At 37.0% G+C, this 72,089-nt stretch overlaps 2 long non-coding RNA genes across 3 annotated transcripts; both read left to right on the top strand.

Annotated features, from left to right (window-relative positions):
* Positions 1–16,172: 16,172 nt before the first annotated feature.
* Positions 16,173–28,306, top strand: LOC143688017 (uncharacterized). Of its 2 annotated transcripts, XR_013177786.1 has the most exons (4): positions 16,173–16,235; positions 16,353–16,633; positions 27,518–27,593; positions 28,188–28,306. It is a non-coding gene; the product is annotated as an uncharacterized LOC143688017 (long non-coding RNA). The 2 variants fall into 2 exon arrangements; XR_013177785.1 differs by having other exon boundaries at positions 16,181–16,633.
* Positions 28,307–59,114: 30,808 nt separating this feature from the next.
* On the top strand, positions 59,115–62,586 carry LOC143688013 (uncharacterized). The gene is made up of 3 exons (XR_013177783.1): positions 59,115–59,174; positions 61,286–61,404; positions 62,376–62,586. It is a non-coding gene; the product is annotated as an uncharacterized LOC143688013 (long non-coding RNA).
* The last annotated feature ends 9,503 nt before the right edge of the window (positions 62,587–72,089 follow it).

The following is a 72,089-nucleotide window of genomic DNA, read 5'->3' as shown; positions in this document are numbered from 1 at the left end:
CTGTACCAGTGACGAGAGGCATCTGTAATGTTATTCATTCTCACACAAGCCGAAGATTTGGCATCTGGCTTATCCTGACAAAAACCAGTGCATTCAGAGCAAATAGTTCAATTCCATCCTCTGCTTCTCCTGCCATGAGGAGAAGTTTTTGTGAAGCCACACACACAAAAGGCAGGCAAGTGTTGCTTAGGATAAGCTGTCCCCTTCCACCTTGTTGACTTACTTCAGACAATCTCACTTACCATAAATATGCTCTCTTTAATGTAAGCAATAGCATGGACTTTCCCCAGAAGCTTTATAAGTCTTGCCAGTGTTCAGTAAATGGGCTCAGGTTGACTAGATCCAAATAGGTATTCTTTGAAGGGATGCAATCTACTGCTTTCTTTGAATTGCAATGAAGCCTTCTTCAGGAGACTACTCCAAGCTTCGGTATCAGCAACGAATTTTCATCTCAAACTTTGTGATTCTTGGGTGCGATAAAATTACTAAGGATGCAATGTGATGGATTTCTGCAATTAATCAATTCTAACATAATGCTCTTCAGTGTATGAGATGAACCAAAAGTCACTCTTACCAGCATGCTTATAGAATGAGCATTTATTAGTTCAGACCATTTTGGGAACACTTGGCACTCCAAAGACAGCATGGTCACACAGGGATAGCTTCCAGTTAATAAAGTCATCACAACAACATTACCTGGTGGGTTTATTAGCCTTCCATACAACTGGCAATATGTTAGTTTCATAATGTGAGGGTCCCATGTTCTAAGTATTGATAAAGAGTTTTTTTATGTTTCTTGTTTGTTTGTTTCAATAGGGAAGAGGGCTTTGAAGTAAAAAAGATCTGGGTTAAAATTCCAGCTCTGCCAGGGGTGCAAGGGTAGTTCAGTGCTGTAATAATGGGATATTCACATGGAAAAAGAATGAAATGTAACCCCTGCCATGCCATACCAAAAAAATTCTAGCTCTACCAGTTACATATTCCTTAATGGTGGGCAAGCTACTTATCCTTCTAAGCCCTAGTATTTTTATCTGTAAAACAATAAAAGTACCTACTTCATAGGGTTTTAATGAATATTAAATTAAATAACATGATGTAAGTAAAACACTTAGCATAGTGCTCAATAAATGGGCTGTATGCTCAACAAATGGGTCATATAATCATAGGCTTTAGAGCATAAATAATTGAGGAATTCAACTGTAACCTGTCATAGAATGGTGTAATCAATTACCCAAGTGATCCCAGTCAATCAGTTTTGGTCTCAAATTACAAAATCTCACAAGCAGAGGCAATGTCTTGAATTTATCATCATCCTTGAATTACAGACCTCCTAACTCAGTCCCTATTCCTAATAATGTAATCTGTTTTAATCCAAGAATCAAGTTGATGCCCTATATCCATTGATTTTCACAGATTGATTGTGTGCGTTTTTATTACAATGTATTTCAAAGGGCCTTTAGAAAGAGGAAGGGACAGAATGCATACAACATGTATGCATACATAGACACAAAAATATTCTTTCATCAAACCCATAAATGCCAATTCTATTCTAAATTCTGTTGTGTAGTCACAATGGAGGTTAGCAAATTGCCATGAATAAATGCATCTTCCTCATTGTGCTAGTTTTACAAATCAGGAATCCATAGAATTTTTTAGAATGAAAATAACACCAGCATTGCAAGAGATGTATGGATTTTGGTTCAGCTCTGCCTTCAACTTGCTGACAGTTTCTTAACAATCAATTAACCTTCCTGAATCTAAGTTTCATCACCCCAAACACGGAAAGAATAAAACTGCACTTTCTAGATCAGAGTGGTAGTGCTCAGGTAAAATGAAATATTGTAAGTTAATGGGCTCTATACAGGTATAAAGTATTTTTAAGTATAGCCGTGTGCTTTAAGTATAAAGTAATGAAATAGATGATGATTTTAATATCATAAGAAATAAGCAAGGATTGCAACTCTAATTTCTTGGTTCTCTATCTTTTGTCACACATATTATAAATGGTGCAAGTTCAATAACTGAATTTCTTAATGAAATACTGTATCTGGAAATTACTTTAATAACTATTCTCTAGAAGATCACAAACTTCCAGCTTCAGAAATGTCTGAAACAAATTTACTATGTTGCTTCGAAATAATATAGTCTGTGCTAAATATAAGCCATTCAATTTCCAAATCTCCCTCATTAAAATAATTTACAGACTATTCAGCAATGCCTTTTCATTTCTCCTTCTCTAAGTACTGATAGTAATGAGAAAGGGAAGTAGCATTTATTAAACATCTACTAGGTGCAAGATACCACTTTACATATGTGATTAGATAGGTCTTGGGATGAGAAATCCAAGGCTCAGGAAATGACTTAAAAATTTTTTTTTGTTAGAGAAGCTGTGGATTTATAGAAAAATCACGCATAAAATACAGATTCCCATACACCACCTCACCACCAACACTTGCATTGGTGTGGAAATTTGTTACAATTGATGATAACACATTTTTTTGTAATTCAACTATTTTTTAAAAGTAGATGCATTTGTTACAATTGATGAAAGATTATTAAAGTAGTACTATAACTACAGTCTATGTGTTACATAGAGGTATCTTGTCCATATTCTTGAGTTATCATTATTAATATTTTTTCATGCATGCCTTAATTTTATTATTCATTTACCCATACACTGGATAAAGGGAGTGTCAGTCACAAGGTTTTTGCAATCACATGATCACATGATTAAAAACTATATAGTTATACAATCATTAACAAAGATCAAGACTATAGGATTACAGTTCAGCAATTTCAAGTATTTCCTTCTGGCTATTCTAATACACTAGAAACTAAAAAGAAATATCTGTATAATGAATTAGTAGTCATAATAATTTAATCAATCCTAATTTCTCAGTTACACCTCCTCCCTTTCATTTGATCATTCTCTCAATCTTCAGTGATATCTGGGCAATGACCATTTTAGCTTCTTCATGCTGCAAAAGGGTGACTTTAGGGGGGTAGAAGAATGAAACTGGTTTATATCCTTGGAGAGAGAAACCTCTGGGTTTCAGGGTTTATCTGACATAGGAACAATCTGGAGGACTTAAGTTTCTGAAAAAATAAATTTACTAAGTAAAACATTTATAGAGTCTTAGCTAGAACCCAGGGTGTTGTTTAGGGTTTTCAGGTATACTGTTGTTGGGGCTTGGCATACTGTGACAATTCGTAATATCTGGCTAAAGCTTGCATAAGAGTAACTTCCAGAATGACCTCTCAACTCTGTTTGAAATCTCTTAACCACTGAAACTTTATTTTGTTTCATTTCTTTTCCCCCTTTTGGTCAAGAAGGCTTTCTCAATCCCATGATGCCAGGGCCAGGCTTATCCATGGGAGTCATGCCCCATGTAGTGGGGAAGGTAATGAATTTTATTTGCAGAATTAATTTAAAAAGGCCACATTTGAGCAACAAAAGAGGTCCTCCTGGGTGATTCTTGGGCATAATTATAAGTAAGCTTAACTTTGCCATTGCAGAAATAAGTTTCATAAGAGCAAGTCTCATGATCAAGGGCTTGGCTTATTAAGTTGGGAGTCCCTAATGCTTGAAAGAATATCAGGTGTTCCCTAGGTGGGGAAATTTAATAGTTCCACATTTTTTTCTCCAGTCCCTCAAGGGGACTTTACACATTTTTAAAAAAATTTCTGCCCCAAATAATCAGCATGCATTAGTATATTGCATTAACCTGTACAGAATAACAAGATCTCATTCCCTATTCTAAGTTCCATGTAATTAAGTTGTTCAGGAGCTACATTAGATAGTATGTTACAGAAAATTTAAATTTTGGACAAGATAAACATTTCTTCCTTTGGTCTCACACAGAAATTGGAATTTTAAAATACAGACAATATCATCCTTTATCCTGTATTCTGATTTACCTTAAATCTAACCAGATCCACTTCAATCATATCTCTAATAGAAATATGATTTCTTGTTCAGCTTCTTTAACAGCTGTTGTATGCAATGATGCTGAGTTCCAGAGCTGTGGAACTCCAACTCTGGGTCTCAGGTGTTACAGATACCCAATGTTCCAGGAAACTACCAAGTTATACACAAAGAGCTCAGAGTCTCAGAATTTAGAAACAACAGTTAAAACTCAGGAATAAATGTGACTGCTGCTAGAGCTTATTATCTAGTTACGTTTACAGTGAGCCTTATTGAACATTCTGTACTCCTTAATCATTAATTACCCAATCCCTGCCCATTTTCTATCTCCTGATAACTTACGCTCTGGAATTCAATTCTTAGAGTTTGCTCATTATAGTCAGCTTATATTAGTGATATCATACAGTATTTGTTCTTTTGCTTCCGGCTTATTTCATTCAACCTAATGTGTTCAAGGTTCAATCACCTACTTGCATGCCTCACAACTTCATTCCTTTCTGCAGCCACACAGTATTCCATTGTATATGTACACGACAGCTCACCCTTCCATTCATCAGGCAATGTACTCTTAGGCCACTTTTATATTGGCAGTAATGGATTATGCTGCCATAAACAACAGCATGCAAATATCTGCTCATGTCCCTGATTTCAGTTTTCCAAATATATACCTAAAATAGAATTGTAGGATCATATAGCAACCCTATACTTAGTCTCCTGTAAAACCATCACACTGACCTCCAGAGGGGCTGCACCATTCTACTTCCCTACTCACAGTAAATATATATATATCCACAGCTTCTCCAGCACTTGTATCTTTCTCTTTACTTTTTATACAGCTTTATTCACATACCATACAATCCATACTAAGTGTACAATCAATGGCTCCTTGTATAATCACATATTTATGCGTTTACCACCACAATCTGTATGTGAACATTTCCATTTCTTCCACTCAGAAAGAAGAAGAGAAAAAAAGGGGGGGGGGGGGACAACAACAACACAAATCCCACACCTCTCCTTTACATCCTCCTCTTATTGATATTCAGCTTTGGTATATTGCCTTTGTTACAATTAATGAAAGAATATCACAATTTTTACTCTCCTGACAAAGCCCTTTGATGTGCAAAAGTATTCAGTATTTGAGGAGAGCCCATTTATCTATTTTTTTCTTTCAATACTTGTGCTTCGGATATAAAATCTGGGAAACCAACTCCTACCATAAGTTTTTAAGACATTTTCTCTTCATTTTCTTCTAAAAGTTTTATTGTCTTAGCTCTAATGTTTAGATCTTTCATCCATTTTGAGTTAATTTTTGCACAAGATACCAGATAAGGGTCCCTTTTCATTCTTTTGAATATGGATATCCAGTTCTCCAAGCATCATTTTTAAAGAGGCTGTTTTGTCCCAGTTGAGTGGACTTGGTCATCTTATCAAAAAAATCATTGTCCATAGATGAGAGGGTCTATTTCTAAACACTCAATTTAATTCCATTGGTCTGTATATTTAGCTTTATGCCAGTACAATGTTGTTTTGACTCCTGGAGTTTTTAAATATGCTTTAAAGTCAGGTAGTGTGAGATATCCCACTTCATTCCTCTTTCTCAAAATATTTTTTAGCTCTTCAGGGCACTCAGGGAGCATCTTTAACCTGCCCAGCACTCAACCTTTGGTAAGTGATGGAACACTCTGACATCCAAGACTAGAAATAAGTAGATACTTAAAATAGCAAGATATTTATACAGAGACATAACATTTATATTATTCAGTTTGCTAATCAAAATTACCTGTATCTTTCTTTTTTCTAGAATCTTTGTATATTTATGGGGCCATACCTTTTCAATTTCCTCAAGAGTCATAAATTTAATCATTTTGCCTATTGTCCAATTAAATAAAAATAATCCAGAAAATATATTTTAGTTAAATTTCCCTATATTCTTGTTCTAGTTTGTTAACTGCTGGAATGCAATATACCAGAAACAGATGGCTTTTAAAAAGAGGAATTTAATGAGTTGCTAGTTTACAGTTCTAAGGCTGAGAAAATGACCCAATTAAAGCAAGTCTATAGAAATGTCCAATCTAAGGCATGCAGAGAAAGACACCTTGGTACAAGAAGGCCAGTGAATTTCAGGGTTTCTCTCTCAAGTGAGAAGGCACATGGCGAACACAGTCAGGGTTCCTCTCTCATCTAGAAAGGCACATGTTAAATACTGTCAGGGTTTCTCTCTCATCTGGAAGGGCACATGGCAAACACAGCGTCATCTGCTAGCTTTTTCTCCTGGCTTCCTGTTTCAAGAAGCTCCCCAGGAGGTATTTTCTTTCTTCATCTCCAAAGGTTGCTGGCTGGTAGACTCTGCTTCTCATGGCTATGTCGTTCTGCTCTCTCTGAATCTCCCATTCTCTAAAACGTTTCCTCTTTTATAGGACTCCAATAAACCAATCAAGACCCACCCAAATGGGTGGAGACATGTCGTCACCTAATCCAATTTAACAACCACTCTTGACTGAATCACATCATCCAGGGAGATGATCTGATTACAGTTTCAAACATACAGTATTGAATAGGGACTATTCTACATTTATGAAATGGTATTTAGATTAAAACATGGCTTTTCTAAGGGACTTACATCCTTTTGAACCAGCACAATTCTCTAAGGCAAGAAATATCATAAAGATTCTTTATCAATCCATCTTCCAGATTTTAATTAAACAAAGTGTGATCATTCACAATAGACATGAGAATTATGTATCTCACAATTTCTTCCCATTTGCCCATACTTCTAAGGAAGCAAAGCACTCAAGTTTTCTCTGAAATTGGTAACTGACAGATCAGAGCTGTGGAACTTCTGCCAAATTTGAGGCTGTCGTGATAATAGTGGGCTACTATAATTGCCCCGGTTTCTCACTGCACATCTAAGAACTGGATGAGAAGCCAGGCATATGGCCCAGTGCCCAAATGGAGAACCAAAGAAAAGGAAAAGGAATCAGACCATTCCACTCAAAAAATAACTGGAAACCTCGGAGACGAGTGCCTGGTTGTCTCCTAATTGGAGGAATTGTATTTTTTTGGTTCTGATTATGTTTACTGAGCTTTAACAGTGGGGCCACTCTACCACAAAGGAGGCCTAATAAAAACGTTCTCCCTTAAAAAACAAATTCTGAATTTAGCAACTAGGATTCAGCAAAAGTTATTGCCACTAGCAATTCACTGCCTTTGATACCTATTTCTTTTTATGAAAAAGTCTCCACATGCAACATAATTACTGTAATGAAGATGTATTGCTTCTCTTGGGGGATTTATGGCAACTATTTTGTTCAATTTGCTGAGTAATGTCCAAATGAAACGGCAGAGGTAACCCTTAAAGAGAAACTACCAAAGATAATTCTTAGGAAGAACAGCTGAAACAAAGTAGGAGGGGAGGTAATTGTCTATTGCACTTAAATATCTAGATTTCTGAGATAGATGCACAATGCTTTGTCAGTTGGACAAGATATCCATAAAGGCAGCATTTTACTTTCGTTTCTATTGACGTTGTCTCATCATAAAATAATAATTTGCATTTCTATGATGCCTTTTATCTCATAGGACTTTATAGGTGCTAAATTATTTAGCTTCATAACAATTCTGAGGGGTCAGTTTCTTTACATGCTAACCTGAGGCATTGATAAGCTAAATGACCTTCCCAAAGGCACAGTTCAGAAAAGATCCTGAAGCACAATTTAATTCTGTCTCCTGAGGGCATTTCTGCTGTCTCATTTTTTATGGTTAAGCTCATCTGAGCACTTTTCTCACCCAAACAGATGTTTCTTTTTAAACACCAATGAGAAGCACTCATCATTATATGACATATAGAAGTATAGCCAAGTATATCTCTTTGGAATATAGCATATCCACCATGAGATGTTTCCCCCCAAATTTCCTTCCATTATTAGTAAATGCATCATCCCTCCTCTGTCTTTCCCTCTCCTCTTCCAGCTGCTTCCTTCATAGGATTGGGAACTGGGAGAGAATCAGAAATCCCATTCCAGGAAAACACCATTCAACCCACCCTACAAATATGTCGATCTCAGTTGCATAATTTTGTTTTTCATTTGTAAGAGTTGCTTCAGAATTTGGGTCCTTAAATCTTCTGGTCTTTATGTGGATAACAGAACAGCACTGCGAGACATAATTTTGTATTCAACTTTCCTAATGGAGGCTGAGCTAGGATTTTTGAGGCAAGGGGAAGGAAGAGGTTAGGATATGCCATATGTAATGGTTTCTCCTGCAAGAGGTCCTGGGGGAGAAGAAATACAATTGGGTGCGTAAGAATATATAAATCCAGTTTGAGGTGAATGGAGCAAAACAGATTTTCATTTGCTAATATGACCTTTTCCCCAAGGAATAGTATAGCATCTCTTCCAAAATGATTTTTTACTTAGGTAATAATATTTCTGAAGAACAAACAAAGGTTCTGAATTTTTGTGTCCCAAATCCCAGTTGCACACACTGATTCATGTTATGAATGTGATTTTTTTTTGGTTGAAATTTGGAAGAGATATCACAATACAGTTCATTTAGTTGTCTGAAACTTAACAAGTTATTATTTATTTAATAAATAGAATCAAATCAACCTAAAACACATTGGTTACCCCATAGTCTTTCCTTATAGGAAAGGTAGTCCATGTTAGATGCACAAGGCAGTCACTGATGCAAAGAAGCTCTAAATCTGTTCTTCCCAGAACATTGGAAAACTGCATATACAGTAAGTCAATATTTACTGTGGAAGAGAATTTAGTTACATTAAAGGTGTGATTGTGTGTGATGTGTAAGAACAATTTCTTTGCTACATATCACTAGGCTTATTGCCAAAACACTAAACATGGCAAACCAAAAGTAGAGACAAGAAAAATGCACTATAACAGCCCTAGAGTTTCAATTCCATCCCATCTCCATCCCTCTTCCTGCTCCACTACCTTATGAGGAACTGCTAGGCTCCTATTGTTTAAGAAGATCCTGTGGGTTCTTAAACATTCTGAATGAGAGTAACAGGAAATAGCTTTGTTTAGGACACAAAATCTCTCATGGTCTCACGGCTTCACTGGCTGGACAAAAATGCTTTAGAGATGATGTAATGTATTTGACTAAACTCTTTACACTAGTGAACTTTTTTCAATGAAAAGAGAATTTCTTTGCAAAGATGATCTCTCACTTCTCTTGGAACAATTTTCAGAGTTCTTATGCATTTACTATTTTTTATATCAATTGAACCCTGCCTCCTACCTGAAAAGATAGAATTTGGTTCAATGATACCTCTTGAAATATAATTATGTGCAGGGGGGGAAAGAGCCTGCTGGGTATAGATGATGCTGTTTTTCTACCCCATTTATCACCAGACAGCTCACTGTGCAAAATGGAAACTTGGTACCTACGGTTCCTAGATTTTTTCCTAGTTGGAGTACTTCTAAATTTGCTTTCTTATTTATAAGATATTGATGGTAAGTACTCGGAACGAAAGTATGATCGTATTTGTGTGGTCTGGGCAATGGTTTCAGTATTAGATTTTCATCAAGCACACTTGCTAACCCAAGATCAACACTAATTATGCTCGGATCAAATGTCCTAACCTCTATCAAGGGAATTGACCTCAAAAGCATCTCTTATATTTCTTTCTGTATATGGCCCTTTTAACGTTTTACCCTAATTCTTTATACATAATCAACATTCTGCACCCATCAGGGTTACAGTTGAATTAAAATGTAGACGTTTATATGTTAACACGGATCTTAATCCTTCCATCCCATGAGGAGGAACACAAATGAGGGGAAGCAGAGTAGTTCAGGCAATGTATGGACTGCACAAAAGCAAAAGTCACAAAATTTTATAGTTGATAGAGCCGTATCTAGTCTGCCTGTTCTCCAGCCCTTGCCCTCTACTTCCCCAAGCACATGCACATATATTACCTTATGGACTGTGCATCTTAGAGGGTTTAAGTAATCTGTCTAGATCATATGCCAGGAGCTCAGTGGCAAAACCAGCTATTAGAATAAGAACTCCAAGCTTCCTGTCCAGAGATTTTTTCCTACCACAATACATTATTTGATACGCCATGTTAGAGTGGCTCCATTGAGGACATTTCCAAAGGTTAATTATTAATTTCTCAACCCATATCTTTATTTAGCAGACCAAAGGTCATAATCAGTTCATTATTCTCAAACTATAGTCGCACTTAAGTTATGCATTAGAAATGCCACTCTTCAGTCCCTACCCTGGAGCTACTGAATCAGACTGTCCAGGGCAGTGGAGGGGGGACCCTGAAACGTATTTTTTTTTTAACATGGGCAGGCATCGGGAATCGAATCCAGGTCCTCTGGCATGGCAAGCAAGCACTCTGCCTGCTGAGCCACCGTGGCCCGCCCTGAAATGTATGTTTTAAGAGGCCCTCTGGATGATTCTGATGCACACAAAATTTTGAGAACGACTGATCTAGGTCTTAAGTCTTCTCATTTAAAGTCTGTTCACTACTAATATCCATTTTTACAAATTAACTGAAGGAAATAATAGAGAAGATGGCATAAGAACCAGTATTTCCTGATTGACACAGCAGTTCACTAGGAATCTCACAGAAACTATTTCATTTAATCTTTACAATCATCTTGAAAGGTGAAAATTACTCACATCATCTTATTGATGAGGAAAGTAGTTTAAAGAAGGAGCTTAAGGTAACATGTAAATGGAAGGTCTAGATTCATATCCAGGGGAAAAAAAGAGCAATTAAGAGCGTCTAAGTTACTAAGATGTGATGTGATGTGATCAAGTGGGAAAACATGGGGTCCCATAGGGTGATGGGACACCTAGACGTGTGGCGTACTGGTTATATGACTTAACCTCTGTTAGTCCCAGATGAGATTTTGTGAAATGGAAATAATAATATCATGTGCATTATACACCTCTATGAAAACGTAAAGCAATTATCACAGGTCCTTGCATATTTCAGAGCTCAATGAGTAAAAGTCTTCCTTCTGACTCCAAAGACATTTCTTTCCACTGCATAGGATAACAGCAGTTACAGGAACAAACAGTTTACCTTCAACCTAATCCTGACTTGTCTCTCATCTGTAGAGTAAGTTTAGGGAAATTATTTACCAGCTTTCTTTTCTAGTTTCCTCTAGCTATCAAATACAAAATATATTGAGAAAGTTTGGGTAGAGGTTTATGAGTTTCCCTTTCCTTTTAGGAGATTTGGCCCCTCATTCAACAAATATTTATTAAGCATCTACTGTGTACTAGGCACTTAGCTAGGGACAGAGAGTATAGCATTGAAAACAAGAAGACATGATTTCTGTCTGCATGGAGCTTTAGATCTAATGAAGGAGAAAGTCAATCATCAGAAAACCATAGAAATAAATGTTTAATGGCAAATTGCTGGTATAAGCTGATATAAGGCATATTCATTTATCTATGAATGGATCAGTCTAGTTTATTAGGGGGCTGTTATGAATTGAATCATTTCCTCCACAAGAGCATATTCAAGTCCTAACCCCTCAATGCTGTGGATGTGAACCCATTTGTAAATAGGATCTTTGAAGATGATGTTAGTTAAGATGAAGTCAAACCAAATCAGGGTGTGCTTAATTCTGTATGAATGGAGTCCTTATAAACAGCAGAAATGTGGACCACGTGATAGAAGCAGAGTTTGAGTTATGGATTGCCAGCAAGCCACATCCATAACTTCAGAAAAATTATGACTTTGCTGAACTTTGATTTTGGACTTCTAGCCTCCCAAACTGAGCCAATAAATTTGTGTTGTTTAAGACAACTAGTCTGTCATGCTTTGTTAGAGAAGCCCTGACAAGCTAAGACAGAGGTCGATGACTCAAACTGCTCTACTCTGATAGGAGGAAAGTTTTATGACTTAAATCATTTAGGCAAACTGGGCGATTTGTTTTCCATCTATCTATAATATCAATTTAGTTGCAGTTACCCATGCTCTAATATATACCAACAACATAAAATTAACCCTGGTGTATCTATAACAATCTTTAATGCTTCTATGCTTTCTAGGTTGCAATACAAAGCAGAATGCAGGAAGACAGCTGGTGTCATTAATCGTATTAAGTCACAGGAACAGATGAAACAAAGAAATGAGGGCATTACTTTTTCAGTCATTATGGTGTCCATAAGTGACTGACATGAATTACTTAGTAGCTGTGTAAGTGACAGACATAGATCTGGGTGACAGAGAGACCCAGCTGTGCAACTAAGACTTATACTATGAAAAACTCTACTTTTGTTTATCTACAAAATGGGGAAAAGACTAACCCCATGGGGTCCTTTTCTGGAATTAATTGAAATAACATATGTAAAGCTTTTAGCATTGGGTCTGGCCTATAGTACAGTTCATCAATAAATTATTATTATCTCTGTCTCCAACACATGGTTACAGTTCAGTGTCCAATTCATTGAGCCAGTTAGAAGCACTTCTCTAGTGTAGACCTTCCCTGCAGAGCATTCAATCAGAAGAAACTAGAATGCGCTCCGTAAACGAGAAAGAGGAACTACTATGGAGAGACCTTGCATTTCTGAATCTGACAGCTAAGGAGCAAAGGATAATATAGTCAAGGAGATCTGTCAAAGTGGACCTGTCAGAGCTTTTTCAGGGGCTGCAAAACTCATATTTTTGATGATATAAGAGAATGATGTCAGGTTTCCCCAAGGTCATTATTTTTCTATAAAAGGAAAAACCACCCAAGATACTGCTTATGCACTAACCCATTCATCTGGCAAGTGAGCTAAACCCAATGGGAGGATTTGTTCTCAAGATTGAAAGACAGAATCCTTTTATTGACTCAATCCTAGAGAAGAGGAGGAATTACAGACTTCATTTACAAAATTTTCAAGTTAAGCAACCATCATTGTTTTGGTATCAGGTCTGCCTTTTGTCACTTGAACTGGGATCAAATTAACAGCAACTGAAACAATGAGTGGGACATGGGGATGGTATCTGATAATTATAAATGGAATCATTATTTGAATGCTTCTTCCAAATTTGCTTCAGTTTATTAAAATAATAATACTACATTTAAACGGTGCCAACACTGTGAGTGACAGAAGTCTGGAAATTCACCTGGAAGCTGGCAAATGTCCTTGTAATTGGGAATTTCCCCACACTGAGAGCAGTTTTCCTTTCGCCACCTTGTTCGTCCATATGGGTTGAAATATGCCATGCATAATTGCTTTACCAAGCATTTCCCAAATAACAAGCTCTGACCTGGCCTGATGCTGAGCCAGGGAAAGGAAAGCACACTTAACAGCAAAGCATTCTGGGGTAAAAGGCAAATTGCCTCTTTCAGGGACCAGATGAACCATTACACATTGTTTTTTTCTGGGCAGGGGCAGCATGGAAAATAGCTCGGCAGGGATATAAGGAGACAGACAGCAGGCCAATATGGCATTGGTCAATAGAATCGAATTAATCCACTTTCTTGTACAGGATTATTCCCTTGATAGGGAAAGTCAGGCAACTGTCTAAATGGAATCAACTAAGAAAAACAATAACCACTCCTACAGTTCCCTCCCGATTCCTTACCGATTCTCAATGCACAAAAATTGTTAGTTTATTGGAATTATTCTTTTGACTTGTTATTCTCATAAATCCCAGGTTAAAATGAATATGATTCACCTCATTTGTGATAGTTGCTTTTTCTGTCAAATAGATTAAGAATATGACTCAAGAAGGACGGGACATGAGACCGGCAAGTTTGGTTTAACTTATTCTAGATATATGAAGGGCCATTTCTCTCATGCAGAATCAAATCTAAAGCCATATTCTTCCTATTCTGTATACATTATGTCATAAAATATTAAGATCAATTTAAAACAATTGGAAAAAGGTCTAAATGACTCATATTAACCATCAGTATAAGAGTTAAAGTAGACTTTGTTTATACGTAGGGTTAGTACAGTCAAGTGATAGGCAGGGGCAGAGAGGATTATTATACCAGAATGTACACTTAAGGGAGAAGTCTTCAAGAGGACAGCGGTTTTAGCTTTTACTGCAAAATGAAAATGTTTCCAGAATGGCTGGTATAAGGCAAACATTTAGGGCCTTTTACATGTTGTGATTTATTTTTTCATGCAGTTCACTTAAGAGATTTTAAAGCTTATGTACACCTTCACACCTAATGACAATATTTCCTAAAACTTTTCTCATATCCCATAAAAGTCTATAATGTTCCACAAACTCTATTGTCCACAAGAAAACTTTAGTATTGTAACCTTTTAAATAAGGAAGAGAAAATAACTTGTCTATATCCTTCCACTTAGTTTAGCCAAACTCTTTAATCTTCTAATCAAAACTTCTTCAAAGGTCTGAATTTTATGTTTTAATGCTTTGCTCCATGCATGCTTGCTGTAGACAGTCTGGTGGTATTCAGGGTTTGATGACTGTGGCAGATACATTAAGATACCATACGTATATATTTAAAGGGATTCAGTAAAAGGAGTTAGAGTTATGGCATTGTGCAAGCTGGTTAAATAATTTAATGAGACTGTTCTATCTGAATCTGGTGCTGGGGTATGGAATGCAGAGGGCAAATAATTTGAAAATGAAAGGGACATTGAACAGGTGAAGCAAAAACAAGCTAGAACCCCCAAGGCTAACCTGGAACCTATGGGGAACCACTGGATACCACACCAGTCGCTCACTGTGAATAAGTCCCTGGCTCATGTGATGGGGTCTCCTGTAGGAGACCCTGATGCCCTTTAGTATGCCATGTATAACCGCCTGGCACAGAAGTCAGAGAAGCTGAAGCAGATTATCCTGTAGAGGTTGGAAAAGCTGTGAGCCTGCATGCTACCCAATGTGTTTTCATTTGCCAAGGCTGCTATGATAAAATACCACAAGCAAGTTGGCTCAAGCAACAGGAATTAATTGTCTCACAGTTTTGGAGACTAGAAGTCCAACAGCAAGGTATCTCTAACCATGCTTTCTCCCAGAGTCTGTAGAGTCTGTAGAGTTCAAGAGTTGAAGTTCATTTGCTTACAGTGTCTCTGCTTCCATCACATAGTGATCACTTTCTCCTCTCTCTTCTACTAACTTCTGTTTAGTCATCTGAATTTCCTCTGTTTATAAGGACTTCAGCCATACTGGATTAAGTCCACCCACCCTCATTTAGTTTGGCCTCACCTTTACTAATAATATCTTCAAAGGTCCTGTTTACGAATGGGTTCAGATCCATATCTGACTCATGTTATTCAACGACAATATTTACATATGGGTTTGTGCTCACAGGAACAGGGATTAGGACTTGAACATGTCTTTTGTGGGGTATATGATTCAATCCCCAACGCCATGCTTAATAGGTAAACCACTGTTGTAGCAGATAAGCAACAATGCACATGAGCTGCCACATTATTCCATGCCCTACTCTGACCTCCTAAAGATGGAAAGAATATGGTTTGTTATTCATTTACCATTTTTCAATCTCACACATAATGTCCCTTCGGCATTTAAAACTATGAATCAAAGGAAATTCTGGGAAATTGAGTTCCAGTTAGCCAGACTGACAGCATCTATCTTCCTGTGGAAGGCAGTTCCTAAGGGGGCCCTCAATGATCCCCACCTCCTGGGACTCATGTCTTCCATAATCCCTTCCTTTTGAATAATTTGCTTCTAACCCATAGAATACAGTGATGCTGAGGGGAAGTGTTTAGGTATCTAAGGCTGCCGGAATGCAATATACCAGAAATGAACTGGCTTTTATAAAGTGATTTATTAAGTTACAAGCTACAATTCTAAGGCCATAAAAATGTCCAAATTAAGGCACCAATGAGAGGTGCCTTAATTTCACTCAAGAAAGGCACATGCTATCTGAAACACCTCTGTTAGATGGTAGTCACATGGCTAGTGTCTGCCAATCCCTTGCTTCTGGGCTCTGTTGCTTTCAGTGTTTCCTGTTGGGGTCCCTCGCTTGGCTTCTTTGGGGCTGGTTTTCATCTCTTGGCTTCCCTTGGCTCACTCCAGGTTCTGGCTTGCTTAGGATGTCATGGAAAGGCACAGGCAATGTCTGCTGGGCTCTACATTTTCAAATATCTGGATCTATGTTGGCTCTGAAGTCTTTCTCTCTCCCTGAGTGCTCTTAAAGACTCCTGTAAATTTGTAAATTTCCCCCATGAACGGGTGGAGTCACATCTCCATGTATTCAAAAGGTCATGCCCACAAATGAAAGGATCACATCTCCGTGGAAACAATATAATCAAAAGGTTCCACCCTAAACAACAGGTCTATTCCCACAAGATTGGATCAGGATTAAAAGAACAAGACTTTTCTGGGGTATATAACATTTTCAAACCAGCACAGGAAGTTATTTCTGCAATTACATTATAAAAGACCATGGCTTCCTGCCTATTTCCTGCCCCTGGCTTTTCTTATGTGCTTGTTCTGATGTAGAGAGCCACCTGGGAGGAAACAGCTGGTTGCCTCCAGCCAACAGCCAAAAAGATACTGAGGCCTCAGGCCAACCATCCGTGAGGAATTGAGTCCTTCCAACCACCATGAAAGTGAGCTTCGAAGTGGCTCCACCCCCAGATGAGCTTTCAGATGAAATCCTAACCCTGGCCAACACCTTAATTTCAGCCTCATGAGAAACCCTGAGCCTGACAAGCCAGCTAAGCTCCACAGAAATTCCTGAAACTGTGAAACAATAAGTGTGTGTGATTTCAAGTCTCCAGGTTTGGAACACTTTGTTATACAGCAGTACACTAGTATACCAAGACACCGGTCTATTTGTCAGTATTTAAATATATCATGTTGTATTAGAGTTCTCTAGGGAAGCAGAACCAATGGGAGATTTATATAAATATTATGAGATTTTTATAAGAATTATCTCATACAAATGTGGGGATTGGCACATTCAAATTTCATAAGGCAGGCCACAAGCTGGAAATTCCAATGAAGGTTGTCAATGAAGCGGACTCTTTATGCTATAATATGCAAAATCTGATAAATGAATTTGAGACCATAGGTTATCAGTGAAAGCCCTATGGTCAGGTTCTTAGATTGTAAGCTCTTATAGCAGTCACATCTGTTTCAGAGTGGTAACTGTTATTTCTAAATTCTGAGGCTCAGAGCTCTTTGTGTTAATCTGGTTGTTTCCTGGAATTTGAGTATCGGTGTGATATGTGAAGACTCAGAGCTAGAGTTCTGCAGTTATGAAAGTCAGCATTTGCCCCAGAGCAACTGTTAAAAACACCAAAAGAGTGATCAGACTGCAATTAGAGGTATGAATGAAGCTGATATGGTTAGGACTAAGGTAAATCAAAATAAAGGGTAAAGAACATATAGACTATATATTAAAACTTCAGCTTCTATGTGAGATCCAAGGAAGATATGTATATTTGGTGCAAAATTAGTTTTTGGTAGCACAATATCTAATTTAACTTGCATGGTTAGCTTATTCGAGCACCATAATTACATGGAACCTTGAATAGGTCATGAGAATTTGTTGGTTTGTACACGTTAGTGATGCCCCAATACATTCCAGGGTAATCTGGGAAGAAGATTAAAAAAAGTATTTACAAAATCCCCTTAAGGGACCGTGCAAAAGGTGGAAATATTAAACCTCCCTACCTGGGGAGGACTTAATATTGTTTTAAGCATTGAGGACTGCCAAGTTGATGGACCAGGCCCTCAATTTTGTGGTTTGCCCAAACCACAATAAGTTTCATAACTTATTCCTGCAAAGGAGAAGCTAACCCTACTTATGATTATGCCTAAAAGTTACCTGCAAGAACTTCTTTTGTTTCTCAGATGTGGCCTCTCTCTCTAAGCCAACTCCGGAGGTAAACTCACTGCCCTCCCCCCTATGTGGGACATGACTCCTGGATATGACAGGGTATAAATCTCCCTAGCAACATGGGACGTGACTCCCCAGGGATGAGCTTGGTCCTGGCATCATGGGAGTAAGAAAGGCTTCTTGACCAAAGGGAGCAAGAGCAATGAAGCAAAATAATTTCAGTGACTGAGAGATTTCAAATGGAGTTGAAAGCTCATTCTGGAGGTTATTCTATTCAGTACACAGATAACCCTTTTCAGTTTTTGGCATATTGGAGTAGCTAGAGGGAAATACCTGAAGCTGTTGAACTGCAGTCTAACAGCCTTGATTTTGAAGATGATTGAATAAATATAAAGCTTTTAAAATGTGAATGTGTGAGTGTGAAAACCTTGTGACTGACACTCCCTTTATCCAGTGCATGGACAGATGAGTAAGAAAATAAAGACAAAATGGAATGTTTGGGGTGTTCTTTTTTACTTTTGCATTTATTTTTTTTTGAGGGGGAGAAATGAAAATGTTCAAAACTCGATTGTGATGACACTGTGACCCACTGATTGTGCATTTTGGATGACTATATGGTACATGAATACATATTATATATAATATATATAAAAATTGCATTAAAAATTCTATGTACACCTATTTATACAAGTACAGTCAAATTTAAGTGTAAATTAAAATGTATAACTACCAAAAAAGCTTCTGAATAAAGAAAGTTATTTATATTGCCTGTTAGTTCTATTATGTAAAGTCTTAGGAAAAATCACATTTAGCCAAGTTATATCTATATAATACAAATGACTTTAACTAAATTGAATAAAACAGATTCAAGTTCTGTAAAAAGTAATATTTGGGATTTTGATTGTTGCCGCTGCTGTTATAATGGCAAGCAACTGCCTCAATCAAAATGTTTCACTGCTTTGGCATTAGTTATAAGTAAACTACAGGGAAAAAAACCTGTTTATATCAAATGCCAGTCAGTGGAGGCTGATGGTTCATCATGTACCTAATAGAACTTAGGGCCAGATGTTTGAGGAAAAAAATATCACTTCTACAGTCCATATCCCTGTAAAGAGAGGGGAAATATTCATTTAGTAATCATCAGAGTTATTTTATCACTGTAGACATTTGATCTGGAACATTCACTACTACCAATGTATTAGGAAATGAAATTATCTTGTTTTGCAACCCATACAACTATGTTTGTTCATCTTTAATGTCGATAAACATTCTGCTCTCAATTCTTCCATGAAAATTTATTTAGCCAAAAAATCTTAAGGAAAAATGGTCTGACTGTAAGCCATCACCTTCATCAATAAAGAAGATAATGACAATAATCCAGGACAGGAACAATAAATTGAACACACATACAGCAAAACACTTTTTCCTATATGTCAAAAGCTACGCTTGGAGTGTTTGGGGGAAGAGATATTTTAGGCCATGAATTATCTGTATGCAGGTTGATTGGGCTTATAATTTGGTTTGAACCTTATTACTACACATGTTGTTCTTGTTATTATAAATGCTTAATCATTAGTTGAAACTATTTATTACAATAATATGCTGTACTGATGACTTTTACAAGATAATTAAATGTTGAGTAAACAATACAACATTCCTATTTATATGTTTTTAAATTTGACATCTTCTAATTTAATCACCTGCCTTTGTACATATATTATTGGGTAGGGTAAATAAAAGCCACAGAACAGCATTTCTAAGTCATTTGTTCTTTATTATCTATTCCACTGTATCTGTAAATGAGGGAGCAATATTTAGTGCTTATCATCTCCCCACCTTATAAACTGCTTCCATTGTTCCTGTAGAGGATGGAAGAAATATTGAGCCCAGTCTTTGAATGCTTAAAAAATATCTGATAATAGCCTAGAAAAAAAGCAGTCTGTACTGTATTTTGCATTTCAAATAGGAGATGCTCACTGATCCAATGTGGACGCTGGCAATGGACTTAGCTTTGCCTTTTTCTTCTATTTTCTCTTCTTTCTTTTCTTCTTCCCTTTTTTCCTTCCTCCTTTTTTTCTTTCTTTTTCAGTTAACATTTATAGAGCAGTTATATGAGCAAAGTAACACCAATGTTACTTCATTTTTAAAATGAGAAAAATGAGAATGTAAGAAATTAAATAGCTTATCTGTTGTTAGATATCTAATAAGTAATGAAGCTGGAATTTTAACCCAGGAAAGTCTGAACCTATAGTATGCACTATTAACCATCTGGCTTTATTGTTTTCATAAATTGCTTTAAGATGTCAGTCTGGTACCCATCAGGGAAGAACAAAAGTCTTACTGAAGGGTACCAGGGTAGCACCCAGATAAGGAAGTCTCTCCTCAAACATCACCATCCTCAACTCTGAAACAACTTTGGCTATTTTATAAATACACAGGTAAAGACCTTCACCCATGCAAGGGGCTTTCTCACATTTATAGCTCCTTCTCCCTGAAAAGGTAGAGGGGTTGATTTTTAAAGCTCAGTTTCCGCATGCTGTGCAAATAATAGTGAGGCAGGAATGACACTGCTTGTATTTCCTTCCCTTTTGTTGCTGGGGTAAATGTAGTCAATATATTCCGAGAAGGAAAGCACCCCACATTCCAGTACTCTATCCCTCCTTTTTAAAATGCAAGAGCCTTAAACCTTGTCTTCCTTCAAGAGAAGGGAAAACCTTTTCTGATGATTTAAGCACTAATTTTCTTATGGGCCATCAAAGTTAAATTGTTGAGGAATAGAAAGGATGAGAATAGGCTATTTCCTTCGTGTCAGTATAACAAATGAAAGGGCCTGGACCCTGGAGAGAGTTAACTGAGCAAGTGAGAGAATTACTAGATGGTATCTGACAAGTCTGGGTGCTGAGGTTGACCAAGGTGGAGGGGCAGAGGCCAATGCCTGTGAAATACTAAGAAAATACAGGGGAAGAAAGGATAAATTTGGGAGCTTTGTTCCAATACCTTCGTTCCAATATGATAAAACAAATACCATACAATGGGTAGGTTTAGCAATGGAATTTATTGGCTCAGAGTTTCAGAGGCCAGCAGGTTTGCTTACTCCCAGGGTCAATATCTTCCGCCAATCTTTGGGATTCTTGATTTTTCTGTCACATGCCAATATCTTCCCCATTTTCCCCTGGGTTCCATTGCCTTCCAGCTCCTGCCTGCTCTCCATGGCTTTGCTCTCTATCTGACTTCCACTCTGTTTATAAAGGTTCAAGTTCAACCTGGTTCAGATGGGCCACACTTTAACTGAAGTAACATCTTGAAGAGATCTTATTTACAATGGGTCGACACCCAGCAGAATGCGGACCAAGAACATACCCAAACTGGGGTACACAATTCAACCCACCACACATAGAAACTTCCAGAATTCCAGACACACATTTCCAGTCTACCCCTAAAACTTTGCTTCAGAGAACCTCCCAGACCCCTTGTGCTCCTATCCCTGGAAGTAGAAATCTTATCCCACCTCTTCAAAAACTTCATCAATTGTTCCTTAAGACAGGCTCTTGGCTAAGCCATGAAGTTCTATTGGTATCTATTAAATACCCTATGTAGACGTGCCTGCTCCCACAAATGGCCTGGATTCCCAAAGTGGGGCACAGGGACACCTAGCAGGCTAGTGATATTGGTGTCCCTGAAGCGAAGCAAAGTAAGCAAGCTTGAGACCCCAGTCATTGGTTACTTAAAGTCCCATACAGTAGTAACAAGTCCCATAACAGAGTTGAGGCACTTAACACATCTGTCTTGCCTGCACAGGTATTTTCCCCTGCAACACAAGGATGAAATTAAGTAGTGAAATATTCTGTGATATAAAAGGGTTGCTTCCTCAGCCAAAGAAGCTCCAAAGTAATCCTTTCCACCTTTTATTTGTACCAGCACTCTTGAAGGTTAGAATATCTGTCTACGCGGTGGCTGTTCACTCTGCTAGCTGTGGTGTGTATATGTGCACAAATATGTGTGTATCAGAATGGGGGGACATTTTTTGAAAAGCACCTTAAGTTGTTTGCAGTTCTCATGCCCCTTGAAAAACTTTAAGTAAAGTTTAGTGGCAAATTGCAAGTCACTCCAAAGACTGCTTTCATGTCAACATTTCTGAGGGAGTAGGGTTTGGCTATTCAGGAAGGGAGAGCCCAACTTCATATCTTTTGTTGTTATGTGTTTAAAGTAAATATTTATGAAATACTACTGCTGCCAATTTTTTACTAAAAGCTTTATCTCCTAGTTCTATGATTCATTAATGTATTCATTCCTTTATTTAGATATGTATTCAACAAATACCTTCTGAATGTTTCCTATGTTCTGGACACTGCTTTGCAGTGCTGGGAGATTTGTACTTTGACATTTTTTTTCCTCATTTGACATCTAATAAGACTGAAGTTCAGAGAGGTTACTGGACTTACCTCAAGTTCAACAGATAATTCCATTAATTTTATGCATTTGTTGGTGGGTATGTTGTCCAGTTGGCTTAGGTTCTGCCATGAAGATATTTTGTAGATGGGATTAGCATCTATAATCAATTGACTTTAAGTGAAGGATTTTACCCTCAATAATGTGGGTTGGCCTCATCCAATCAGTTGGAGGCCATATAAGCAAAAAGCCTGAGGGTTCCAGGAAAAAAGAAGAAATTCTGCTTCAAGACCATACCCAATACTTCTGAGTATACAGCTCGCTGGCCTCCACTAGGGATAACAGACTTAAAACTTCAATATTTACTCATAACAGAACTTCCCCGTCTTACACATTCAGCCTGTTCCATGGAAGTTGGACTTGCCAGCCCATCCACACTGTATTTTTCCTGTTGCTTTGGAGAACCCTGACTCATACACCCTCTAGATCCAGGATTTGTTTTCAAGTCTGTCAGGTGCCAATATCCAGGCTTCATCCCTACCCTATTGGAACAATGGATTTTTACAATATCTCAACCTAATAATGTAATTAAGTTGTGATAACCAGCCAGACATAGTTTGATTTATTTTCTATTTTATGAACATTTTATTGTAGAATATTTTAAACATATACATTTAGAGAAAATAATGTAAATTTCCATGTATACATAACCCATCATCAAAAATTTTCTACATTTCCCTTTCATGTTTCATTAAAATCTCCACAATCTCCACATGTTGTTTGTTGTAAAACTTCAAAGCAAATTTCAAACAACCTGTCACTTCATCCATAAATGTTTTATTATGTATCACAAAATCATTTTTAAACTTAACCACAATTCTGTTATCATTCCCATAAAATTGGCACTAATTCCTTAATAATATCTAATGTCCAGTAGTCTGTGTTCATTTTTCACTAATTGTCAAAAAAACAAAAAAAGTCAATTTTTAATATCATGATCCAAATAAGGACTACACTTTGTATTTGTTTGATAGATTTCATAAATCTCTTTTAATCTATAACAGTCCCCATTCCCCACTTTTGCCTTTTTTTTTCATTTATTCGCTGGATTATTTGAAGAAATGAGAAAATGTGTCGTTTGTCCTATGGAATTTCCCACATTCTGGATTTGACTTGGACCCTTGTGATTCCCATTTCTGTAATTAGCAGGTTATAAGTGTAAGTTTAGTATGTAAGTAACAGGAAGAGATTTTCCCATATTAAGAACTGTTAGGCATTCCTATTTATAAATAACATGACATAGTATATTAAAACTATACTTTAACATAGGGTATGATATTATCCTCTGAGAATAATCTATTTCTTATTGAGGTTTCACTTGGACACTAGATATACATTATTCTGTTTCAGTTTCTTATCCTTAAAAAACATTATAAGTAACGTCAATGTTACTTATTATTATTATTTTGAATTCCAGATTCTGCTTTAAGGCTGGAGTAGAGAATTGGATTACAATAGGGTTGAGCAATGTAGGATTTCTTTAGAATCAGATGAGAGCCTTCTTTTAAAAAATATATATATGTATATATTTATAATGTTTTTCCCTTGAAGATCTTATACCTTCTTATGTATTCTGCTATCACCTCTACCTGGCAAATCTCTATTTTCAGTCCTGAATTCATACTATGCCATGTCCTCTTCTCTAACCACCTTCTTTTCTGTTTCATTACAATTTAAACTCCATGTGACTATAATCAAATTTAAGATTATTCTCCAGAAGCCAAGTCTGATTCTGAAATTCTATATTCCGTATCCCCGAGGATGGTTATCATCTTCTAAAGGCTCCAAATCTTTTAATAGCTTTTTCATTATTTTCTTTTCCCTTGTTCTCCACACCAAGTCACTCATTTCTCTCACAATCTCTCCTTTGTATATTATAGAAATATGTGCACCATGAACAAAGCAAAAACAAATATCAAGAACAGATGAAGGCGCATCATCTCTTCTTTATAAGAGCTAACTTGAATGTATGAAAGCTCATAATGAGGAGCATAACATAAAGTTCTGAGGCTGTTGATTAACAAACAAAGCCTATGCATCCAAATGTGTGTATTTCCATTTAATATAGTCAGTTATCTACTTAATTCAGGAAACAACTTCAAATGACTTAACTATTTTCAGAAGGACCTTCTATAACTGAAAAAGATCAGAAGAATGTATTGAGAGTCTTAAAAGCAGTTAAAAAATAATAGCACCAAAATATTTTGGTTGCATCTTTGGAACAAATATTCAGTTTCCCAATATGACTATTTTAAACAGCTTGTGTTCTTCCTTGGCTACCTGTAATTCAAGATTAGGTTCATTTATAGCTGCTATCAAAAATAAGTATTCCTCCAAACCAAGATATTATTGTGTGTTAGAATATCATATACATAGAAAATATTACTCAGGAATTTCAAAGACAACCAGGCTATCATGTGTATTTTCTGAATTTTGGTATTGCACCTTTGAATACTTTGATCAAAACTATATGTTTTTCAAGTGATAATTGAATACATTTTGGTAAATGCACACAGTTGCAAAACTACCACAACAATCAAGATATTAAACAGTTCTATTGCCTTAAAAGTTTCCTCATGACCGTTTGCAGTTGATTCCCTCCCCCAATGCCTGGCCCAAATCAACAATGATCTGCTCTCTGTCATTATCATTGCTGGTTTTTATAGACTTTCATACAAGTAAAGTCATATAGAATGTAGTTTTTTGTGTTTGACTTCTTTTGCTTAGTGAAACATTTTGACATTCATCCATGTTGCTATTTGTGTTCATATTTTATTCCTCAATATTATTGTGTATAGTACTATATTGTATGGATATCACATAATTGTTTATCCATTCACCAGTTGATGGACATTTGGCTTGCTTCCAGTATTTCACTATTAAGAATAATGCCGCTGTGAAAATTTGCATGCATATCTTTGGGCAGACAAATGTTTGTATTTCTCTTTGGGAAATACCTGTTAGTGAAATTTGTAAGTTGTAGAATAAGCATAGGACTAACTTAATAAGATTCTACCATAATATTTTCCAAAGTAGCTATACCATTTTTTCATTTCAACCAGCAATGAATGAGAATTCCAGTTATTTCACAACTTCAACAACATTTGATATTTCTTAGCTGTTTTGGTGGACACAGTGGTACCTCATAGTGGTTTTCATTTGCATTTCACTGGTAACTAGTGATACTGAGTATCTCTTGTATACTTGCTGACCATTAATCTACCTTCCTTGGTGAGGAGTCTGAAACAAATTTGATTATTTTTATTGGGTTCTTTCTTGCTTGCTATTAAGTTGTAAGAGTTCTTTATATATTTTGGATACAAGCCCTTCTCAGTATATGTTTGGAAAATTTTTCTCCCAGTCTGTGCATTGCCTTATCCATGTTTTTCAAAGAAAAAGATTTCAACAAACCTTTCCCAAAGAATCCTAATTTGAATGCATTGTTTTCTGTTGGAGTCCTCACTAAGAGACCTGCAGAGACTCAGTGTAAAATAGCACACTAGACCATGATTTTTCCACCTTTATTCCAGAAAATGAAAATGAAGGAGTGCTCTCCCTTCAAAACTCCCATACCATATAGCCTAGCCTCTCCACTAGCTATCCTCTCCACTACCAGTCCTAACTCTTAACTTCTCTACTCAAGTTTAACACTGAGAAGTTTGAGTGCATAACTGAACCATGAGAGGATGGGAAGGGACCAAGAAAATGAAGTCGACAATTACAGTCAAAATAGTTTGCTTTGACTTAGTAGTATTCATTAAAGACCTATTACTCATCTCATTTCAAATCATTTTGGTGGTCATATTTAACTGAAGGTAGGAGCACATGTAGTGAAATCTATTGTAGACTTTGCTTTGGTTTAGTTATGAAATTTCTTTTCGATTCATCAAGGGCAGATTTACCATGAAGCTAGTGAAACTTAAGCTTCAAGGGCCCAAATTTCCATGGACCCATTTGAAGGTCCTGAGAAAGGACCTGCAAGGTATCCAGATGGCCATATACATTTGTGAAATTCACAAAATAAAATCTCAGCTGCAGTTCATTAAGGATGCTGTCTTTTCTCCCTCTGACTTCTCATCCACTCCCTTAGTGTTAGTAGTAATAGAGCAGCTGAAGGTATTTGGGGGAGGCAGCTAAGGAGATTGTTATTTGAGGATACAGTAAATTTGAGTTCAATAAAATATGAGTTAGAGTGTGCCAACATCTCCATGTTTAATTAAGTTATTGCTAACTCTCCCAGTGTTGGACTAGCTCCCAGAAACACTCCTACAGCCCATGGTGCCCAATATCTTGGCATCATGATACAAAGGTGCAGGGCCAGAGTTCATCATGATATTAACACACCTTGCAGCTCCAGGCACAGTATGTGGTTAGCCCACGAAAACAAGGTTTGACATATGTGGAGACAGACTCTAGTCCAAGGGACAGTTTTCTAAAATCAGACATGTAAAATTGAAGTAGAGAAGTTAGTTCTCATAAACCTATGACAAGGTATCTTTACCAGATAACATAAACTCATTATATGACACTTAAACGAGGACACTGATGACAAACCTTTAGTGTTGCTAATTCAGAGTATTCAAAATTAGTCACCACACAATAACATTTGAAATGTCATGAAATCCTATACTTTATATATGAAAGAGAACTGATAGAGCTTTTTTACCAAATTTCATATTAATCTAAAAATTTATGCTGCCAACAACAAATTATGAAGGTGAATGCAACTTTTCTCAAAAATCAATAAAAGTTTTCAAACATCCATGTTAGAGGAAAGGCTGGAATTAGCCTTTCTTTCTCTATATAGAAATGACATTACAGAATCTTAGTCCTGTGAAGAGGCAACCGAAGAGGATGCAGTCAAAAATGTTAGAAAAATATGATGTTAGGTTGGGCTGTCAATTAACATTTTATTTCATGTTTCTGGCTTTTGTGATTCAGAATTGCCAGCTGTATAAAATTTGTAATTTTGGTGATTTATTTTCTCATTCTAATTAAATAGAAACATATGTACCTTATTCTCCATTTGTTATTTTATATTCTTATTTAAAAAAAATCCTCCCCCAAATGAAATATTTCAAGCTCCATAAAGAATGGGAGGGGGGACCAGTTGATGCATATCATTTGAATGATTTAGTAGCTTAGTTACAGAGGCAACTTTCCCTGAATTATGAGTGTGTGTGTGTGTGTGTGTGTGTGTGAGTGAGTGTGTTGGCATGGAGAATGGGGTAAAACAGAAAGGATGACCAAAAGGTTAGTACAATACTTAGGAAATACCTTATAACGTATTTGTCTCTGTTTTTTCTGCTTCATTTAAAAGAATGATCAATGAAAACTATGTGTTCGTTGTGTTTTTTTTTTTTTAATTCAGACTTACTGGAACAAAGAACAGACACTGAGATTTGAAGTCAAGAAAGCTGAAACTACTTTCCAAGGCCAGCTTATAGGTAAGATTCTTGCTAAGGTAATCAGAAATAGCAGGTGGAGGCACCCACCTCCTCCCTGAAAATTGATACTTAGAGACTTTCAATGCCCAAGTTAAGCTTGGTATGGGAAAGCCAACATTGAGTATCTCCACAGCAACAAAAAGCTGAAGAAAAAAGATGCAGTATTAAAAGTAGATAAATGCCATATGAATGCGCTAAAACCATTATGGTTGAGCAAAATCAGAGATACCACTTAGAAACAGCTGAATTTATTACAAGATGGTACTTAGATTGAGCCTGGTTGGTTATTTTTCTTGAACTATCACTTTCAATGGCATTTTGAAGTTTCTTTCCAGCCCAAATCTCAGCTTGTCCCCAGCTAGTTCTTCAGTTGGGCTCCATTAACATCAGTTTTCCTTTCTTTTGCTTTCTCATAAGCAAATGCTGGTTGTTTCCACCACTATCCCTTCCTGACTCCCTCTCCTCTTTTCTGCTTCACCATCTCTGCCTCTCTTATTATATCAAGATTTCTAAGATGTTACCTTACTTCTTCCTTTCATTCTAAAATTTATATTTCTTTACAATCTCAAAAATCATACCTTTATTTCCAAATAGGTTGACAAATAGTGGAAAATCAAGCCCTGCTTCCATCAGCAAAGGCTCTGAAATCTTGTGTAGATCATCTTGGGCCTCAGAATATTTGTCTGTAAGTGGGAGTCTTAACTGTAATGTTCATTCACTTAATTCTGGTATTCTTAAAATATATTTAAGATGCAAATTTAAGTGCTTTCTGTTTGTTCAGTGTGTTTTTTTAATCACTTTACTTACAAAGTTCCTGTATCATATCTTGGTATGTCATGTGTGGATGGTGGTGTGGCAGTTATGAAAATGCACCGCTCTGATCTCTATGGAGAGTATAATCAACCGATGGCCCCAGCCGCTATGCTCTGAAGTCCATCTCATTTTGGATTGAGGTCATGTTTCCAATGGGCTGGGGTAACAGAGCATGACAAGGGCACTAAGGCAGGACCATTCCTGGGAGACACAGGGCCTCTCTGGCAGGTGACAGTGCATGGAGGAATCCCCACAGCCTTGCTTGCCCGACTCTCTCAGAACTGCACTCAAGTCTAAGATGCTTCCAGATAACCTCCTACTATGAAAGTTGGAACAACTCCCACAACAGCTTCTGAAAGCAACTGTGAAGACTACAGAAGCTCAATCAATTCAATTCTGGCTCTATCCAGAGTAAGGACAGACCTCACAGGTTGAGGGCAGTACTCTACTAAATTGCCCTTTAGGAAGCAGTCCACAAGTTCAGGGCCAAGGTCACCTGCACTTCTGACCAACTGGCTACAAATTTGGGGATTCAAACCACCCATTCGAGTTTGATAACTTATTAGAATGATTCACAGAACTCCCTCAAAGAGCTAGACTAATTGTTTTAGTTTTAGTATAGTGAAAGGATACAAGTAAGGAGAAACCAAAAGAAGAGACTCATAAGGTAATGTCTGGGAAGGTCTTAAATGCAATCTTCCATGTCCATGTCCTCTCTATATGGAGTCAGAAGTATCATCCTCCTGGTACAATGATATATCTATCACGTAAGCTCATCGGAGCTTCCAGTGTCCTGAGTCTATAAGGAGTTTCATTAAGGAGTCATAATTGGTGGAATCAATGCCCACGTGGTTGAACTCAATTTGCACCCCCACTCCCCTCCCAGAGGTCAGAGAGATCAGGCTGTAAGGGCAACTTCATGGCAGACCCCACCCTAAGACCGCAAGTATGGCTGACCCCATTCAGCCATCTCATTAGCCTATGAACTATCTAGTGGGCTCCTGGGTCCATCACCAATAGCAAAAGAGGCTCCTTTCATGGGAAATTACAAAATACAGAGATTACCTCCCCAGGAATTGAGGACAAAGATCAGCCAAGTTTTTCATTAGCTATAGAGGCTTCCAGCAAGCCTCCTTCTTTCGCTCTCTCACTCCCCTGGTGTCAGACCTGCATTCAAGTCAGCTCCTTCTTCATTTCCCTTCACACTAACGAATTTCTTGCCTGGCTGTTCCTATTTTAGTGTCAGCTTTTGGAGGTTGCAAAATAAAGAAGTACATAACTGATTCCCTTTGTTTTTCCATGTACACTGAGAATAAATGTATCACAATTATTCTAATTATTGATGTATTAATATTCATTTCTACTATTGGTTTGAGGTTGCCCATTTACCATTTGCTATTATCTATTTGAACTGGATTTTTCTTTGCTTTTTTTCTCCCTTTCTGCCTTCCCATGGATTAATGAAGTATTCTTCATTTTCCTTTTTTATCTCTACCTATTTGGAAGTTACACAGTCTGGTTCTTGACATTTACGGGGCACTGAAAATTAACATATTTATTGGAATCTAATTAACATACTATACAATTCACCCATTTAAATGTACAGTTCAAGGTTTTTTAAGTATATTGGCAGGATTAGGCAACCATCACAACAATCTAGATTTAGAACATTTTTGCTCCCCACAGAAGAAAACCGATATCCATTAGCAGTATTTCCCATTGCAGTTCTTCACCCTAGGGTGTTGCTATATGGCTTTCTATCTCTACAGATGTGCCTATCCTGGACATCTCATATAAATACAATCATATAATATGTGGTCTTTTATGTCTGGCTTCAAAGTTTCATCTATGTTACAGCATGCATCAGTACTTCATTCCTTTTTATTGCCAAATGATGTTTCCTGCATAGATATACCACATTTTACTTATCCATTTATGAGTTGATATACTTTTGGGTTGTTTGTTTTGACTTTTGGGCTATTTTGAATTATATATATGCATCTTAAGAGTGGAGTTGCTGAGTCATATTGTAAGTTTATGTTTACAAACATAAATTTGCAAACTTTGATCTTGAAAAACTGCCAGATTGTTTTCCAAAATGGCTGCACCACTGTAATCCCCCCTAGCAATACCTGAGGGCTCTAAATTTTCCATACTTTTAAACTTTAAACATGCACACTTATCTTAACCTCTTACCTTAATCAATTTATTTTTATTTCTACAAAACAAGAACCTTGAAAAAGATCTTACATGTTATGGTTGGACACTTGTCTTAACGTCTTACCTTAATAAATTTATTTTTATTTCTACAAAACAAGAACCTTGAAAAAGATCTTACATGTTATGGTTGGACAATATTTTTCTTCCGCATTGTGTTTTAGACACCCCAGAATTAGAACGAATTTTTATTTATAATATCCAAAGCATGATTCAATTATAGTTACCTACTTACCAGTAACTTTGATGGCTGTTTTTTTTTTTTTCTTTCATTCCTATCCTTTTTCATGGAATCATTTTTTTTTCTTTCAGCATGTCTATGAGTGGTCAGTCTTTCTTTTTTTGCCTTAAAATATCTATTATAGCTTCATTTATAAACAATAATATAGGTTAGCTAGAACTCCAAGTTCACAACTATTTTTAATTTCAGATTATTCACAATATTCAGATAGAAACAAGGAAAGGCTCAATCACTTATCCAATAACCCTCCAGTTCAAGTCATTCTTTAAAGGCTTTCAATACTTGTTTCAAGGTTTGTTTCTTCTGGCTTTTATCATCTATTTACATGCTCCAACCTTATTTGATTTCTAAATCTGATATCAAGTTTTCCCACCTCATGTCTGGGTGACCTGGAGCTACTTGCTTGCCATGTAGGCTTCACCATATCCGTTCAAGTCCTCATCATCAGGATGGGAATAAGACATTCTGGCAGTGCAGCCCCAAACTTTGAGAACTAGAGACTACAGATATAACCACTAGCTCTCTAGGAGATTTGCAAACTTTGATGTGTTTGAGCTCATCCCCAGAATTCATAAATTTGATAAGTTTGTTTGAGCTCATCCCCAGAATAGCATAAATGATTTAGAGAACAAGATCTTCATGAGATGGTACATCTGTGACATTTCTAGATTGTTAGGGACTACCCTAGCAGTATTCATTTTGCATGACATTTATCTCTCTGGGAGAACTTTAGGTGTTTTCCTCTATGGAAGTTTTTTTCCCCTCAAAATTATTCCTTGGAATGTTAGGTACTCGGAATAAGTGTTATGAAAAATTAAAATAATGTAAAAAAATTTCCATAGTAAAAAAAAAAAAAAACATTAAGGAAATTTAGTTTAAACAGAGGTAAATGTTTCTTTACTGCCAAACATCTCAGAACATTTATATATAAATGACAATTGCAACTCTCCAAGGGAGGGATAGAGGATGCAAAATTTCCCAACAGTATTTGGTCATAGAACCCTTTCACTTTGGAATATCCCAGGAGATGAGCATTCCATGGGAAAACCAGCTATTTTAATACTAGTTTATGAGCCAATTGCTCCAATGTCATTGGGAAATTTTTGTTCTAATTTTAGCCATGGGTCATTCCTAATTTTGCAAAGACTAAGGAAAGATAGTCATCATAGAATCTTAAATTCATCCAAGTTAAATAGAATCTGAATGCTTTTCCTTAGTAAAAAAAAAAAAAGTATTAGATCCCAATTCAAACCACACAAAATATTTATGGAAAAACAGATTAATTAACCCTTTTGCTTCTAAAACATTTTAGAAGCTTGGTTAACTTTCTCCTCCGACAGCAATATATGTAAATTTGTCTTCCCAATATTCCCGGGAATGACTGCATCTGCGTCACTTGTTGGGATTCTTTATCACTCACACATAGAAGATTTTTATTATTTCAATGCATATCACCTTTTTTATTGCAGTTTAAGTTATAGAGTTAATACTAACCAATTATATTGCATAACTTTTGAAAAGCAGCATTTACCATAATCTTTTCTAAGCTTGAAGTTGGCTCCCTAGTTAGTGCTTTATTTAAACAATGATATCAAGGTTCTGAGGACAAATTGCTGGAGAATGGCAATGCCTAGAATATTCTCTGAAAAACATTTTCCCATATAAAATGATGATCCCGTTTGGCACATACAACCACAACCCAATCTGTTAGGCAAACACAATTTAAAGGTTTTTTTTCTCTTTTTCTCAGTAATGTCACATAAATAAGAATTTTAGAATGAAATGATCAAATCTGAAAAACAGAATTTCCAGTCCCAAATACCGTGGTCATTTAAATCTCTACAATTACAACAAATTAAGTTCCTATAACTTAAACCTTATCCCCAAGGATTTGGTTTTTCATTTTTAATATAGCCATATTTATCCCTTTTTTCCAGAAATAGTCTTATGGTAAAAATCAAATATCTTATATAGTAAGCTGGAAAATATAATAAAAGTCTTCAGCATCTGCTTCTTTAGAAATTTGGGGCTTGATGTCATACTGGAGACCCATGCTCCGTGGTTGGAGAATTCAAGTGAGATGAGGCTCTCTTGCTCTTCTTTTTTTTTTTTGTGGCAGGGATGTCAACTCATCTTACTTCCTGGAGGGAGAAAATCACTCCCTCTACCTGAAATTATACTCAAGTAATCCCACTACCTCCTTTTCCTCTTTGGACATTGCTTACTACTGTTACCCAGAGGCCAGCATTGCCCTTTCCATGCATCTTTTTTCCTATTTCAGAGAAAGCTTCCTCAGATGATAAGCAGAAGGTTTGGAATTACTGTCCTTTGTGTTTAACCACCATGGAAATCTTTTCAGTGTAAGAGCCAAACTATTGCACTGGCCCTGCCTAAGGCATTAAGTTGTACATGCAACCATTGGAGATTATCGGAAGAGGCAAGCCCCATTTTTTTTCCCTATTCCTTCAATCTATTGCCATAAGATTGCCCTATTCAGTTTATGCTGGATCACAAACTACTCCCAAATTTAGTGACTTAAAATAACAGACATCACATACTTCTCACACTTATGTAGCTATGCTAGATGGCTCTTCAGGTCTGACTCAGTTCAGTTAAAATTGGAAGGTCTAGGATGGACATACACATGTCTTGGGTCTCAGCTGAGATGGCTTCATTGGGTGGGGTCTTGTTTTACAGGGTCTCTCATTCTTCAGGGGCCTAACTAAGGCTTAGTCACACCTTGGTGAGAGGGTCAGCGAAAGAAGACATTCAAAAAATATCCCATTGGCCAAAACAAATCGATTCCCAAGTTCAGACTCAAGAGGTGGAGAAATAGGTTCCACCTCTTGATGGAAGTAGTGGCAAAGTCACATTGCAAAGGAGTATGCACATAAGGAAGGAAAGAATTATTAAAGCCACCTTAACAAACAATTACCATACCAAGATGTGTAGAAATATGAAAATGTATTTAGTGAGAATTTAGGGCCATTTAGATGGGAAATACATACAAAGGGAAAAAGTTGAAATTCTCACATTCTCACTAATTTGGGTATTTCAAATGGAAGATAACTAAATATCTAGGCCTTTGACAAGGAGAGGTCTCCTTTTATTTTTACTCCACACTAAGTGTCCTCTTGATCGTAAGTTCAAGGTCCAGTTCTCCAAAAGCCTCCTTCAAATCTCCCTATCAAGAATTTCTTTTCAGTTCCTGATGAATCACCACAAAGAAGGTTGAGAATGAGTATTTCTGGGTATTCAACAGATCATCAATCATTCTTATCACATAGTCTGGGAATCTTAGGAATAGCTAATGTCCAGGTCCCATGGTGAAAGACTGACTGGGATCCTCTTAAATAGATTTCCTTTTTCATATTCTCTCACCATTGTGAGCTATAATTTTGCTGGTTCCTTTAACTGGGGAGATGGCTAAATTACTCTAGACCAGCTACAAAATTTACTGGGCTCAATGCAAAGTTAAAATGCAAAGCCCTTGTTCAAACATTATTAAGAATTTCAAGACTGGGACAGCAGAGTATTAAATCTCAGCTCTGGGTCCTCAGGCCATACACTATGAGGCTGGCCCTGAATTAACCACATGCCATTATCCCATTCTTGATTCCCAGCCCTTGATTGGTAGGATGTCTCATATTTTGCTGGAATCAGTATGCCTTATCATTGTGGAGAAACCTGTTTGATTTCTTTCCTCCTCTATTTGTGGAATGCTTCTATAATAATAATAAACTAAATATTACAAAACTTGGAAGCATAGGTATTTGAACTCAGCATTTGTTTTATTCTGGTCACATGGCCTTATTTTCATTCATAATCTCTATTTCAGGATTTTTTAAAAATTAGTTATCGGTTTACAGAAAAAGCAAACAAAAAGTAGAGTTCCCACACACCTATTTCACAACAAACAGTTTTCACTATTACTAACACTTTGCATTACTTGTTACCTTTGTTACAATTAATGAAACAATATCATAATTATACTATTAACTATGCTCCATAGTTTATCTTAGGGTTCACTGCGTTGTATAGTTCTATACTTTTTTTTTTTTTAATTTTTTATTCTGGTCACCTATATACAACCTAAAATTCTCATTTTAACCATTTTCAAATATACAGTTCAGAAGTCTTAATTAAACTCACATTGTTGGACTACCATTACCTTCCTCCATTACCTAAACTTTACTATCACCCCAAAAGAAGCTCATTTAAGTATTAACTCCCATTCCCCACCCCTACTCCTACCCTGGCCCTAATAGCCTATATTCTTTTGGCATTTTAGAAAAGACTAAAAGGTTTCCTGGTGAATTTTACCAAACATTCCTAGAAGAACTGTCAGCTTTGCTCAAATTTTACCAAAAAATTGAAGAGAAGTCAACACTCCCTAATCCAGGCCAACAACACCCTGAGAGCAAAGCTAGACAAACATCCCATGAGAAAACTGCAGACCAATATTCCTTATGCATATAAATGATAAAAATCCTTCACAAAACACTAGCAAACTGAAATCCAACAGCACATTGGTTCAGTTTGCTAAAGTTGTCAGAATGCAACATACCAGAAATGGATTGGATTTTAAAAAAGGGATTTATTAAATTACAAGTTGCAATTATAAGGCTGTGAAAATGTCCAAATTAAGGAAACAACAAGAGAATACCTTCTCTCAAGAAAGGCTGATCACATCTGGGGTTTCCCTGTCATGTGGGAGGGCACATGGCAAAATCTGCTGTCCTTCTCTCCCAGCTTCAGGGTTCAAACGGCTCTAACCTCCTTCTGCATCTCCAGATGCTCTCCAAAATGACCTTCTAAAGGATTCCAGTAAGTGAATTAAGACCTGCCTTAAATAGGCAGGGTCACATCTCCATGGAAACAACCTAATCAAAAGGCCCCACCTAACAATAGGTCTGCCCCCACAAGATTGGATTAAAAGGACATGGCTTTTATGGAGTACATAATGGCTTCAAGCCAGCACACACATTAAAAGAATTATCCACTACAATCAAATGAGATTTATCCCAGGTATACAAGGGTAGATCAATTAAAATAAGAAAAGCAAATAATGAGATGTGCTGCATTAATAGAATTAAAGAAAAGAAGCACATAATCATCTCAATTGACTGACTCAAAAAGAACTTTACATAATCCAGGACCCCATCTTGATAAATCAGTTGGAAGACCAGGAACAGAGGGTGACTTTTTCAACATGATAAAGGGCATATATGAAAAACCCACCACTAATATCATACTCTAAGATCAGGAACAAGAAAGCAATACCAGCTCTCACCACTGTCACTCAACATTGTGGCAGAAGTTCTGTACAGAGCAGTTAAGCAAGAAAATAATAATAGGGTGGGCCACGGTGGCTCAGCAGGCAAGAACACTTGCCTGCCATGCCAGAGGACCCAGGTTCGATTCCCAGTGCCTGCCCATGTTAAAAAAAAAAAAAAAATCAAAAAAAAAAAGAAAAAAATAATATATCAAAATCAGAAAGAAAGAAAAAAAACTTTCCCTACTTGCAGATGACATAGTCCTAAATATAGAAAATCCGGAAAAATCCAAAACCGCAATGTAAGAGCTAATAAACTAATTTAGCAAAGTGGCATAAGACCAACACAAAAATTCAGTAGTATTATATGCTAGTAATGAACAATCTGAAAAGGAAATCAGAAAAAAATTCCATTGACAATAACAACAAAGAGAATAAAATATCTAGGAATAAATTGAACCAAAGAAGTAAAAGATTATACATGGAAAACTACAAAATATTGCCAAAAGAAATAAAAGAAAACTTAAAGAACTGAGAAGATCTTTTGTGTTCATAGATCAGAAGACTAAATATTGTTAAGATATTGATTCTACCCAAAGCAAAGCAAAGAGTCTATGCAATTCCAATCAAAATTTCCATAGCCTTCTTCACAGAAATGGAAAAGTCAGTCATCAAATTTATATCAAAGGGTAAGGGACCCTGAATAGCCAAAACAATCTTGAAAAAGAACACAAGATTCTTGTCTTGTGGACAATATGCTTGTGTAAAAAAGTTATTATAAAGCTGCAGTAATTAAAACAGCATGATACTGGGAGGGCCACGGTGGCTCAGCAGGCAGGAATGCTCGCCTGCCATGCCCGAGGACCTGGGTTTGATTCCCTGTGCCTGCCCATGTTAAAAAACAACAACAACAACAAAAAAAAAAAACAGCATGATACTGGCACAAAGACAGACCTGTGGAAGGATGAAATCAAATTGACAGTTTAGAAATCAACTCTTACATTTATGGCCAACTGATTTTTGACAAGGGTTCCAAGTACACTCAACTGGGAAGGAATAGTCTCTTCAACAAATGGTGCTGAGAAAACTGGATGTTCATCTGCAGAAAAATGAAAGTGGATTCCTACCTCACCCTATACAGAAAAATCAACTCAAAATGGATCAAAGACCTAAATATAAGAACTAGAACTGTAAATCTTCTAGAAGAAAACATAGGGAAGCATCTTTAGGACTCTGTGATTAGGCAATGGTTTCTTAGACTTGACACTAAAAGCATAAGCAACAACAACAAAAATAGATAAATGAGACCTCACTGAAATGAAAAACTTTTTTGCATCACGAACTTTATTACACAAGTAAAAAGACAATCTACAGAATGAGAAAAAATATTTGGAGGTTACGTATCAGATAATGGCTTCTTAATACCCAGAATATATAAAGAAATCCTATAACTCAACAACAAAAAGACAAACAACCCAATTAAAAATAGGTGAAATCTTTGAATAGACATGTCTTCAAAGAAGATACACAAACGGCCAACATCATTAACCATTCAGGAAATGCAAATCAAAACCACAATGGGATACCATTCCCCACCCCCAAAATGGCTACTATTAAAAAAGAAAAATAACAAGTGTTGGAGAGAATATGGAGAAATAGGAACACATGTTCACTGTTGGTGAGAATGTGAAAGGGAGCACCTGCTATGGATGACAGTTTGGCGGTTCTTCAGAAAGTGATGTGTAGAATTACCATATGATCCAGCAATCCCAGTTCTAGGTATATAAACAAATGAGTTGAGAGCAGGAACTCAAACAGATATTTTCACACTATGTGCACACCAGTCTTATTCACAATTGCCAAAAGATGGAAACAACCCAAATATCCATTAACCAATGAATGAATAAACAAAATGTGGTATAGTCATCCAATGGAAAGTATTCATTTGTACAAAGGAATGAAGTTCTGATACATGTGACAATAAAATTTAAAGACATTATGTTGAGTGAAATAAGCCAGGCACAAAGGACCAAATATTGTTTGATTTCACTTATATAAAATAATTAGTACAAGCAAATTCATAGTGTCAGAAAGTAGAACATAGATTACCAGGCACTGAAGGAGTTGAAGGAAATACGGAGATAATGCTTAACTTGCACAGAATTTCTATTTTTGGTGATGGAAAAATTTTGGTAATGGTGTGAGGGTAGCACAACATCGTAAATGTAATTAACAGGGTAGAATCATATATTTGAATATGGCTATAAAGGGAAATTATATGTTGCATATATGTTACTCATATAAAAATTAAGGAAAAAAAAATTAGGCTGTACAAGACAAACAGTAAGTCTTGATGTGTGCCATGAACAATAGTTAGTAGTACAATTACAATAATATTATTTTATCAATTGCAACGAATGTACCGTACGAATGCAAGGTATTAATAATTGGGGGGGATATATGAGAACTCTGTCTTCTGCATGATTTTTCTGTATAATTATTATCTAATAAGGTTTTGTTTATAGATCATAGAATTTCACATAAAAAGCCAGATTTCCAGCTTCTTCAGAAGTTCGCACCCCCAACCTGCACAGTAGTAGCTGGTTTGCGAAAGTAGATTCAACCCATGCTAGCCAACCTGTACTGTCTAGTTTCCTGGCAGGCTTTGCCCTCCAGCCCTTCAGCACTTCTTTATGTTTTCTTCCTGGCCTTTTGGAGTGGTAGAACACATTACTCCTACTTCAGTGGTTCTCCCCCTTAACAGGAAGATGAGCTGTCTCAGGTGGAGGATGCCAATTTCTCCAGCCAGCAATATAATTCTCCCCCTTTCCAATCACTGAGGAGCAGGTTGAAGTTAAGGCCCCAATGGAAAAAAACTAACGCTTGTGGAGAAATGAGCATTCTTCCAACTTACCTTTCCAAGGAAATGCAGCTCCCTAGGGCAAACAAAACAAAACTCTCTGAGTAGTTCACATTTATAATACTATCACTGGACTCTTGCTTCACTCTTTTATTTATTCTTCATTTCTTGACCTAAACGATGAGATGCTGACTGTGCTCCTGAGAGAGAAAGGAGAGTAAGTCCCTGGGAAATTAACCCATTATAATGTTAATAGGAAATAGAAAAATCAACTAGTTTTATATGAACATGACAAACTCAAGTCATCCAAGCCAGCCTGATGGTCTAAGAGATATTTGGGGGGCAGGGTATGTGTGACTGGGGTGTAGTGAAGGGCAGTTCTTGGGTTCAAGTAGATTTTAGGGTTATATACTTAGGCAAACAGTGCCAGGGTGAAATATGGACAAGGCAAACTCTGGCACAATGCCAAAAGCAAAGTCCATCTATTGCAGGAAAGAAGGATGAATTCACAGAAAAGATCAAAGCCCTACTTGCTAGACCTGGGAATGAGCAAATGAGTGGTTGGGCAAAGTGCCTACATGGGCTTGAGAAAAAAGTGAGAACAGAGAGAGTAACAGAAGTTTGGTGTTTTCTTGGAACTAAAACTCTGTTTACTCCAACTTTCAAGGTGCAGCTCCATAAAGTTCTTTAGGACAATACTTATTAGTAAGAGACACAATCTTCTTGGAGTGAGATAGGTTATGGGCTTCCATAGCCCAGTCATCTTATGTAGGTTACTTAAGCACTCTGAACTTCAATTTTCTCATTTGTGTAGTATGAATAATGCTAAGCCTTTATTTACATCATAAATTCTATGAGAGGATTGAGTAAAATAATGCACATATAATACTTAGCTGAGGCGCATTTGCTATGCCACAGACGCTATATAAATGGCCTACCAAATGCTCATCTTCCTGCCCATTTCTCCCTGTGTTCTGTTATTTCAGCCATATGCTTCAGGGTTTGCTAAGTGCCATGCCAACCTCCCCCCTCCATCAATGGGCCTAGACTATACTGTTCATGGTAACTCTATTCACTTTACATTGGGTAAGGAATGAGCATAAAATCCAGTGTCGTCCAGTAAGGGAACCATCTCCTGGGGAAGATGTCCTTCACTCTTAGAAGACAAGCAAGATTCCAGCCTTTGGAATTTTTGTTGGGAGGTTTGATACTTGAAGCTGTCCCCTTCAAGGGACAATCCTGAGATAAAAGCCAATATGTTGAAAGCAAAAAGATAGAATCTGGTTCACTGATGTTGTTATGAAGCTGATGGGTTAACCAGCCTTGGAATCGTCCTGCCTCTGACATCATTTTGTGACGTAATGTATTCTCCACACTGTTTAAACCAGTTTTAGTTTGTGTTGGGTGCTCTATTATTCAGGCTAAAAGCATTTTTGTGTTTGGGATTGTTCAATGTGGTAAGGCCTTCCCTTTTTAGGGCTGACATTTCAGGAAACCAAGAGAGGAGACTGGTCAAAGGATTTTTATGTGCATTTATCCCTTATTAAAAGAAATGGCTAAAGAATATTCAGATATTACCATCTATAATGCCTCCAAATACCCGAAGGTTGGAATCTTGAATTATCTGGATGGCCCAGGTCCCCAGAGCTTGTGTTGCTTCCTCATTGATTGGGAGGATTTAACATAGAGGTTGCCTGCCACCTTCAAATGTGATTCTTGCAGTTAACCATAGTGGAACGAGTGCTCTAACTGTTTTTGTTACTTATTTGGGGGAAGACATTGTGGGTACAGATTGAAATCTAGTAACAACCTCTTTCTGCTTCACCTTTCAGCAAAAAAGACAAGTTTTAGCTTATCTATTTAAGAAGGCAAATATCTTTTTTTAAGCCTATAAAAGAGAATTTAAGAGAATTTGCATTTGCTACTCATACTCTCTCTTGTGCATGCATGTCGTCTAACTCAGTGGGAAGAGAAACAGAAAACTTGGTGTTTTAGCTTGCTAACGCTGATGAAATGCAATAAACCAGAAATGGACTGCCTTTTAAAATGGGGATTTATTCATTTATAAGTTTCCAGTTCTAAGGCAGTGAAAAATGTCCAAATTAAGGCATCAACAGGATGATACCTGGACTCTGAAGACCAGTTACTAATAAGCTTGAACTCCTCTTTCAAACAGCAAGGCACATGATGATGTCTGTTGGCCCTTCTCTCCCAAGTTTCACTGGTTGTACCTTCTGGCTTCAGTGGCTTCCTCTCTCAGCTGCTCTGAGGTGCTTTTTTATTTATGTCTTTTATCCTCTTGTAAGGACTCCAGTAGGAGAATTAAGACCCACCTTGAATGAGATGGGTAACTTCTCAAGTGAAATAACATAATCAAAAAGTCCCACCCACAATAGGCCTCCATCCACAGGACTGGATTAAAAGAACACAATTTTCCTGGCATACAAACAGCTTCAAACACTTGGATCCCTTTCTTAGGAAAAGTGGCCACAATCAATCAGTTTTATCTATTACCCCCAAGAAGGAAAATCTTTATCTAGTTATGGCAGGGGAGCTCAGGTACCATCTGGGAATTTTTCAGAAGACTGTGGTCTCATAATCACTCAATGGAAGCACCAGCTGCTGGTTGCTATGGCCAGTGCCAAGTGATTGAACCTGGGGTTGAAGAGGTCACCAAGGTGGAAAGAGAGCTGAGAAACTAAAAACTGTTTCTTCATTATTGGTGGGGTAAATCTCTACAGTCTACCTTTTTTTTTTGGTAATATTTCTCAATAATAAACACCACAAAGGTACAAAATTGGTTCATTTGTATGGCCAGTGATTTTATATTTGATTGTAGTTTCTCTTCAATTTTTTTTTGTCAATAGAAAAATAGCCTTGAAACGTTTGGTAAGAAAAGATAAACACCACGTCTCTGAAAAACTTCAAACTTTTTTTCGCTTACATAGACTAATTCCTAAAGAAAATTATTTCAAGGGACATGGAGATTCTCTACCCACCCCTTCTATTTCTGTTCCCAAATCATAATAGTTACTTTATCAAAAGAGCCATATCAGAGCAAACTACTCCGTTTTTTAAGGAAGAAAAATCAAGGTCCTTGTCATATACATGGTTTCTCTATCAGTGACCAATATAGTCAGAATAGGAAGCACAGTCTCTGCAGTTAATTTTAAGGTCTTTCCAGATGTAACTTATGTGGGTTGCTGGAATCTGTTGGTAGCATGCTTATGTGTGCATGTTTGCATCTGTTCCATTGGAGTGGTTTTACAATTCCAAGAGAATGAGGGTAAATGCAATTGAAATGTGATGTTTCACCCACTTTTAAGAAGCATGTAAAGAAACATTATAGCCAATGTGAATATTGGTGGAATTCTAGAGGGGAAGGTTATAGCATGTTTTAAAGAGACACTGCAGCCTTGCATTCTTTGGGTTTGATGATTCTTTCCTTACAATTACAAAACACTCTCAGGCAGGCCACAGTGGCTCAGCAGGCAGAGTTCTTGCCTGCCCTGCTGGAGACCCAGGTTCAATTCCCAGTGCCTGCCCATGCAAAAAAAAGTATAAAAAACACTCTCGAGAGGTACCATGTGTTAGATACTAGTGATCCAGGTATGAAAATCTGAATCTCTGCCTGTGGGGCACTCATAACAAATTGATTAGGACAGTGAAGTAGGGAAGCAAGGGTGCAATGCAATTGCTGAGGAGGACAATACCTACTGAATATGGGTAACCCTGCTTAGATCAGGAGGGCAATTCCAAAGCCTTTTCTTGGAAACCAGGGTATTTTGAAATGGTGTGAAAGAGAGAGACACCTGACAATAGGGAGGCAATTTCTGCCTATAGACCTAGGTCTGGGTACTCACAGAGAGTGCTGGTGATTGAGTTAAGCAGGAAGTGTATTTCCTAGTTTGATGTGGGCAAATGTTTAAGAGATAAAATCAAGTGTGACATTCATCCAAAACATAATCAGGGATTACTTTTCTTTCTTCTTTTTCCTTCCTTATTGGTGTCTCTGGCACAAGAAAAATGCACTTTATTTCTTACTGTAGAAAAGTCCTGGATGACTCAAGAGCCTAAGAGGTCAACTGCACATTCCTCCTTTCCTTCTGATTTTTGTCGTGCTCCTCAAGGTACACTGAAGATCACTTTCTTTATTTGTCCAGGAGGAGAGCTCAGTTTAATTGAGCACAAGTTAAATATTAGTTAGCAGCAACCAAGACTTTATCCCCATCAGTCTTCTTGACCTCAATAGCGAGAATAATTTGTGTTGAAAATAATTTATTTTAAGATTCCTAAGACTCAAATTGTTCCTATCTAGTAGAGGTTTAATCTAAATAACCACCTGAATGTAGGTGCCCAATTGTGCATGACATATTGGTTACCATGAATCCTTCTGTGTTAGAAATTTGGTTTTATCAGGAGACTTTGATATTCTCTTGAATAATGACATCTTCAGGAAAAGTCCACCATGCTAATTATTATGAAATATTATCTGGTGATGAAAAAAGTCTGGTAGCTAATATTGGTTTCACAAACAATTTTTTTCCTACTACTCAAGAACAGGATATGATCAACAAATTGAATGATTTTCTCTTTAGCACATAGTAATCTGTCTGCTCCTATACAAATTGCATTCAATTTTTCTTAGCATAATGGCTTCCTCTTTAAGTGATGAGGCTTTTGTATATATGAAAAATGTGTATAATTTTGGCTGCTGACCAAGATAACTTAACAATTTTCTGAATTCAGATATTGTTAGAATGCATGTAAAGCAGCAACTAGTAATTAATAGGATATTGATTGGTTCAGCCTAGTCTAATCATAGACTGTATAATAAATCATAAGGTGTTTTGCAATTAGGAAAATCCATACTAAATAACAAAGTACTGTTATCTTTGTAACCTTAACAAGCATGGAGTAATGAATCATGGAATAATTGCTACAATATAGGTGTACCAGTTTAGAATGACTTTCCATTTATCACATGCAACAAGCCTCTTGTTTTTGTGGAAACTGCTGTACTGGCTAAAGGTCACTGGTGAAATACTTAGCTAATATCCCCGAAATGCTTGTTTCTCCCCAAAGACTTTCCCCTATCTTCTTCCTATTTCACATTCTAAGAGAGTCTTCTCTCTTTATCCCCCACACAGGTAGTGATTAAAAGCTCCATTATTTCAGCAGCGCCAACCAGTGCCACAGCATTTATGGGGCTTTCAGCATTTCCATTACAAGCCCCTAATAAATGATCAGCTATAAAGAAAAATTGAACCAGCTGGGAAAAAAAAATTGGCTTAAAAAGGTTTCAGCCTGAGAGTGGATATTTTTTTTATGAAGAGATTTTCCCATTTATTTAAAAATATATGGAATTCTTTTATTTACCTTTACCATCCATTTCAGACAAAAAAATAACACAGAAGAGAAATGTGCTATCTTTTTATTTTTGACTGATATTGCGGTCTCTTAAAAAATAAGACACTGAAAATAAACTTTACATTGGATTACGGTTTTTAAATAGGGTTTTTTCTTCCAATTTATAACTACAAAAAGTTACACAGCTATGCACTTTGTTAACAACATCATTCAATTAAACAGTGTCTTAAAAATAGGTATTTTAGAGCTGGAAGGGACTTTGGGGTCATTTAATTCCATAGTCATTTGCAAAATGGGGGAACGGAGGAAAAGATAAATTGAATCACATTCCAAGGCTATTGGTCAAAATAAGTTGCACAGCAGGGATTCAAGTGCAAGTGCGAGACGCTATGAATTAAACCCCCACACTCAGTTCTCCACCCAAATGAACTTTGCTACCAAGCAAGATCCAGTACTAGGCCCAAGATCACGTAGCTAGAATGACATCTCAAAATTCTGACTTTCCATTACTCTTTTCACTACTTTGTGGACAGTTAAGCTTTTCCACTAGCTTAGTTGTAATAGAACCTAAACCCAAGTATGTTAATATCACAAGACTTCGAAAGGTATCAAGTAGTCCCAATGAGTAATCACCATCGTAATCACCTTCATCCTTGTTTCCAATGCTATTTAGGTGTTTACTATGAGCCGAACTTCTTTCTGGATACTATGTGTATATTTTTTCATCCTCAGAACAATACTGCGGGGTAGGTACTATTACTTCTCTTTTCCACATTTGAGAAAAATGGAGGCTAAATGACCAGACTTGGGCCACACAGTTGGTGAGTAGTGACCTTGACCTTGGAATGCTTGTAGTCTAGTTCCAGGGCAAATATGCTTAACCTGCGTGTTTAACCCCTTAACAGGTACCCGGCACCCACAAAGGGGCTGATGTCATTACAGCTCTGTTTAAATAACAACAACAGCAAAGTAAAGTCATAAAAGTCTCTGTCTGTATATTTCAGATGAAAACATTTTACTTTGAAAATCATGTTTCCTTAAAAAGTTTGTGTGCTTGTTTTCATTAAATTATACAGCGAGTTCTCTTATCTCTAAGCACAGCCACCATTTGCCCAATAATTCTTTCTTTTAGTTATTCTAAGTTGTCATGTAGCCCCAGCCTTTGATCCTGAAACCAATGTAGAAAACTGAAGCATTCAAGTGGTCTGTTCCTTTGTTCATGACATAAATATGTATTTTTCAACTTTAGCACATAATATAGTAATTGATTTAAACCCATCTACTAAAAATGCTATAAACTGATTGAAGTCATAGAGTTTGAAATGTACGTGGTCAATACAGAGATGCTTTTTGATGAGTGTTTTCAAAGAGCCAATGAAATGAACACTAAATGTGTGTCTTGGTTCCTCATCAATATTCAAAGACATAGATTATATTGAAAATACGGTCACTCAAATCTCCTTTCTGTTCGATAAAAATCTATGAGAATTGAATGACCTGGTGAAAAGTAAATCAATATCTAAAAACAAAAGTTTAAATGCCCAAAGTAAATCACTTTTATTATGAGGGTTTATAGAAAAATATACAGTGCAGATTAAAATATACATTATTTATTATACCAAAGAGTAGAACCTCTGCCCAGATATTTTACTCTTTAAGGTGGATGACTAAGCAATGATTTTATTCATAATTTATAAAAGGATTTAGAATCAACTTGGCTGATCTGTGAACAATGGTTAATAAACCAATCAAGATTTGAAAGGGCAGAAGATAGGAGGTGAAAACACTCTGGAGCAGATATTCCTTCATGAACTGCTGCTCCCTTTCCACCAATTCCAAAATCTAAGCCTTGTTTCTCTAAATTATTCAGAGATTTTGTTTATTTACTTCTTTGCTGTTGTTGTTCTCTTTCTTTTGGGGACCCTTCCCTTACTAATACTATTTCTCTTTCCTTATATCCTAGTCTTATTCCCTTCTCTGCCTCTGTTTATTTCCCCTTTCCCACCTAACAATCTCCTCCTTCTTTTGTCACCTGTCATCACCCCCCCACACACACAACCTAGTAATTTGTCAAACTAAGTGTTATTTAGTACTTATTGTGTTTATCTATTGAAATGTGTTCCCCAAATGCTAAAGTTAAGAGCACATGTGTTGGGAGTTTGATATTTATCCAAGGAGTGGTTCTCACAAAGTACTCCCTGGACCATCATCACACGTGAACTTTTTAGAAATGCAAATTCTTGGACCCCCTCCAGGTCTACTGAATCAGAAACTATGGAGTATGGCTCAACAATTTAACAAAACCTCCAGGTGATTCTGATCCTTGCCTAAGTTTAAGAAAGAATTACTGATCTAAAGAAAAACAAAATCCATTTTCAGTGGACCTTGGTTTTTAAACTGATTTATCTTCTCTCATTTCCTAACCTGATCCTCCACTATTTGGACATTCAAAAAATATATATATATAATGTCCTACAAAATCATTACTAAAATGTTGGTAGAAGGAGGACTGGTCATTTCATCTTGAATAGAGGTTCTTATCCTTGATAGGACATGAGAATCACCTGGCGAATTGTTAATTCTGATTCAGCAGATCTGGGATGGGGCCAGGATTTGCATTTCTAAAAATCTGCCAGGTGGTGCTGCTATTGTTGGTCCAAGGACCACTGATCTAAAAGAATATATTGGTTTCCCGCTTGGTTGATATAGTATACACTATTGTGGCCAATGTGTGCATAAAATCAGACTAAAAATAATGATGTCTGTATATTAATGCTAATGATTATTATATGATGTTTAGCTCTATAACAACCAGAGGTTAAAGGACATCATACCTGAGATGCATTGCCTTGTAAGGCAAGCTAACTACATGTACTGTCCTCACAATTTTTCCATGCTTTCTTAGAATCTCCAGATTTCATGAATACGTGGATAAGGCCAAAACTCAAATTACTATGTTTGATTCTAAATTACCTGAACCTGAAGTCCACCTGAGCTGTTCTGAAAGTCACTTCTTAATCACATACAAGAAGGGAAATAAGCTCATCATGTCAGCTAGCTGTTCTGGTTAATCAAGAATTTCTATAACAAATGTCATGATGAGGTTGTCACTTTTGGATTCATGAGACTGGAATGGAGAAATATAACTCCCAAAAATATCTTGCACAATATATGTTCTTTTTAATTCACCAAGAGAATATATGTAAATTTAATAATGTGCTGTAAACATGTCTATGTAAGATTCCAATAACTTACTCCATTTCATTTCATCACGATGTGCAATATTTTGGTACCAGAGATTGATTAACTTTGACTTTACTGTATTACTATCCTAATGTGGCAGGTTATTATTTAGTGTGTTAATACTTGCAAAGTTCTGTTTATTTCTGGAAACAAATCTAGGAAAATGATTCAACTGTCATCTCCAACCTTTGGATGAGATTTTGTTATATCAGATACATTTCCTGTAATTTAATCATCAACATGAAAATAATTCTTTATGCAAAAATAATATGTTGAAAACAAGTGTGGTCTACTGTGAACTTTGAAAACAATTCCACATCGATTATCTTTTTTTTTGTCTTCATGATATCCTCTGTGATAAGTATTATCATCCCAAAATGACTAATAGTGAATTATGATCAAGAAAACTTAAGGTAACACAAATATGTGGCGGAACTAAAACCAGCTTTTCTGGTTCATTTTTCCTTATTCTGCAGCAAGATGGTCATGATTTCATTTTCCTGTTGAGACCAGTGATCCACCAACTGAAAGCATCCAGAAATCATACATAGACAGTTAAAACTTGCTCTAATTAAAAACTTTTAAAAACTTGGTAGTTTCAAACCTCAAATGTCTTGAATTTGTCACTCAGATGTGAAATAATAAATACACTAATAGAATGGAGTAAAAAATGTGTTATTTCCACTGCTCATTTTAGTAAACATTTATTAAGAATCTGGTTTCCACTATGCTCACCCTGTTGAGGATACAAAAAATGACCAAGATTTGATTCCTAAGTGCTAGATACTTGCAATCTGGGAGAACGGGATGGGTATTGGAAGGAAGGAGATCAAGTTTACCATAAAATCATAACTTTACACTCCAATTAGTGAAAGTATTTATAAACTGCATGATTCGCTTAAATGAGTAAAAATCATACAGGTTAAAATGAAACTAAAAAGTTAAGTAACACTCCTGAGATGATATTGTAGGTTGGTACTATTGTTTTATCTCTCTACTCTAGAGTCTATTGTACCATTACACAGCCTATATAACTCCATTTAATAATAATGGAAGCCACACTTGGGTATTGGATAAAGCATCCTCCCTCCCACCCCAGACTTTGCATAGGAAAATCCCTGAGGGAATAATATTTTCTACAATCCAGCGATTGCCCTATCAGGACCCAACAAGTGACTCTGCAGAGTAATTAAGTAAGCACAACAGGCAAATTCGGATTTCAAGAATCTGTGTTTTATGGTTACAGATGTTCTTCTCAGCATAGTCTGTTCAGCAGCTCCTTGGGTCATAAATGTTTAATTTTTAATCTATTTTTATCGGTTTTGTGTAGTGCAAGCTGCTAGTATACCAAAAGAATTTTTACTAGTGCATTTTATGTGCAGGAAGTTTGCAATAATAAAAGCTTTAGTAAAATAAAATAAAATGTGTTCCCTTAAGAAAACTAACATTGCTTTAACTCAAAACACAGTTAAATGTCCTTTTTATAGGACATAGACTATGTAGATTTCATTTACAATATATTGTTTGCAAGTGACAGTCTGTTTGCAGACTTAATATTATCCTGGGAAATCACACAGCTTACCTTGTATATGTATTATTGAAAGCACATAGAGTTACATCATATATTTGCACTAGAAATGTCCTTTGAAATGATTCAGGGACTGGAAACAATAGTCATTTCAGGATATATTTATCTTGTATGACTCAAACAGCTGCTCCACTTTTCAGGAGACCTTGTGATATAGACAGTATTTGCAGTTGAAAGGTAAATTGTTCTAAAAATACCACAAAGGCTGAAAAAATCAGGGGTGACATCATATGTCTACATATTTATTAGTAACTGTAACCCTGAAGTTCAGTTGCCCTGAAAACAAAATAATCATCGCAATATACTCTGGTTGTGAAACACTAAGGTAAAATCTTCTGTTGGGGTTCATTTGTTTTATATCCAATGTAGACAGATTCTATATCTCCTAAATGTGTTTCTTTGGGAATGCCCATTTAACTTGACTTATCCAAAACCTTTTCTCAATGACTCCTTTTTGGTAGAAGTATCCAAAAGCACCAGTAGCTAGGATGAGTTAATCATTTACATTTGGGCAAAACAGATTTATCAAAAGGGAAAAGGGGTGCAAGTTCTTCAGTGAAAGACAATCATAGCAAAGGAATTAAAAACTCCTTTCAGGGTGGGCCATGGTGGCTCAGCAGGCAAGAATGCTCGCCTGCCATGCCAGAGCACCTGGCTTCGATTCCCGGTGCCTGCCCATGTAAAAAATAAATAAATAAAAAATAACTCCTTTCAACTATAATCAAGAGGGAAGAAATGAGAAACAAGCCACAGCGAAGTTCTATTTGCACTTAATTACACTGTGTTTCCACCTCAAGAACCTCCCCAAAACATCCAAGACCCTCACCTTGGCTGCCATTTTCTTCTGCGTTGGGTCTCTAGTCTAGTCCAGACTTGGCTTCGGAACAATAAATGCAACAATCTTGCCTTTCCCTAATCTGACTTTTCCCAATTTTCTTAAAATTGAAAGATTATGCTCCTAATTCCATGACCAATATCAATTTTCTACTGCACTTTGCTCTTTTCAGCTGCCAAACCACAGTTATAGCCACTCTATAGTTAATTTTAGATGTTGGTCTTCTCTCTGGGGATTCACTCAGAGGTTCCATGTGCTTCCAGTGAACCAGAAAAGTGAGTTCTTTTCTGTGAGACCCCTTGCATTTCCCTCTGCCCAGTAGCTCACAGTGGAGTCGGTTTGTTTAACCAACTAATCTAGATATTTAAAAGATAATATAGACAATAATACTGCTATTTTAGAGCACTTAATCAACTTAAATTCAGAAACATTCCTTACAACTCTGGGAGGTAGGACTTTGATTCAAGAGATCTCAGCTTGAATTCCAGTTTATCATCCAGTTAGACAAGTTTTTTAAATTTGCTGAGTCTGTTTCCTCAATGAAGTTTCTGGAACTAGGTGGGACTCAGAACAAGTATAATCTGTTCTTGAATCTATTGCTACAGGTAAGAAAATGGAAGATTTCATCACATGCATAAAAGACTACACAGGTAATAAATATGGGAGTTTGGATTGGAAGAGTGGTTGCCCAGGGGCCGCTGGGGAATCCCAAAAACCCTTTCAGAAGGTCCTTGACCTCAAACTATTTTTATGATTATCCTAAGACTACTTTTGTCTTTTTCACTCTCATTCTTTCATGAACAAACTGTGGAATATTTCAGAGCCTATGTGATAAATGCTATTACAATAGATTAAATGCAGAAACAGATATGAAGGTCCAGCTGTCTTTTATTAAACCAGACATTAAAGGGATTTGCAAAAATGTAAAATGCCATTCTCTTCTAAATTTTTTGGAAATATAGTTATTTTTCATAAAAATATTTGTTCATATTACCATATGAGTTTATTAGTTTCATTTTTAATGAAGTAATAAATAGATATTGAATATTTCACATTTAAATTTCTAAATTTTGAGGTTCCATTTAGTAAATATAACTATAAACCACATGGACAACAGCCTATGGGGTACTCCATCATTTCTAGGAATAGAGAAACTTTGTGGTCTTTTTCTCAGAACAAAAAGTTTAAGAATTCCTGGATTTAAATGTTGTTTCTAAAGCTTTAATGAGTGTGTAAATGACCTAAGGACCTCATTAAAAGGCAGATTCTGGGTCAGTAGTTCCAGGAAGGGGCCTGGGAGTCAGCATTTCTAACAACTCCTAAGTAACACTGATGTTTCTGAGTCACAAAGTTCTGAGTAGCAAGTAGCTAACTACAGTACACTCTTTTGACATCTAGTCCAGCAAGTTTCCCCAGAACAGAGAAAAAGCAGATCTCTTGTGGCCTTGGCAGCTATAAATGTGGGCAGTTTGCCTAAAGAGAGCTGGGTGTCAAAATCTGGGACAAGTGGGGGTTTAAATTCAAGCCATGCACCCTGTCTGCTATGGAGCGGTGACCACCTGGAGGAAACAAAACCTTTTTTTAAGACTTACAAACATTCTTGATGAGTGACCCTGTATATGCACTCAGTGAGCATGATGAGAAGCCTGAAAAAAAAAAAGCACTTTGGGAGAGGAGTGAAAATCAAGTCAGCAAAGACAGGTCAGTTTGAGAATCAGGGTAGTCCCCCAAGTATCTTGGCAGTTTTGAGGAAGAGGTTGGCCATGTGGAGGAATTTTTAAAATTTGGGTAGGTTCCTTTTGATTTCAGTTACTTAGCAGGCTTTCTATTATTTTTTTTAATTGTTGTTCCTCATAGAATAATCTTCATTACAAAGCATTGGGTTTTGTTTTGTTTTTTTCCATTTTTATATCTGTTCCTCAACTAAAAATTATTAGTTCAAATCATTAACAAAAAAAAGGACATGTTGTTTCTTTGAAATTCTTTAACATTTTAGCTAAAATTTGCTGATGGTAGAGCAGGGTATCAAGGTATTAAACACTAACTGGATGTATTTAATGATAAATAGACCAAACAGCACCTTATCACCCCTCAAATGGGACAGAAGAGGTGGAGAAAATGAAAGGGTTTATCACCAAAATGAAAAAATGGTGTGAGCACTGGAAGGGAGAAAGACACTGAACTCACATTACTTATCCTTTAAAATTTTTTTCTAGTGCCATCTAGATCATAAACATTCAAAATTCACAAGTTTTTGCAGGTTAGCCATTTGTCCTAAATCAGAATTCATAAGAACAAAGGTGAAGGTTGATTTGAGTGTCCACAGTCTCACAAAAGAGGAGCATGGAATCTCTGACCTTGTAAGAAGACTGGTCAGCCTCTTCAAGCAAACACTATTCAAGAAATAAATAAAAGAAAGGAAACTGTCGCTTGAGCACATTGCAGTCATTTGATGGATAAAATATTTTGCTCCTTGTGGAATAAATCGCTCTACTGAGAGATTAAGTGTATCACTCCCCATTACTGTTAACAAGAGTCAAAAGCCTTATTTCCTATGCTCTTACTTTAAATGTTCCTTTTGTGTATTGCTAAAAAGACTTGTTCTAAAAAAGGCCTATATTTGGAGAGAGCGATGCCCTTGGCGTTAGTTTTCTCTTTCACTGACTTGAGTTTCTTACAACAAAGTATACATTTTTCTGTCCTGTGAACATGTTTTGGATATTGCATGACTAAGGATAGCAGAGGCTTTTAACATTAAATTCAAAACACACCCTTTCAAACAGATCTGCAGTAAGCATAAACATGGGCATTTGGGGGTGATTAGTAGACCCAATGCTGATTATTTTAATTTATAGTAACTCCTCAGAATGAAAGCTTTTGAAAGTACTTTGGAAGAGTACAGGAAAGAACCTAGTTTAATTACTCAGCTCTGTAATAATTTATATTCATCCAACTACAAGGAGAAAGAGGGATCAAGAGCTTGGGAAGTGACCACATATTAAAACCCAAAGGAAAAGGAAGTGCTTTTGAGTTAAGCAAAAATATGTTTCATAAGCTGTCTTCAGAATAGAGTAATGGGCAAAAAGTAGAAAACATTAAAACAATGGGAACTTGAACAAGTATAAAAGATCAAGTGTTTAGGTAAAGAATGAGGGCAGGACTGTATTAGAAGTCTGAACTTTGCAAAAGCTTTTGAAAAAAAGCATGAATAAGTAGCACTAGAGTGTTCAAGGCCAGGTCCTCAAGAAATTACTATGTCTACCTCCCAGCTAGCTTCCCAGTTCCAATCAATTCCATTCCAATATATCATGAATGCTAACATAAGAACAGGCTCCTTAAAAAGGTGTGTGTTTGTTTTTCTTGAGTAATTTACACCCGGGAGACCTTTAGAGTTCCTTGCTACTTAAGGAAAGCAAGGGAATTTCCTAACAGGATAGTCAAAAACCTAGACAAATGATCCCTAACCAAACCCATCTTTGTGCTCTCCTCTTGTCTCTTTTCTCTCTCTCTCCCCTTTCCCCCCCCCCTCTAATTGGGTGAAAATTCTCCATAAGAAAAATATACCATGGCCAGTCTACTCCCAACAATCCACAACCATCTAGTTGTATCCATTGTCTATAAGGCCCCCATGATTATCTCAAATTACATCTTACCTGATCAACTTCACCTCTGAAATCCTGTAGCATTTATATACAATTTCTGTAAGTCAGTACTTTATTATTTGGGGGTGTTATTTTATATCATCTCATATGTGTGAGTTTTGTCTACCTAACTTAAATACAAGATCCTTGACACAACAACTGTTGCTCACATTTCTTCTGCATCCCCACAGAACGCTGGACATAATTCAGCTGAGAAAGAGTTTTCACTAAAATACTTGGTTGATTCATTTATTTATTGCTGTAACTAAGAGATGCTCAACCAAGCTAAAACATTAGGAAATAAAAGTTCATGGAAAAATGTTTGGTTAACATTATAAAAATTTAATTCAGGGAGATCTTTTTTTCAATTAACAAACAAGGAAGATGACAAGGAAATAGGAGATTCAAATTGAACCCTGTTTATAAATGGTGGAAAAGAAAGGGTAGACCTAAAAATAAGTAAGTGATAAAAATTATGATCAAAATTACATGATTGTCATGATGTTAGACAATAAAACAAATGATATTTTATCTCTACATTAAGTAAGAACTTTCTATAATATCAAATAATTCTACTTGGAAGATAGCTATGAGTGAACTAGTGAACTAGGTGAAACTGCTCAAAGAGATGAATCGAAACCAAAGTGTTTGCCAAGAAAACCATACATTTGGAATGTTAGTTGAAAGGAAATAAATCAACATGGATATAACTGTTCGGGCATATAGAGAAATTAACAAGGCAAGGCAATTGTATGACATAACTATTTTACCATTGCTAGGTCTGGGGAACAGGTCACTCTTAAAATATCAGAAAGCTACATCCTTTGGAAATATGAAATATAGGCAACTGCTTGTGCACCAGTCTATTCTAGCTTCACCCCACATAAAGAAGCCTATTCACGAATGAGTTAGAGGAAGCTAGTAAGTGGCCAAAATAGACCTTGATTTTAAGTGAAATAAAATGTAACTACAACATTGAGCCTATAACCTTGGTAGTAAAATAAAATAAAGTAGAAAAAGCCAAGCTATAATCACAATTTAATATTCACCAGATTGTAAAGTCAATCTAGGAGGAATCATCACAACATGCAAGAAGAAAATTATTACCCAATATAATCTGCCATGAAACATATTCATAGTCATCTAGAGAACCCCAAAATTTGAACGGTGATTTGCTTTAAAATTATGAGTGGACCCAATGGTACTTTATTCATTTCTCTACATCCTCCCTAAGCAGATTGAGGTGTCAGTGCCTGATTCAAATATGCCTCATGCTGAGGATACATAATGTGAACTAAGCACATGGCAGGACCTTCCCTGAGACCAGGATTGTGTTAGCTTCACTAATGAATAATTGACGAGTTACACATTGGGAAGATCAGTGGTCTCAGAGTCAGAGTCAGAAAACCTCAATTCTAATCAACGCTCTGGAATAGGTAGGTTTTGATTCTTGCAGGTAATTTAACCCCTGTTTTCATCTGCCTAAATACAGGCTGTTTCCATCATTCAAAAGGATTGGTAGAACTAAAGGATATTAAACTTTCTTTTAATTCAAACTACATTTAACTATGGTAGTGATGACTGGATTTGGAAGATAATCTGCTATTTCGTAGGCTATTATTATCCCATCTTGATTCATTGGCTATGATTACTCCAAATTACTTGATTGTTTCTTGAAAGATCCTGGAAAAGACCTGGAACCTATTCAAAACATCCATAAACAACTCTTTAGTTATGTCCTTAGCATCTGGAAAGGTGTCTAAGTGCAATCCATTACCGGAAAGAAAATCTTATTTATGAATCATGGATATACAAGGCATTCCAAGAATGGCACAAATTTGCTTTTTTCCCACTGTTAGTTCATTTGGAATTCATCACATCTGGGCATCCAGGAGTCTCTCTTCTCTCACCTGTGGTTCCTTAAAGTTCGTTTGTACATTTCTGATCTTTTCTCTAGTATCCTAACCCCACTTTGGAAAAGCAACACCAGATATTTTCAGCCTCGTACATCCCTGAAGGCTTTGGTTCTTTAAAATCCACCTTACTGAACATACCCACTTTGAAAGTTACTAGAGAAAAGTAGGAAGGAAAGACATGAATGAGGAGAGAAAGCTCCACTCTGCCAAAATACTCTGAGGTTAGCAAAGCAATATTGTGGAGAAATTGAGCTGCTGTTTGATTATGAGATTGTCATAACATGCACGCGGGTTTTCATAACTCAGACCTTAAGTCAGCTTAACAGCTGAATTCAACTACATGTAAATGCAGTCTACTCTCTAGTTTGAGAGGTGAAACATTTGTCCCCAACTTTAGTTTTTGCATAAAAAATTTTCATGCCCTAGGCTCACAATATTGGATTCAAGAATGTCTGCTAATCCTTGCTCTTAAAAGGATGTGTGCATATCCTTTCTTTTGTGTGTCTACGTTAGCATTGTTTATTTTAGGATTGTCATTCCTTGAAGGTAGTAAATAAAAGGCCATTCATTCTCCCTCAGCATTAAAGTTCTGCATACATTTCAAGTGCTTACTATAGCACTTTTGTATCCTTGGCAAATATTGCCACAGAATTTTTTAAAATCTTGAAAGTACTCTCTCTTCTTGAACTTCTATTTTTGTTTTCTGCAGATAAGGACAACTTCTCTACATACCCTACCCATTGCCTTAATCTATATCCACATCTGGATTACCGTCAAAGCTTCTTAACTGGTTTTCCTGCCTCCTGTCTTGCCCCCTCCAAGTCTCGTTCTTACCACATTGTCACTGAAGGATCCTTCAGTCAACAGTTAATTCAGTTACACTGAATATTTTGCTACTTCCCCACTGGTATGCCCTTGCCTTGTCCCTACCACCACACGCACCAGAGCTTCCCTGAGCTCCACCCTAAAATGTTAGAAGGCAGCTCTTCCTGCTCTGTACCCCTAGGGCGTTGGCAAACTCATGTATGGCTTTATATCTCCTATCACAATTATATACAAAGTTAGGAAAATATTTAATTACTATTTATATTCTTCAAAATACCTAGCTCTTATTTGTTTCCAAATAAATAGTTGTTGAATTAGTACAAATTATTCAAAAAGGTTTAACTGGAGATTGTTGCAACACTTGCAACTATGTAAAACCTCCACTTTTCCAAAACTATGGACAATGTAATAATTCCTCTTTCTACCGGTCACACTCCCTGTGGCAGATTAAGTACCCCAGAAAAAATAGGTTCATAATCTTAAATCCCATTCCTATTTAGAGAGGGTGCAAACCAACCCATTGTGAATAAGATCTTTCGAAGTTGTCATTTTTAGTTAAGGTATAGGCAACTGAATCAAGAATTTCTGTCCAGCCAGAGTGCTACCCATCCCAGAGGAAGGAAGTTTTCCAGTCTTTGAAACCATGAAGCAAAAAAGATTCCTATTATTGAGCCAACCCATTGTGTGGTATTTGTAGAACAGCCAGGAAACAAAGTCACATCCCAACCGACAACATCAGCAAACACAGGGAAGCAGCTGCATTGAAAAGAGTTCTGGAGACCCTAGTTCTAGTGCTCACTCGGTCACTACAGCGCTATGCAGCCTTAAACTAGTACTGTCCCCACCCATTAAGTCAGGGAATTGACCTGTAGTTTCCGAGCATCCCCTGAGGAGGCTTACAGCTCCTCCAGGGGGCTAAGGGACGCCTGAGCAGGCCTTGTGGTATCAAGGGCTCTCCTCTCAGCTCAGGTGGTCCCCCTGAGGCCTGCTTTACCCGCTGGTAAAACCCCGCTGGGGTTTCATGTGCAACTTCCTTTAGAAATACGCTTTTCAGAAAACTAAAAAGTCTGACCACAGCTGGTCTGGGTGCTCTCCCAGGTTCCTCCTGGGTCTCTGGTTTGAATATGAAAATCATCGCAGCAGTAGGCTGCTACCGAGAGAGAGAGCTCCCATTTGGAATTTCAAGGATCTGAGATTATACACTATACACAACAGCAAGAATGAATCAGAGAGGACGCAGGAAACAGTGTGCACACAGTCATCTGGGGCCTGAAACAGGAGGAGATGACAGCACAGGAGCCCTTAAACCCAGCGCCTGAGCCTAACGCACCTGCCTGGGATACGGCGCCGCCTCCCCGCTGCGCATGCGCAGGCTCTACGCCCGGAGGCCCGCCCCACACTGCAGTTTTCAGGGAAAGGCTGTTTTGAAACCCAAGAGAATACAGTTAAAAGCCCCCTGGATATCCTTTTCTGGGAAGGATATAAAGAGAGATAGCAATATAGAAAATGCATACACGAATAACAGCTGGAATTCTCTGGTTTGGTGATGTTGGCTTGATAAATCCGGGCGCCTGCTTTCTTTTGGCAGCAAAGACCCGGCACTGTGATGGCCCGGGGTTGTGAAGGATAAAAACAGAGCCCCTGCTTTTTGGCAGTGTTTTTCATAAGTTGGAAGCACAGACATCTTTATGCAGACAGTCACATTTTCTTCTTGAAAAGGAATCACTCCATAAAGAATACTTCTTGATTTTGTATAATCCAGCTAAGAAAAACAATAGAAACGAAATTTACATACTCAGAGGAGATTTCCTAAAATCTGGCTTGTAACCAATGGTTTCCTTCCATCCCTCTTCTAATTACATGAGCATCAAACATATTTATTTTTCCAAAATATGTTTTAACCACAAACATCCTAAAAAGCAAACTCAGGCAGTTTGGTGCAGCCCTCTGCCCTTCCATGCCCACAGCTTTGATGACTCTGCTGAAGCTGATGAGAGCAACGCTTTCTGAGCAGGACTGATTGTAAAGCAGCCTGAATATCAGCCTATTTTTATTCTTCGGGTGCGCTGTCATTGCCCTGCAAAACATGACATGTGATTCTTTAAAGCTCCAGAATTAAACCATACTCAATATAGAATGATTCATCTAGCAGATGCATTGACTATTTACTCAATAAATCGCACAACCTCGCTTCATGTGTTCAAATATGAGTTTCAGGAAAGCAAGCTCCTCAGGTGTGTACCAGCCCCCCATGCCCCCCCCCCCATATCCCCAGCACTTATATTTTATAAGTGGAGCTCAAGAAATCAGGGCCACATTATCACTTTCATGGGCCTTACACACTTATTACTTTGGGGGTCTGCTTCTCGTTTCCTTAAGAAGCATGTTTTATGACTTTCAGTTGGTATAAAGAAAAATGTAATCCAAACCAGATTTCTTGTTATTTAATTCATTTTTTCTTCTAATTTTAAAAGAAATTAAAATTAAAACATTTCTCTATCTCTTGAAAAGATCGGCAGCTCTAGGCCCTGTACCTGCTGTGTCTAATGGATGAGTCAGTCCTACGAGGAATAGCTGTTGAATGAAAATGAATGTAGCAGAGAAGAATTGCCCCTTTGCTCCTTTGTCCTACATGACATTTCAGACTGTGATGTGGTTTTGAAGCCACTATGAGAAAACAAGCAGCAGATCAAGGTCAGCTGAAACCCTGCCAATGGTATAAGAAACCAATCCATCTTTTCCTTGTATGTTTTACAGGTAAGAAAACTTAAGCTTACAGGGGTCAAACTTTTCCAAGACTCCATAACTAGTTAGTAGAGAAACAATGATAAGAACCTACAACTCAGTGCTCTTTCTACCATATCACTCCTTTTTTGTTCCTGAGACTGAAAACCCAAGTTCCCCTGCCCTCAACCTACTTTTTGAGACTCATATCCCATCTCTCCCATACACTCAAATAGTCAACTTTTCTACCTTTTTGAATTGTACCCATGTACTTAGAGCCAAATATTTATGCAACACCCACCATGTGCCAGATACTAAGATGAATGTGGGATTATAAAAACAAATAATTCACACACTTCCAAGTCTTTGCTCAGGTCCTTGAATCCTCCTAGAATTTTCTTCTAGTACATTCCCCAAGATTATCTCTATCTTTTAAATTCTATGTGATTGTTACCAGACAAAGGTGGTAGATTCTTTTGCCCAATGTGTTCAAATGAACAATTCCTGAGACACCAGGATTTCAAAGAGAGAATAAGTTTATTACTAGTTGCATACTAGAAGAGCAGATGGCCTATCAGCCCAAAATCTGTCTCCCAGAACTGCAGTAATTTTTATAGTTTTATTAGAAAAAAAGATGAGCAGGATTTAGGATAAGGAGCACAGTGACCCCAGATGATGTAATTAGAGGTGATCTAATTATTGAGCATGTGCAGATTGATTACTTGTGTAGTCACAGAACGTATGTAAGAAAATGGTGGCCTTAATATGATGGTAGGTGTGATTTTTGGTATTATTATGAGGTATAGGTGACTTGTAGGTTAAAGTCTAAGCTATTATGTGTGTCAGGTGGGCCCACTTTGGTTAGATCCAGTCTTTGTTATTACGATAATTTTGGATTTGGGATGGTTAGTTCTTGACTGATCCAAGACTTTCCATTAATAAACATTAGTGGCTGTCTTTAGTGATTACAAGTCTCTAAAGTTGAAAAACTAGATAAATGGGTACAAATGAAGGTTAGTTATATGGTTTTTACAATCACAGGGTCAGAAGATAAAGGCTATACAATCATTATCAGAGATCAAGGCAGCTGGATTACAATTCAGAGATTCCAGGTATTTCCCTCAGTCTCCTCCAATGTACCAGAAAGCCAAAAGGAGTATTTACACAATGATTTAGTAAACAAAATCATCCCTTAAATCTTGATTTCTCTGGTACATGATCTTTCAAAATCAGATCAAATCCCATCTTCTTTATGAAAACTTTTTTGAGGCTATCATAATTAGTCTTTCTCTTCTGTCAGCTCCAAGACTATTAATGATATTGTGGCCATTCTGTTTTTTACTAAAGAATATTACAAAGACTCTATCTTCTCTTTCATGCTGCAAAGTCCTTGAAGCAAAGAGTGCACTTAATTAATTAATCACAGTACCTAGCTAAGGGTCTCACCTTCATTCATTTATCTATTCATTCATGCATTTTTTCTTTTTTAATCAAATATTTATCAAGGGTCTACAGTATTTTGTGTGCTCAAGAAACAGAAAAAAGTGTAATCATTCTTCCAACTTCAACGTCTGGTTGCACCTTATAGTACAATAGCTGAAACTAGGAAAGTTAATGTGCTTGTCTCATATTTTCCTTTGGAATCTTTGATTCCTTCTTAATTTCCTATATACTGTATGAAATTGCATAAAATACTCACAAACTAGTATGTGAGAGGTGAGAGAGGTCCTTCGAGGCTGGCGTTGTTTAAGATTTCAAGACGAAATAATAATTTGCCTGGGATGTAGCTGAGCCTTGAATGATGAGATCATTCAAGTGGGGAGCAGTATGATCAAAAAGTGTCAGGCAGCAGTAACATGGTGCGAGTAGAGGAAGGGGAAACCAAGAAAACAGGAGGAGTGAGTTCACAAAAGGAATTTACATAGGTAGGAGATAGGATGAGGTTCAGATTTAGGACTTTGGAAGGTTGCAATCACAATACCTTTTAACAGAAATCAAATCTTCAGATAAGGTATAGATCTCTTAGGAGTGGTAACTCCACAACGACTTTGTTTATTCTATTGAGAATTTCAGCCTGCCCCAAGAAAAATCAATGGCTGCATCTTCATTCCTTTTACTTATAAGCCTCCTTTTTAATTCTGCAGTGATGAATTGGGTAAATCGTGATTTCAAGGCTGTGGGTGAATGGAGACACGCTACTTCCAAGAGCAATACCTCATTCATTCCTCAAGGACTCAGCAAACTCATAATTTCACTATTTGAGGTACAGTGTGGGGAATGGTTTGAAGAACTATGGAGACAACGAAAGGATACTTGCAGTCACTTAATAGTTTTATCTTCATTTCCTTTTTTTCTGAGCCAAACCAAACCTAAGACTAAAATGAGTCTTGCTATCTTTATTTCTTGCTCTTCTTAGAGACCTACACAGCCACCAGTAGACACTACAGTAAACACTTTCTATACTTTGTCTTCCTTATAGCTCACAAAAGAGGGCTAATAATGTGGTATGTAGCAGTATTCTCACTACACAGATAAGACACGGAGTAGACAGAAGAAGGAATGTGTTCAAGTTCACCTATCTAGAAAGATGCAACTTAAGTCCTTAGGAAAGCAAACCTCTATCTCTTTGGAACCAGCTGAAAGTGAACCATCTGCCCTCCACATGTTTGCTTCTCCATTGCTTTTCCAAAGTGCACTTAACCTTTGGCAACCACAATTTTGTGTGTGTGAATTGAAGTTGTTGGATCAGGTGATTTTTAATGTCTACATCACCGTGTTTTTTCTTCTTTCACTCTCTCTCTTCTTTTCCACACCCAAAATTCCAGTCAGTGCTAGGGTGGGACAGGGGGGTTGGGGAATCAGTATAAAAATTTGAGAGAAAAAGAGTTATGGTCAGTGAAGATTAAGGAAAGGAAGGTAGATTTTCTACTTTTTCTCTCAAATAATATGAGATAAAAGAATGTGAGAATAGTGGGATTCAGAGAATAATGCTTTCTTTTTTTTCCAAATAATTTATTAAGGGTAAAAGTTCTGATTTACCTCTAAAGAGAGATTAAGTTATAGGACTGTGGTGGTTTGAAGCTATACGTATCCCAGAAAAGTATGTTAAGGTTAATCCATTCCTGTAGATGTGGACCCATTTTAAGTAGGATGCTGTGTGAGGTTACTTAAGTTAAGGTATGACCAATTTCATTCAGAATAAATCTTAATCCTTTTACTGGAATCCTTTAAAAGAGAATGAGATCCAGCTAAAGAGAGAGAAAGCCATGGAAGCAAGAAGCCAAATATCAACAGAATTCAGAAGAGAAGGAAGAGACTAGCAGACATCTCCACACGCCTTGCCATGTGACAAAGGAGTCCAGGATCATGGGTAGCCAGTCTTCGGTAAGAAAGCATCACCTTGATGATGCCTTGATTTGGACATTTTCATGGCCTCAAAACTGCAAGCCTGCAAGCTAATAAATTCCCATTATTAAAAGCCAACCCTATTTTATGGTATCTATTTTGAGCAGCTTAGCAAACTAAAACAAGGACATAAGACATAAAGTGCCAGTGTCTTAAAGATAGCATAGAAATTAAAAAAAGAAAAGCATAACATTTTCTTCCTGATTAAAAAATGTTAATTCATTCTAGTAATGCAGAATCATTATGGATAGATATATGAAAATGTATTATTTTTCAGGTAATATACTATGGCTACTTTCATAATTAAAAAATTAATTCCCATAAAAGTTGCTCTAAATAATGTTCATAAAGTAATTGTGTGGTTCTTTAGCCATGCCCATAAAAATGTATTTATATACTGTTTCATTTAGATTAAATTTGCTTGTGAAAATATTCTTGTCTGCCACTATCTTTAGAAAGCAGTCCTTTTCTACGGCTTAAAAAAACTTATAGATGGTGCAAAATTATATCCATTTGGGTTCTTTAACTAAATCCTATTTAAAAATTTTTATTCCTAAAGAAGAATCTACCAATAAAATGGAAGGAAGGGGAATATAGAATGCTTCTTTTATAAATTTTATTATAACTTAAGAAGCATTTTTCTTCATTCTAAATATTTAATGTGGATTATTTTTATATATTGTAGGAGTGAACCATTAAACTATTGAAACTTTGAATGGTATGATACTGGATTCTACAACTCTAAGTATCAAGTGATATCCAATATAAATCATCAGTTGAGATGTTTTTAAGCAGTGGTGTTACAGGAACAAACTGCAAACATAACTACAATACACAAAAAGGAAAGCACATCATCTTTGTGGAATGGGATAAAAAATTTTGAGTTGGGGAGGAATAAGCAATGAGACTCTTGCTTTTGCTCCTTTTCATTTCACAGTTTGATTTATCTGATACTACCACTTTTACCTACTACTTGCAGGGTTTTCATTTAATGAAGATGCATATGTATAGTAGACCTACTTTTCAAAATATAAATCCAGGAATACATTATGGCCTAAACTAACACCCACTTATTTGAAATGGATTGTGTAGCTTTCGTGGGAGCATAAAAATATTCTCAATCTGTAAAATAGATGCTTTTTTCCCCAGTTGCTGGATTTCTAGTCAAACAAATGGAAAGGGTTGAAGACAGGATCACTTGGAAATCCGTGATGTTCATGAAATTTAAGAGGTAGTAAGAGTCCAGGTGGAGGGGAGGGCTGTATACACATCTGGGCTTTATAAACATGCATTTAGCTCTAGTCTCAGGGAATTCTTAAGATTAATTAGTCTGCTAACATCAGGTACAAGGTTGTCCCCCAGATTTAATGACCTTTGCTTGATGATGTCAAATACACTGAAATCCATGAGACAAGCCAAATCTCTGCTGATTTGAAGCACCTGGGATCTCTATCGTTCATATGTTTTCATTTAAGGGTAAATTTACACCACAAGAGCTCAAAGAAAAGTTCCAAAATATATTGCTGCAATGTTAGATTTAACCAATTGGCATATAGTTAAGTCGTACATAGATGTTTCACATGATATGTGTAAATCCTTTATTAACGATGTCAGCTGTTGACAAATTACGTGCAATTCTATCATTGGCAAGAAACGTATACATATGCCTCATTGACATACTGAGTTATGGGGCTACATCTATGTTAGTGGAAAAAAGAGAATGCACAGCTATTCATGGGCTCAGATCAATAAGAACAGCCTGAAAGGGCCTTATTTAAATGACAATGGTGTTATATGCCTTATGAATATCTATTAGGTGCTAAAACTGCACAGATTTGATTTTCCTAATCTACAAAGAAATCTTCATTCTGGGCTGAGGATGGCTCCTAGCCACTTGTAACTTTATAATAGGCACCCAGATAAGGAGAGGGGCTTTGCAGGCTTGTTGGCTGGCATGCTACCAGCCGGCCACTGGCCTCTTTTATTTGTCTAAAGAAGTGTAGTAACAATAGTTCCATTATGGCCACCATGTGCTTACTGTATGGGCCAGTCTTAACTATTTCAACTGCAAGATCAAAATGAGCATAACTAATGGAGCCATCAAAGAAATAGGGTTAAAGTCCTGATTTGTAAACACCCACACATTGAACATTCCTCACCAGGGCTTTTCCCAAGGGAAAAATGGCCTGGAAAGGCTGATGGGACACAGCCAAGAAGGCTGAAGACCGTTCTGTGCCAGGTTGCCCTCTCCGAACTTTCATCTCTCTGAGTTCATCCTGGCGAGTAATGGGGATTCCAAAAGAGACAGAATGAGGCTGAGGAGTGTCCGGGTTTCTCACATATCCCAGGGGGCACTGTGACAGTGGGGCATCCCTGGGCATTGTGTCACACTGAGGGCATGGGAGGAGGGAGACATCCAAGTCCCCATGGTGCCAAGATCTAGGGTGTCAAAATACAATAGTCTGCACAATGGAAGGATGTGGGTTAAGATCAAAGGAAACTCACATTCAAATGAACAAACAGTATATAATTTGGTCTAAGGAGCCAGATTCCCATCCCATGTAAATGTGTGGAATTGGCTGCTGGAAGGGGGTTAGTAACCATGGTATTTGCAGGAACTTTAAATATCTGGTCTGAGAAAACAGAGTCTGGAAAGTGTTCTTGAAAGTGTAGTAGTGCATTTGTCCAGAAATGTTTACAGACTCTCTTGTGAAAGTAAACAAGAGGCAAGAAGGTTAAAATCAAATTCTAACCGGTATAAGCCAACCACCAATTGGGTCAGAATGGATCACGAGAAATCAGTAACTTATTGGCAAATTGATAATTACATTAAAAGGCAGACTATGATTTCATGACATTGCTGCAACTTCTTAAAACTGACGCGAGTCTTGATAACAGATCAAACCAGTAGAAAAACAAAACCAACCAAACCAAACACCCTACTGAGATTCATAGCCCTGACTATAAACCTATTCCAATGAATTAAATGAATTAAAGTACACTTTAATTTTGCATAAGCTACAAGTAATGAATGGCAGCCATTTTACTGTATAATTTCAAATGACTCTACTCTGATGAGCTGTTTCGTTTCTTTCTTCACTGAAGAGTACGCATCTTTTAAAAGGGTAATATCGATACTGCATTCTCCGGGTGTTTTTTCATTCCACTTCCACCTTTCAACTTCTCTCTGAGTGGTTTTCCCAAGTTTCTGTCCTGACATTTTTTTTTGTCCTTGCTCCTGAGAAAGAAAAGCAGTCTCTGCCACCCGGGATATTCAGGAGTTTGCTTGGTCCTATCAGCTTGTCCTACATGTTGTTATGACCTGGTCTGGCATTCCCAATTTGGCTTGCTGTTATCCTCTTGAATATAAACAATCTTGCAGAGCATCAGACAAAGCCACTCTGATGACCAGGATGCTCTGTCCTGGCTAATAGGAGTGACTGCCAATTATAGATTTTTCTGTCCCTCTTTGGATAAGATGTATAAAGATACCCGATCATAGAATTCTCCCTGCTTCCTGATCACATCCAATCCAGAGCAACCTCCCACTGCTGTAAACTCTCTCCAATATCACCTACCACAAGTTCAAATCCTATGATAAGCCCTGTCTAATACCTTCTTACTGACGCTCCACAGGGTATTCTTTTTCTTTCACTGCAGTGAGTAATAAAGTCAATTTATTCAACCATAGGTGTGCTTCTGGTGGTCTTTGGCTGGAGGATATGCCACATTCCATTCATTGACATACTTATTTGCAGCCAGGGATTCAACTGTTGTCTCTAGGCAGATGGCTCACAGATCTCCATTTCTAGCATTGACCTCTCATTTGGATCAGACTCAAAATTTCAAATGCCTACTAAATATCCCCAGATGCCATGTTGCTGGAAATTCAGATTCAATTTGTCCCAAACTAAACTCATCATCGTTTTTCCCATAAATCTCCTCTAGTTCCAACAGCTCTCATCTCTTACAGTGATACTGAAAATGTGTAGACTCTCAGGCTATTAACAGGAAATAGTACATATAAAAAAATTGAAAGTTGCTAGAGAATATGCCAGGAACACTGAAGAAGCACTTAGACAAATGTGAAATATGTATTCGAGTACCTATAGCTTTGTTTATTCTTTATTTATTAATTAAAAAAATTAACAACAAACAAAAACTTTAACATATTCTATTTTACATATATAATCAGTAATTCTTAATATCATCACATAGTTGCATATTCATCATCTCTTAGAACATTTGCATCAATTTAGAAAAAAAATAAAAAGAAAACAGAAAAAGAAATAAAACGATAACAGAAAAAAAAAGATTATACATACCATACCCCTTACCCTTCGCTTTCATTTATCACTAGCATTTCAAACTAAATTTATTTTAACATTTGTTCCCCCTATTATTTACTTTTTTCTTTCTTTCTTTATTTTTTTTAACATGGGCAGGCACCGGGAATCGAACCTGGGTCCTCTGGCATGGCAGGCGAGCATTCTTGCCTGCTGAGTCACCGTAGCCTGCCCTATTTTTATTCCATATGTTCTACTCATCTGTTGATATGGTAGATAAAAGGAGCATCAGACACAAGGTTTTCACAATCACAGAGTCACATTGTGAAAGCTATATCATGTTCAATCATCATCAAGAAACATGGCTACTGGAACACAGCTCTACATTTTCAGGCTGTTCCCTACAGCCTCTCCACGACATCTTGAACAACAAGGTGATATCTACTTAATGCATAAGAGTAACCTCCAGGAAAACCTCTCGACTCTGTTTGGAATCTCTCAGCCATTGATACTTAGTTTCATTTCACTCTTCCCCTTTTTGCTCGAGAAGTTTCGCTCAATCCCTTGATGTTAAGTCTCAGCTCATTCTAGAGTTTTTCTCAATCCCTTGATGCTGAGTCTCAGCTCATTCCAGGATCTCTGTCCCACCTTGCCAGGAAGGTCCACACCCCTGGGAGTCATGTCCCATGCAGAGAAGGGGAGGGTGGTGAGATTGCTCGTTGTGTTGGCTGGAGAGAGAGGCCACATCTGAGCAACAAAAGAGGCTCTCCTGGGGGTGACTCTTAGGCCTAAATTTTAAGTAGACTTGACCTATCCTTTGTGGGGTTAAGTTTCATATGAACAAACCCCAAGACTGGAGGCTCAGCCTATAGCTTTGGTTGTCCACACTGCTTGTGAGAATATCAAGAACTCAACTTGGCCAAGTTGAATTTCTCCTCGTTCTCACCATTTCCCGAAGGGGGCTTTGCAAATACTTTTCCACTCACTGATCACATCACTCTGGGATTCATCTGGGCATCACTCTGGACAAACCAACAAAATCTCATGTCCTACCTGAGATTCCAAGTACTTATGGTGTTCAATCAAACTATCTACATAAGTTATATTAGGAAATGCACTAGTCAAAATATAAATTTTGTAACAAATAAACATTTTTTTGCTTTAGTCTCACACATAAGGTGACATTTTAAAATATTAATTACCATCTATTTTCAGCACCCTGCAATAATGACATTCCTTTATTCTTCCTCATGCAAAAACATTTTTAAAATTTGTACATTGTAGATTTCACTATTATTATACACTCTAGGCATTCCTAGATTATACCATCTCAATCTTTAACATCTATCTTTCTTTCTGATTTCATTTATGTCCCCAGCCCTCCTCCCTCTATCATTCTCACATGCAGCTTCATTCAGTGTTTTAACATAATTGTATTACAGTTAGGTAGCATTGTGCTGTCCATTTCTGAGTTTCTGTCTCCAGTCCTGTTGCACAGTCTGTATCCCTTCAGCTCCAATTACCCAATATCTTACCCTATTTCTATCTCTTGATGGTCTCTGTTACCAACGAAATATTCCAAGTTTGTTCACTAATGTCAGTTCATGTCAGTGAGACCATACAGTATTTGTCCTTTAGTTTTTGCTTGTTTATTCTTAATGTTCTTAAGACATTGAATAGAAATAATGAAATAGCCAATATTCAAAGTTTAATAATATGTTGTGACAATGTAAGATACTGATAATCTTAATCTAGAAGATTTGATTGGGGGAAAAATTACCTAACGTAGCTATTTGCTTTCGCAGTGGTGCTATTTAAAATTCCTGGGAAATCCTAGCCTTGGATGACTTATACTGCTCTTTCATCACCATTTGCATTAGCTTTGTGCCAATGAAAACTGAAGAAAGTTGCCATTTACTAAAACATTAATCTCCACAATGGTGAGAATTACTTAGTTATTCTTAGACATTGCACCTGTGATGCTGCCCACCCCAGTCTATTTAGGTCTGCAAATTCAGTATTTAATAACAGTATTTTCCTCCTACTTTATCTGCCTTTGAAACATGGGTAAGTTGCAGTAACCCTGATGATGGCCTTCTGATCTAAAATGATAGTTTCTGAAACTGGATTTTCATCAGAAACTCACTGGAGCTGTCTTCTTTCATTTCATTTCTTTCTCTTAAGAAATAAAGATCCCAGATTCCCTCCTTCCATTGCATGCACCATCCCCAAGACTCTACTTCAGAAGGTTTGGGGGCTGAAAACCAGAAATGCATATGTGAAAAATACAGAACAATAACAAAAAGCTTTCCCCAGGAAGTACTAATGATCAGCAAGACTTAGAACTACTTATTAAACAAAATTATTTACATGCTGGATATTGTAATTGAGTCAATACAAAATAGTCTAATTCGTTTTTCCTTGAAGATACGAAAATAAAATTTTCCTTCTCATATGAAAAAACTAAAGATTTGGGTGCACGGGTGATTCAGTGGTAGAATGCTCATCTTACATGCGAGAGACGTGGGTTCGATACCCTGACCATGCACCCAAAACCAACCAACCAAACAAACAAACAAGAAAAACTAAAATAGGTAAAGCAAACATATTTAGAATGCTCTCTCTAAGTATTTTGAAAGTAAAACCTTTCAAAAAAAAATTTGGGGACAGAAAAAAAAGTACTGCTTGCCTGCCACATGTTCTGTTTTCCTGACAGTAGCTGCTGTTGCCATCTTCTCTTCTTGGGTTCATCTACTTGGTGAACCTCTCAAGGAGTCAATCGGGGAGTTAGAATTTACTTCCAACAGATTGTAAATTTCTTAAGGGCAACATTTGTGTCTATCCTTTTCATTCCCATATCCCTGTTGCATTTAAGGGCATCTAACCCAGAGTGTGTTGACTATTTGTTAAATGAATGAATAAAAAATGGATGAACAAATTTACATTCAAGGAAGTGTATCTTCATGTCAGCAGCACAAACCTGACTGTTGTTCTGGAACCAGAATGAAGTCATTTGCCCTCTCAGAAATGAGAATACTGACCTAAGCTCCCCATAAAAGGGAAGGCAGTCTTACTGGTGTAAACTATGTTTAGAAAAGTTTACGATAGTGCTATATAATGTGAAATAATATACCAATAGGCATTGGGCCACTGATAATAAATAAGTCTCTGACTGCCTTGGAGAAAGTAGTGTAATGCAAGTAAAAAGTTTATGATAGTGCTATATAATGTGAGATAATATCCTATCATTAGGTATTGGGCCACTGATAACAAATAAGGCCCTGAATGCCTTGGAGAAAGTAGTGTGATGCAAGGAAAAAGGCATTCCTGAAAACCTAGGTTCCAGACCCATACCTGTCACCAATTTAATTGCATGAACTTCAACTCTACCTGTCAACTTTAGTATTGGGCCACTGATAACAAATAAGGCCCTGAATGCCTTGGAGAAAGTAGTGTGATGCAAGGAAAAAGGCATTCCTGAAAACCTAGGTTCCAGACCCATACCTGTCACCAATTTAATTGCATGAACTTCAACTCTACCTGTCAACTTTAGGGGTGTCTCAGTTTGGCACAGGCTAGGAGGCTTAAACATGGGGAACTCATTGGCTCACAGTTTGGAGGCGAGAAGTCACCATCAGGGCATCAGCACACCTTGCTGATAATCAGTTTTTGCCTCTGTCACATGGTGATCTGTCTCTTTCTGTCCCCTCCTGTGGCTTCTACAGCATGTTCAAATTTCCTCTGCATATAAGGACTCCAGTCTTATTGCATTAAAACCCCATTTCACTCTGGACTCATTGTCTTTGAAGATCCCATTTATAAATGAGTTCACATTCACAGGATTGGGGATTAGAACTTGAATGTCTTTGTGAGGGACGTGATTCAATTGAACCCAGTAGCCTTCACTTTCCTCATGTGCAAAATACTATAGGAAGTGGTCAAATTATCTTGAATATTCTTAGCAATTCAGCAATTCTTTTTTAATAGATAAATTTAAAATAAATCCTGAAATAATGTAGATCCCACTGTTTTTGTAAAATAAAGTCATCTATTGATTTCACATATAAATGTCTTTCTCTTTCTTTATCTCACTCTCATCTTATCACTTCTCATTTCTATATTTCTCTATCATTTAACTATTTTGAAATCTGACAATGTTCCTCTTATGAATTTCATTTGTTATCTATTCCCATGGTTATCTCTCTTTCTAGACCTTAAGATTGTGGAGACCAGACAAAAAGCTGCATTCATTTCCGTACCCTGCACCTGCCTTAGTATTTTATACTATGATAGGAGCACAATATATTTTTTGTGGACTAGATGAAGTAATGAGTAGACATATGATAAAGGATGGGTTGAGTAAGAAAATGAGAAAAAAACAAGACAACATATTTCAGTATTTAGAAATATGAAATAACATTTATTTCATTTCATATTTTGATGAGGTGTTTATGGTAGTTACCCCTACGTAGGTATTGGAACTTCCTATTCCCACAAGTTGGTTGCTATATGACTACTATTAATAGTTTGTACCAGCACTACTTTACATTCCATGACCCATTATCCATCTGGTGCCAGGAGCACATTTGATTATTTTGATAATAAACATTTGTTTATTATCACATTTGATTCTCACCCAAACTGGGAGTGGCTAGGACTGGGGTCCCCATTTTATAGATGAGGTTGAGGCAAGTTTAGTGACTTCTCCAAGATAGTATAACTAGTTACTGGCTCAACTGGTATTTAGAAATCCAATGTCCTAAGTCCAGAGTAGTTGATTTGAATAAACATGTGGCAATATTGCATAGGCTAGAGGTGGATGGGTAGGTGAAGGGGGAGTGTTTAAGCCACAAAGGCACTGAACATGCTCTTTCATATTTAGACTCATTCTAAATAAGAGAGAACCCTGAAAGAGAAGCAAATGGCACATGTCAGCCTTTTTACCTTGGGGAAATTCTCATCCTGATTTACACCCCAGGCTCTTTATTTTATGCTTACAGACAGACTGAAAAAGTTCTTTAAGTTTTAATACAGATGGTCCTTCCGCTTGATTAATGTTATTAAGTAAAATGCTGTTATGCAAATGGGAAAAATAAATAAATAAAAGACCTAGCTAAGCACATTTTTTTATTATTAGCCTTAGGGCAAGTTCATTAACCACGCTCAAACTGCTTTGCATAATTTATGCATTATGTGCATGTACATGTAGTGCCATATAAAATACATCATTTACTCAATTAATAATAGCCCCATCATC

The sequence above is a fragment of the Tamandua tetradactyla genome, chromosome 1 (genome assembly GCF_023851605.1).
Source record: "Tamandua tetradactyla isolate mTamTet1 chromosome 1, mTamTet1.pri, whole genome shotgun sequence".
Classification (NCBI taxonomy): Eukaryota; Metazoa; Chordata; class Mammalia; order Pilosa; family Myrmecophagidae; genus Tamandua; species Tamandua tetradactyla.
The sequence above is the reverse complement of the archived record's forward strand: the minus strand, read 5'-3'. Positions and strand labels throughout refer to the sequence as shown.